A 60948-nucleotide genomic window follows, 5' to 3' on the forward strand; every position below is an offset into this window, starting at 1 on the left:
AACGACAAATAGCAGTCTATTCAATGAATAAAGTTATTCGACCAATAAAACTGACATATCTGCATTTCACCAACGTCAAATAAGACTTATTCTATGAATACACTCCAAATAAGTTATTAGTCCAATATCTCAAGTTATCAAGTTCTCCATTTCTTTCTCTAAATAATTTTTGGTGCTCTCGCGTTTTTTGTCCATTTTCTCAAGTTTCAGATTCACAATAATTTACAATCACAACAAACAGATTTTTTTTTATATAAATTATGTATTGACATTGACAATTATTATTATTTTGACAAATTAATCAACCAATATCAAATATTATAGGTTATGTATATGATAACAGTGAAAAATAGTGCGATGCGCTTGGCCCAGCACCTAAGAGGTGGAGGCCAAGAGAGGTGTCAACGAGTACAGTCTGTGGAAAATCATTACACTTTGATCTTATTCGACGAATAACTAACTGTGGATTACAAATAGTTATTGAAACGGAATAAAATTTATTCTACTAATAAATTTTATTCGACGATTAACTATTCAGTGATTTATTTGTTGTTGGTGAAACCGGCCCTTAGAGAGTTAAATCTTAACTTTTTATATTCACACGCAGCAACTATTTGAACGGGCTTGTGAACCGATAAAATATCCATTAGTGGTCTTTTAACAACTGGATGCAAGAATCAGCTTTATATTACAAATTAAAAAGATCGGGTTTCCATTTTTTAAATGACGAAGTCATCATACAGAGTGTACTTTACATATTAGATTATAATATTAAATAACAGTAAATATAAAAAAAATCTGTTTAAGCATTGATCTCTTATTAATACTATAACAACGATATGCTCCTTCCCTTTTATATGCACGATTTCTATTTTAGACCCTCTTGGCGGAAAATTGCCAAATAGTTTTCAGGAAATTGCAGCAAACCCTCAAAAATCATTCGCCGATATCTGTATATCATCCGTTTCCGATAAGGCCCTTAAAACGCCACGCGCTCTCTCTAGGGGCCCTTACGCCTCCGGAAATCCTACTGGTAGCTGTTGCTTCGATATCGGATGATGACTTTTTCACTTTTCAGGTACCAGATAGATTTGTTTGACGGGATGGGGTGCAGTGTGTGAATTTTCTTATCGGTTTTGTTGTATCTACCCTTAACTATTCTTTTGATACGGTGAAAAAAAGTAATAAAAGACTTAAATAACAGTTCAGTTTCATTCCCTCTTAAATCACATAGTTGATATAATAACAATAATGAGATAAGACTTAGAAATTTATTTTCAGTACATTCAGCTTTTTTTATTCTGACAAAAACTTTTGATGACCAAACCTGAACCAATTTGTTGTTTAAAGCAAAATTCATTACTGGAAAATAATGTTTTATTCTGTAATCTATAAATAATACTAAACTCATAATGACGATATTAGATTTTTGTTTTGATACAGGGCAGCGACAACCGCTTATACGTATTTCGACCTCTTTAGGTCTCGTCAGAACGGTATAGTCACTGCTCTGAACCAAAACAAAAATCTCTCTCGTCCTAGTCTAGATAACTATTGTCTAGGACGGGAGAGATTTTTGTTTTAGTTCAGAGCAGTGACTATACCGTTCTGACGACACCTAAAGAGGTCGAAATACGTATAAGCGGTTGTCGCTGCCCTGTATCAAAACAAAAATCTAATACCGTCATTATGTTTTATTACTTACTTCGTTTGGAGTACCAGAAACTGAGTTCACTACGAATTTTGACCAGTAATTTTTGAGTAATTTATCCAGCTGTTTGTTTCGCAAGTTTTAGGAAACACAGTGGTAAAAATTTTGAATTCGGTTTCGCTAGGTAGAAATCGTTTGATTTCTCTTTTTGTTTTAATACTAAAATCCTTCATAATGTCAAAGTTTTTGGTATATATAGGCTTTTGTTTATTTTATTTCCGAATAGTAAGTAATCCCACGTTTACTTAAATTGATTACCAATTTTGTTTTTTTTTTATAAACAAAAAATAAGTATGTTTCATTTTTAATGTAACTATAGAGGCAATTTTAAATGATTAGTTCTTCCAATTTTTTCCAGGTTTGGTACCGGATAAACACAGACGGAATCCAAATCCTAAGATAAATGGTTGTGGCACTGCGAAATGGAAGGAAAAGGAAACTCACATGGAAAAATATCTGGTTTACATACTTCACACAATTTCACGGGTTTAAAAGAAAATAATAATTTCATAACATCGAGCAGTAATATTGCAACCATTTTTGGGAGAATCTATCAAGGCCACTCATCGAATCAGCAGTATACACCCAATTTTCTTAAAGCTAAAGAATTCGCCACCCCATTCATCGGTTTTAAGTTCAAAATAATTCCTTAAACCATCCTATCTCTTTTGAAGAGATAAAGTCATCTGTTCTTAACCTGAAGGATTCTGGTCCTGGAACTGATGATATTCCTTTAGAATTTCTGTAACATATTCCTGTTTCAGCCGTAACGTATCTCTTAAACATATTTAACAAAATGACTTTACCAACAATGGCCAGTTATTTGGTCAAAGACAAAAGTCATTCCAATCCTAAAAACTGACAAATCTAAATATGGCCCAGAATTATCCCAACCCATATCTCTGACATCAACAGAATGCAAATTACTAAAAAATATTGTTAACTCCAGGCTCTTATGGGTTTTAGATAATTCCAATTTCTTAATCTTGAAGCAAAACGGCTTTAGAAAAGATTGTTCAACCACAGGCAATATTTGGATTTGGAAAGTGAGATATATAAAGCTCTTACCAGAAACCAAAAATATGTTGCTATATTTTTTTATTTAGAACGTGCATTTAATAAAGCTTTTACATACAACATTTTGAGACAACTTCATAACTGGAATATTCAAGGTCACTGCCTTGTCTTTATCCAAAACTTTTTAAACAAAAGATCTTTTCAAGTGATAATAAATAATATTTTTTTATATATTTATCGTTTGGAAAATGGTATACCTCAAGGATCTGTACTTAGTCCAACATTATTTCTAGACGACCTAGTGGTATTTATTAAAGGCAATATTTCCTTGTCCTCAATTCTTTAAAACTTTTTAGATACTATCGTAAATTGCTCCCACCTTATAGGTTTTAAATTCTTAATAGAAAAATCTATTCGAGTTCTATTTTCTTTTTTTGTTCAAGCTCCTTGCCACAACCCCAACCCTAAGAATCTATGAGAAACAGCTAGAGTTTAGAGATCATCATAAGTCCTTGAGTTTAATCTTTGATTCAAAGCTAACATGGAAATATTACATCGCACAACTTATGCTTTCCTGTAATAAAAGATTAAATGTGTTAAGATCTCTTTGTAATAAAAACTGGAGCTCAGACCAATCTACTCTACTTCTTCTGTATAAATCTTTACTACGTTCTTAGTTAGATTGTAAAGCAATTGCCTATTCCACTGCTAATGAATCTCTTCTTAAATCATTAGATATTATGGGGCTTTTCCTACTTCCCCGGTACCCAGCGTTTAGGCTCTTTTAGGAGATCCACCGCTACATCACCGCCGGATGTTCCTCGCCCTATCACATGCAGCCCCATGTTGCTTGTAATATTTCAAAACCAATATATAAAAATACTTTTACAAATAAATATGTAAACAAATTTCAAGATATTCGATATACTAAACAATCATACTCCGAAATAATTAAATCTATATTTTAAAATCTAAACATTAATTTTCCGGATGTTTTCTCCTCGAATATTAAATACCCTGAGCCTGGGCTGATCGATTTACCAATCTGTGATATATCTCTGGCCTATTTTAATAAATCTAGTACAAATATTCCCTGATTCAGCACAAGATTGGAGCCTTCTTAGAAAAGTACCCCGACCACTATAAAATCTACACAGATGCATTTAAGTCCGAAGACAGAGTGGGAGCATCAATCGTTTCCTTAGAAAACAATTTTGTTTTTCGTCTACCCCCAGTATATAGCACATATTCAGCTGAGCTCTACGCTATATACCGTGTTGTGAAACTGGGGTTTAGGGGGTAGTGATGCGTCTCAAACAGCCTCCCCTACTCAAATGTCAACCTCACCTTCACGTTGGTGAACCCTGTTATCACAAACGAGGCTCTGACGACCGAGTATCAGCTGTATAACTGTAACACCCAGAATTAAGGAAATGTAATTCCATTAAGAATGAGTGGTGCCGACCCATCTTTTCCGAGGGGTGTTGGCTGAACTGAGTAAGCCGCTAACCTCGGTTACAATGGTGGACACGACACATTCTTCTACCCCACCAACCCGTCTGGCCAGCGTGGTGGGATATGGCCAAAACCTCCAAAACCAAACATGATTGCAACAGAAATACGGAAGGTACCCCAGGTGGGTAGGAATTCTATTCCACAGTCCCACATCATAACAACGGTCTGTCCCGAGGATTCTGGGGGGGGGGGGGCAAGTCGACATTGAAAAAGAAGAAGAACAAACAACTCCATATAGCAACATACAACATCTGCTCCATGGAAAAAGATAAAAAACTCTACGAACTAAAAGAGGAATTGAGGAACTTGAATTGGGACATAATGGGACTGCCAGAAGTTAAAAAAAGAAGTGAAGGGTATGTGGTCTTATATTCAGGCAACAGACTCTATTATAAAGGCAGGGAAGACTACACACACGGTGGAGTAGGTTTCTTAATCAACAAGAAGAGAAAATCTCAAATTCAAATAATTGACAGCATATCAGACAGGGTTACATACATGGTCTTAAAACTAAGTCCAAAAACTAAAATAAAGATCGTGCAAGTTTATGCCCCAACTGAAAAAGCAACCGATGAGGAAATAAATTCTTTTTACGAAGACCTTAAAAAAGCTATAGACAACAACAAAGAATCCAAAATAATAATAATGGGAGACTTCAGCGCCAAAATTGGAAGTAAGATTGAAGACTCTGAATGCAAGATTGGAAATTTTGGATTCAGCACAAGAAACACAAGAGGAGAAAAACTCATGGAATTCCTGGAACAAGAAAACATGTATGTTATGAATACCTTCTACAAAAAGAAACCTAACAGAAAGTAGACATGGGCGCACCTAACGGAACTACCAAAATTGAAATAGACTATTTTCTCTCAAACAACAAAGGAATATTTGAAGACGTTACAACAATAAACAACGAAATAACGGGTAGTAACCATCGTATAGTTAGAACAAAAATAAATATTAACATGAAAGAAGAGAGAAAAAGGATTAAAAAAAACAACGAGGATAGATGCCTTTAAACCAAGAACAAATGAAGAGCAATTCCGAGAGGTCTTAGCGGATAAGTTCGAATCTGATCCTTGACATAATGATGATCAAATTGACGAGATTAATAAAAACATAAATAAAAACCTTCTGGCAGCAGGACTACAAGTGGCAAAGAAAACAAGGACTAAAGAAGACAAAATAAGCAATGAAACTAAACAGCTAATGACGGAAAGAAGACAACTACTAGCGCAAAACAAACGCTATACTCAAGAATACAGAGAACTTAATAAAACAATAATACTGTAAATTAAACTTTAATATGACATGTAATGATTTTTACGAAAAAATAAAAAAAAAATAACATTTTATTAAAAAAAGTCATACAAGCGAGAAGTATGAATGGTACAAAAAATAGGTATTTTATTAATAAAAATTTTTGGCAGCAGCTTAATCGTTTTTTTTTATACTTTACCCTATCCACCATTTACTGTCCCGGTTAAGAGTTCCATAATTATGGTGTGCCTAAGTATAACCCGAGATACGTCATTTTTTTCCTAGCTCTCTATTTTGAAACTGTGTTGGATTTGTGGAAAGCGTGGCTGGCACTTTAGTCGGTTACGCTCACTTCTTTTACTCTTGTCGGAATGTAAAGTACTCTTTGTTTGCAATAGTCCTGTTTACATAATTTTTAAACTTGGTTATCTTAGCTCCTAAGGGTGGCCGCACACAGAAAGACCAAAACTGTTTTAGTCAAAAACGTTTTTGTTTGAAACGAAAAAGTTAAAAAATTTCGCAAAAACTGTTCAACCGATCTGGCCCATCTTTCTCGCACAATTCAAACACAATAACATCTTTAAGTTTAGGTACATTTAAACAAATTTTAATAAATACTAAAAAAGTTATAAAGGATAATAAAAAACACCGATTTTGTTGCTCATTTTGCAATAACCTTATTTATTTATTATCCGATTTTAATTTAGAATATCATATAAATATTATTATAAAGTTTTTAAGTGCGAACTTTCGAGTTTGGCGTTTTGATTGTTCATTTAAGAATATTTCCACTAAAAAATTAATGAGCTCCTAGATGAGAGTCTTTTTGTAATATCTAATACTACACATTTCAACTCTCAAAGCCGTCTATACTGTTATGTCCAGCAGTGGCGGATCCAAGGGGGGTCACGGGGTCATGACCACCCCCAAAACAAAATTAAATATCAAATCAAATAATCCTAAAAAAAATAATTTAAAACCCATCAACCCTATAAGCATAAAGTCAAGAGTTGAAATGATTCAAACTCATTTATTCTAGGGGTAAGTGTAGGATTATACGGAAGCCTTTTTAAATTGCTCTTTAAAAAAATCAACAATTGTAAATACAGTAATACAAAATTTTGTCAATTCTTTATTTGAGTGCCAGAGAATCGTTCGATTATCGATGAGATAGAATTACCGCCCCCACATTATTGCTCATTCAATGTACATGACATTAGGGATGGGAAAAACCTACCGGTTTTAACCGAAAACCGGTTTTTTTACTTCGCAATAACCGGTTTTATCGGTTGTTTTTTGTCCCGGTTATAACCGGTTTTTTATTTTTAAAGTAAAAACCGGTTATTAGGTTTTTACGGTAATTAGGATTAGGTTAGGTATTGTTTTGGATCCCAATCATAATTATTATTCTTAAGTAATTATTCCAAACAAAACCATAATTCAAATTTTATTTTATTTTATAAATACAGAAGCAAACTGAAAGTGCAAACTTGTAACCTATTGGATTAAAAAACCGAAAACCGGTTTTTGGAAAAATCGGTTTTTTTGGCCGGTTATAACCGCCAGGTTAAACCGTAAGCAAAAAAAACCGGTATAACCGAAAACCGGTGTTTTGTCAAAAACCGCCATCCCTACATGACATGACTTTTCGCACGAAATCAGCACATTTTTATTTTGTATTAGATATTTCTTATCTTCAGTATTGTCTACGAATTGGTTGTTTGTAATTTAAATATGTTTTATAAATTATAATTATTGAGACTGTGTGCTACATTTTATAATTTATCTATAATAAATATCAAAGTGAATATTGTTGTTGCATTAGCTCTGTTTGATACATTAGTGAATACAAATAAAGGAACTGGGGGCTGCTGTCCAAGGTATTTGTGAAACTGTGAAACAGTAGTTTGTCTTAGTGATGTTTGAGGTACAACTGTATCACTTAGTCGTCTTTTTCAGTCACCAAAAATAAATTTTAAGTAGGCTACTGAGGCCATAGAGGACACTAAATGCATTCTTCAAAATAAAAGATCAAATGCTGAATCTGTTTTTAACAAACTTTACTATGAAGTAAACAAATAGCTGAACAACTAGACATTGAATTGAAGATGCCTTGTATAGTTTCTCGTTAAACCTGTCGTCAAAACTAATCTGCTAACTCTTGCGAAGAATATTTCCGAAGATCTATTTATTTACCCCTTTTAGAAAATATCTTAACTGATTTAGAAGAACGACTTTCACTGAAAGTTATGAATCTGTTTAATCTTCGATCTGTTTTACCTAAAACTGATAACACACCAGAAGATAAAGTTGCATTAAAAAAAATTGTTGACACCTTCTAGGATATTATTGGACCAACTACTTTTTCAATCATAGAACGATTTGCTAAATCGGATAGACGCAAAGAATACATTTTTATAAAATTATATAATATTTACTTATCTTATTTTTATAGTATTTTTAATTACTGAACTTTTACTTACCACTCGTTGCCGGCTGTTGCTGACAATTCGTGAGAAAAATTTCAATACCGAGTAAAAAAATATTTCACTCACTTATAGCCTAATACGCCTAATTATAGAAATAACTATTCCTTAATTATGTTATGTTTTTTGTTGAATAAATTAATTTAAATAAAATGCTGTTTACACTTATTCTTAAGGTTTCTTCTTCATTACGGAAGGGTGGCCATAACTACAGAAAATTGCTCTCTATCCTGAGCTATTCTTATTATTGAATGTGTGTCCATGCCTGTCTAGTCTCTTACATTCTTCAGCCAGGAGCATTTTTTCCTTCCTGGATCTCTTTTTCCTTCTACTTTCCATTCCATTACGAGTCGCAGAAAGGTATATTTTTCTTCTCTGTAAATATGTCCTAGACAACTCGTTTTTCTGTTGTTTGCAAGATTTAGGAGTTCTCTCTCAGTCCTCATTATTCTCAGCACCTCGTTATTGGTCACGTGCTCTGTCCACGAAATCTTCAGCATTCTTCGAAAAACACAGATTTCAAGAGCTTCTATACGCCTCATACTTGTAATTTCGAGAGTCCATGTTTCCACTCTGTGTAGTCCAACAAGGAATAAATAAATGTTTTTACAAATTGATATTGAGATACATTCATTAATGTTTACACTTACATTGAGTTATTGCATTTAAATTACTTAACTTCGGCTTAAACTTATTTATCCTTGGTTTGTTCCTGATTTTGTAGCTATAGGATAGGTGGGTTTAAATTAGTTGTCTTTAAAATACCTAGTTTAAATTGACAGTCCTTGATTTTTCAGTTTTTATATTTTAATAACTTTCCTTTGGTTTAATAGTCTTGTACACTTGATTTTACTATCATAGAGTATGTGGGTTTATATTATTTTTTCTGTTTAAGTTTAAGACCCCTTAATGTTGTACCCTTTTTTGCACCTGTAGGGTATTTGGGTTTTAATAACTTCTCATTGGTTTAATATATCGCTTAAAATAATTATTGAGAAAATGGTTCCCTTACATGATGCACAAATCATATCAATCGTAAAGGCGCAAAAATCTAAATCCTATATCAAAATCACCCTCGAGACCCATGATCCCCCCTCCCCTGACAAAAAATTTCTGGGGATCAGCCACTGAAAGGTGCAAAAATCTAAATCCTGTATCAAAATCACCCTCAAGACCCATGACCCCCCTGACAAAAATTTCTGGATCCGCCACTGATGCCCAGTGAAAAACTAACTTAATTGGCCTATTTCTGTTAAGAAAAGCTCGCGACAGAGAGAGTCTTGCCGTGCCAATCGCCGTTAAGGGGACTTGATATAAGGCCCGTTAAAAAAATTAAATTACTCATTGGTTAGTTAACCAGATTACAATAGTTTAAATGAAGATAAGTTGATTTTAAGAAAAAAAATACGCATTATTCTTTATCAAAATATTCTATTTTTATGGAAATTTATTGTGAGACTAATCATTTTAATTCCACTTTATGGGTAATACTTCATAGTTTTCTATACCACCTTCTTTCTTTGTTACACAATATTTTTCACCTAGCACCGCAAAATATAACAAAGCTGCTGCGTAAAATCAATCACGCTACAATACACATTACATATCATGTTGTATAATATATGTCTGGCAAATTTGAGCATAAAACCATGCGTAAAATAAGCAATGACACCAAATTTCCAAAAACTAGGGGAACACGTGCAACGTAACAAGAACAGGAGCAGAATCTAAATCCTGCTGTTAGACAGGGGTGGATTTAGCATTATCTAGTTCCGTAACAAAAATGTATAATAAACATCTTTGTACATTAAAACTAAAGGAACAGTAAATAACATAATTTTTATTATTATTAGAATCAAACATAATTCTTTTATTGTTCTGGTGCCAAGAGTATTAAAACTTTACTGCACTGGTATAGTGGGATTGTGTTATAGTACTAAACTATTTTAATAATTATCTAATTAGATATGTTAGCATATGTCATATGGGGCTATAAATAAATTAACAGCAGAAAAGAATTTTTTTATTGTTACCGTAAACTGGGGTAACTTTGCCTCTGCCAGGGTAACTTTGCTCCATTACTAAAAAAAGTTTCATTTTAATTTACCTATGAATTAAAAACCGTCTTCACAAAACGCGCGTTGCTGTTTTAATGGTTGCCTATTGACAAAGTCTTCCCACGTGCAGCATCGAATTATTCGAATTGTTCTTCCATTTACATGCCTACAGCGAGTCGAGTGTAAAAACTTCGGTAAAAACTACGTATAAAATTTGGTGTGTGTAGAAAGTTGTGTTATTATCTCACAAGTAAGTATTTGTGTATGCGTTAAGTGTATATTGTTTATCAACTTTTTTACTCAATTGTGACTTATAAATGAACAAATGATAAACTTTACTTTTTCTAACCTATGTAATTTTACAAATTATCAGGTGATTCGGGGTAACTTTGCTCCAAAAAAGTGGCACAAAGTTACTCCGAAATATATAATATGTTTAATATATATATTTTTAATACAGATATGCCTAGAACACCTAAAAGAGTACTAGGATCACGGCGCTATGCTGACTACACACAAGAAACCCTACAATAGTGTTTAAATGAAATAATAAGAGGTGAAATCTCACACAGAAGGGCCGAAGAAAAATATAAGATTCCAAGAAGGACCATTTTAAATAAACTGAAAGGGAAACATTCCAAAACGCCAGGGGGGCAAAACGTATTTACTCCCGGCGAAGAAAACCAATTTGTCAATTGCCTGATTTATATGGGAGAGTATGGGTTCCCTATTAACGCAAGGGAACTGAGAAACATTATCAAAAATTATTTAAACCGTTGTGAAAGAGATGTCAAAATTTTCAAGGATAACTTCCCTGGAGAGGATTGGATCAAAAAATTTATGGTCAGACATCCAAAACATATTGAGAAGCTTTTTCGAAAATCTGGCAGTCGAGGTAGACGGCGTTCCTCCAACAAATATATGGAATTGTGATGAAACTAATCTCACTGATGATCCCGGCAAAAAGAAAGACTTTGTCAAGAGAGGTTGCAAGTATCCAGAATTAATTAGAGTGTCCATTATGTTCTGTGGAAACGGCGAAGGTGCACTTTTACCGCCTTATGTTGTTTACCGGGCTGCTAAAATGTGGACTACTTGGGCTGAGAATGGGCCAAAAGGATGCCGTTACAACGCTAGCAGTTCTGGATGGTTCGATGCCAATATTTTTGCAGATTGGCTTGAATTCCAGTTGGTACCTAGGTTTAGGAAGCTAAATGGTAAAAAGGTATTACTATGCGACAATCTCTCTTCACATATTACAGTACATGCACTTCAACTCTGTCGTGAAAACGACATTCATTTAATTTTTCTGCCTCCAAACAGTACACATTTGACGTAACCTCTAGACGTGGCTTTCTTTCGGCCCCTAAAAATAGTCTGGCAAAAAATCTTGTCAGATTGGAAAAGTACTGAAGATGGCATCCGCAACACTAATATTAAAAAGCAACACTTTCCTCCACTGTTGTCAAAGATGATGGACATGCTTGGTCCACAAATCAAATCTAATTTAGAGGCAGGGTTTCGAAAATGCGAAATATTTCCCCTGAATGTTGAGGAAGTACTCAGCCGAATACCACGAAAATGCGACCCATCTGGTGTGCAATCGGAGTTTTTAAAAGCCCTCGAAGCAAAAAGATCCGATTTGACAAAAACTGTTAACCACCGCAGAAAAAAAATTAATGTTCCAGCTGGAAAAAGTGTTTGTGCAGTCAACGATGCAGATATGGAAGATCCTACAACCTCTGGCATGAATATCAATAAGCATCGAATAACTCCTGACGAATCTTGCGATGAAGAATCAAATATTGTTCGCTTTAGAGCTAAAGAGATGGTACTTGATGATAATTCATCGAACGATGTAGACTTTGAAGAGCTTGCCAGGGAGAAAGAAGTTGAAAATGAATTTGTAAATTTTTTAGAAGACAAAGAAAACAAACATAATAATTTTGAAAGTGTTGTTCGAGAAGTGGGACGTTTTGTAGTGTGTTCTTACGAAAGCCACCTATACCCCGGGCGCATTATAGCTTTTAATGATAAAACGGTAACCTTTAGCGCAATGGAAAAGTCTCTCAAACTGTGGAAGTGGCCTTCAAAAAAAGATGAACTGACTGGTGTACTAGGCTGTATTAATACTCCTAAACAAGTTTCTAAAAGGGGAACTTTTACAATTCCTGAATGAAGTTCACGTTATAATTAATACTTATTATTATTTGCTATTTTCAAATAAATAACGCTGCTTTCTTTTTTAGTTTTTTTTACACAAATAATATTTTTGGAGCAAGGTTAATATAAGCAACCCATTAGCTTTGCTCCAACTATATGTTACTATACAAAATTTCATGCTTTTATGAGGTGGAGCAAAGTTACCCCACACTATAGGCTATAGGTAACTTTGCTCCACTTTTTATTAAAAAAAATATGTAATTAATTATTTTTAGAATAAAAAATACCATACAATAATTACATTGTATACCTTCTTCTTCAGTTATTAAAAACAAAACATAATACTGGTAGAAAATTTATACACTTTTCCTCGCAATTCCTTTAATAACTCCTAAACGTGGAGCAAAGTTACCCCAGTTTACGGTACATAGCATGTTTACAATATACTCTATACACAGAGTAATAAGTAAATAGTCTGTAAGTAAATTAACGTGAGTTAGGTACTATCCAGTGACGGTTCTCTGAGTAATATTGCGGTAGGTCTTCTGACCATATTCTTCAATCTTGTTTTGGCAAGTGGTTGGATGATTAAATTATTTATTAGTTCGTTGTTGTGATCAATGGTGCGATTTTTATATTTTATTGAATGATTCTTTATTATGTCCTTAAGTAATGGGATGTCCAGATCATTGTGAAGTGTTGGTTAGATACATACCAAGGAGCTTTACTTATCATACGGAGTATTTTGGATTGGAATGTTTGAAATATCTTCGTATTTGAAAGTTTACTACTGCCCCATAGTTCTATTCCATATGCCCAAACTGATATACGTATACCTTTGTACAGAAGCAGTTTATTTTCAGAACAGAGAGAACAGAGAGAAGAGATAACAGACTACTACTACTAAGGATTTCCACAGTTTTCACTGTCTTCCTTCACTCAAACGTTTTCTCCAATTTTCCCTGTCAGTCCAGTCTCCATCTCGCAGGGTTCTTTTCTCCATAGCCTCGTCGATTTCATCTCTGAATGATCTTCGGGGTCTTCCTCTCTTTCTTCTTCCAATCGGGCTCCATTCTGTGATTTTGTTTATCCAGCGTCCTCTGTCTGCTCTTCTGACGTGGCCGTACCAGGATAGTCTCTTCTCCTCTATATAGTCGATTATGTCTGATTGCACTCCCATTCTCCGCTTAATCTCTGCGTTTTTAATTCTGTCTCTTTTTGTAAGTCTACAGCTTCTCCTCAGGAACTCCATTTCTACTGCTCTTATTCTACCTCTATTTCTCTTGTTTTTTGTCCAGTTTTCGGACCCATATGTCAGGATACTTCTTGTCAGGGTATTATATATTCTCTTTTTTGTCTTTATCGTAATGTTCTTATCCCACAGCACTGACTTTAGTTGTCTTATACAGTTTCTTGTTTGTCTCAGTCTGTTGTTTATATCTTCTTCTGTTGTTTCCTGGTTCGATATTATGGTTCCTAAATACTTGAATTTATCTGTTCCATTTATTTGTCTTCCCTCGTCTATCTCTAGGTTTCTCATATCCTTGTTTTCTGTTGTTAGGTATTCGGTTTTCTCCAAGTTTATTTCCATTCCGTTGTTTTTATATTCTTCTAGTTTTCTGAGCATAAAGCTGAGATAACAGACCTTTTGTTAAATAGCCAGTTCACATTTTTTAGTATAAGATCTAGTTATTTCCGTTTAGTTTTAATGTCGTTGTTCGTGTAAGTTTTTCATCCAGATGCAATTCCAAGCATTTGACAACTGGTTTTATAGGAATGGAAGTATTATTAATATAAACTTGTTGACATGTAGATTTTCTTGTTGTAAAAGTAATTTGTACTGATTTGTGTACATTAACACTAATCTTCCATCGCTTAAGCCAGTTTTGTAATTGGTCTAAATGATTTTGTACTTTTTGTGATGCTACATTAGAGAGTTAATATCCACTGCAGAACGCTGCCCTGAGGTACGCCAGATTGTATAATGTGGTAATTATTTGAGTAGCTGTCTTTAATTTTGACTTGAAGTAACAGTCAGTAAGATACGATTTTAGTATAAAGTATAGTTGGTCTGTTAGGTGTAAGTTCAGTTTGTAGGGGACACCTTTATGCCATACTCTATAAAATGCCTGTTGTATATATAGAAACACTTCAGTGCAAAACTTTTTCTCTTCGAGAGTTGTTTTAACTATATTTACTATTCTGTGGCATTGTTGAATGGTTGAGTGTTCACGTCTAAATCCGAGTTGATGTTGTGGTATAATTTGGTTTATGGGAACTTGGGAATCGAACAACTTGCTCGATTTTATGTAATTGTAGACTTTCTAATACTTTATTGGGATTAGGCTTATAGGGCGATATGAATTTAGTAGTTCATAGGTCGATCATAGTAACTTGAGCAAATTTCCATTTTATTGGAAAGTAGCGAAGACGTAGTATTCTGTTGTATATTATTGTTAATAACGCCACTGATTTTCTCAGTAGCTTCTTAAGTAATTCTCCTGTTATCAAATCCTAGCCAGGAGCTTTCTTAGAATTTTGCATTTTTATTTGTTGTCGAATCTCTGTCGCAGTAAATATTGCCAGAGAAAGAGACAGTTGACAAGGAGGTACATTTTTGTATCATCATCTTCATCGTTATTAGTATCTGGTGCTGCGTATACAATTTCAAGATTCTCTACGAAGACTGTTGTTTTTTCTGCGTTTGTGCGAGCCCAGGTCATATCTGTTTTAAGGTGAATTTGTTATTGTCCATCGTTTAAATTCTTTTGTAGCTTTCTATAATTATATAGTGGTCCTTATGAGAGAGGTTCGAAACATAAAACTGGAAAAAGTCGTTTTTTTGTTCGTTTGTACGTTTTATTTAGTGGATTTCTCGTGTGTTGCCATATGCGCCGAGCTCTCCTTTTTTCTACTAAGGTCTCTTATATGGAGGAGAATATTATGGTTTTATTGCACACTTCTTTAACACTGTGGTGTTGCTTCCCATTCTGTTGTTTTTAAAATTGTTGTTAAATAGTTTACTGTTTTCTACATCTTGGTTTTCTTTTGTCCTAATATCTAGTCTAATCTTTTATTTACAGAATTTTGGAAAACATCCCAGTTTGTTTCTTTAGTTGTGAGTTTGGATGGTGGTGTTCTCCAGATTATGTGTGTGCTTAAAGTTATTATTATTGTGCTGTGATCTGATGTTTAATCGATGTTTGACTCTATTGCACTATGGATGTCAGCTATGCCTTTTATTACAGCAAAATCTACCAAATCTGTAGGTCTGTAGGCCACCATGTGGGTTCTCCCGTTGATAAGTATTTTTTGTCATTTTGTTGGATGATATTCAATAATGTTAGACTTTTAGGCATGATTAATCTGAAACCCCATGTGGTGTGTTTGGCCTTCCAGTCTCCTGTTACCATGAATTTGGATCCAAGAGTTTGTATGAAAATGAAATCATGATACTCTTTGCTTGAAATGGGATGTCTATGTGGGCTGTATACTTATGATACACTGAGAGAGGTGTTTGTTTCGATTTTAATGATTGCTGCTTAAATTTTTTTCGTAATATAAGGTTGGACGCCATAGTGTTTAATTTTTGATTTAATAATAACGGCAGAGCCTGCATGTGCTCCTCCGTCTGGATGGTTTGCATAATACACAGTATAGTAAGGTATTATAATAACCGTTCTTTCTGCGGCATGGCTTTCAGATATTAATAGAATGTCTATATTATTTATTTTTAACAACAGTGATATCTCTAGTATATGATATTGTTATATATATTGTTATTTTGTTAATGACTGTAGTTAACATGGTTAAAATCATGCTATTTAGGTTTAAGAGTTGAAAGAACATATTTTTGAATTCTTTTAGAAAATTTGATAGTTTATCTGCTAATTCATTGTTGTTATTTTTGGTATCTGCATTTATGTTTCCAATGGCTGCATCTCTATAATTGATTTTGTTGAAATTATGAGCATGATGTTGGGAAGGTATATTTACATTGGGCTTGTTGACAGGATTTTGAGTGGTGATTTGTTTTGATTTGTCATTATATGACATTTAGTATGTCACGATAAACAGAACATCCTGCATAATTAGAAGGATGATCTTCGTTGCAGGCGAGTGCAAGTTGCTGGCATGTTTTTTTGTCTCTTGCAGTCCTTTGTGTTGGGTGATACCCCGTTTTAGTGTGATCATATTCTTGACATCATGGTGGTATATTTCTTTTAATTCTCGGTAGTTCTACCCTTATTTTACAATGTTGTATATATTGTATTTCAAATATTTCTTTGTTGTTCTTTTGCAGCTCCAGGTCCACAAAAAATAATGGTAATGGTTCACGGCTCAATCTGCGTCTGACATTTGTAACGTTCCTTATCTTAAGAACATTTTTCTGGATTTCCGCTTTTATTTCATCTATCGGAAAGGAGTGACGTAGGTCTCGGATAACTGCTCTATATGCTGCCCATCTTATCAAAAGTTTATGAACGAATTTTAAAAAATCAAATTAATCTACATTTTGAATCTAATAAACTGTTTGCCATAAACCAGTACGGATTCTGAAAAAATAAAACTACAACTTTAGCTATTGATCATTTCACTAGCAATATTTTGGAAGGGTTTGAAAAATATCTTGATACTCTTGCATCGTTTTTAGATCTTACTAAGGCTTTCGATTGTGTCACACATAGTATTCGGCTTAGAAAACTTCCTTATTATAATTGTGATGCTTTTCAACTAATTGATTGATATCTGTGAAATCGTGATCAATATGTTCACTTCAACCAGTGTGATTCTCAAAAACAATCTCTGTTGTTTGGTGTCCCTTAAGGCTCGGTTTTGGATTATTTCTTTCCTATATTAATGATCTAGTGTACTCACAAAATGAAACAGTTAACCCTGTTTTATTTGCTAATGACACTATTTTCTATGCAAGCTATCACCCTTCTAAGTTCGACACCCTTGATTACCAAACATATGAAAAAAACTTATTCAATTGGTTTTTAACTAACCGTCTCTCTTTGAACAACTCTAAATCACAAAGTGTTAATTTTACTTTAAGAAATAACACTTGTGTTGAAAACGTTGCTCTACCACAATGTGTAACCGGAGCGAAGTTTCTGGGGATATATTTGGATGCAGGATTAACCTGGGAACAAGATATAGTTAATCTGTCGAAAAAGCTTTCCCGACAACTTTGCCTCATCAGGAACCTTGTACAAGTGACTTCCAGGGAAACTATTTTAACAGCTTATCATAGTAATTTTCATTCTCATCTGACATATGCTATTCTCTCCTGGGGTCACTCTTGTCATGTTGATAAAGTGTTTGGACAACAAAGAAAGTGTGTTCGTATTATTTCTGGGCTCTGTTATAGAGCAGACTGTAGAAACTCCTTTAGAGCTTTAAAAATTTTAACTTTACCTTGTGTATACATTATGCAGTGTCTGTTGCACATTAAACAAATCTTAGCCAAACCTCGTAATTTTCATCAGTTTAAGGCAAAAATTAAGAGTTACCTTATAGTGAATGCCTTTTTTACATATAAGGAGTATTTTACTTCCGATTTTAATTTGTTGTAATTGTCAACAGTATAAGTTAAAACACTGTATTTATGTTTTATGTTTTATATTTATATTTACATATGTGTATATTAACTATATTGACATATATTTTATTTTTTTTTCTTTGACTTGTAAAAAATACTTTTGTATTTATTTATTACCAATAAACCATCTATCTATCTATCTATCTATATGCTCTCTCTTCCTTAGGTCGGTATGTATGGTGGACGATGTTTTCCACTTGTACGTGAGTATTAGTTTTCTGTAGGATTCAGGTATCTTTGGTAAAATTTTTATTGTCTTGTTTGTTAAGGCTTTAGTAATGTAAGTTTCTACTTCTACTGCTTGAGCTAAATTATCTCTCATTTTTCTGTAGTCCTTCATGCCATATACAAAAATTGGAGGGGGTTTTAAAATTGGTAGATTTTTATTCGTATCATTTACGAAGTTTTCCTGTGAAAGTGGCTGAAACCTATTTGAGAGTATAATTGGAGCTTCTTTTGGAACTGTAAGTGTAATTCTCTTCTTTTGAATCCTTTAAGCCTTTTTCTTTTTTTATATTTTGCCATGGGTGTTTATTATTTTGAGAGTCTTCATGTTCTTCATCTGACATCGAATCATATTCATTCTCTATTTCTGAATTGTTTTTTAAGCTTAAGCTAGCTTGAGAGTTTGATGTAGAATGAGAAAAGTTGGTTTGATGGGCAACTATTGGTTCTACTTGATATTGTTGTTAATAAATTATCAAAAGGTAAAAAGGTATCATTTGGTTTATTTTTGGTTGATTTAAGCATAATGGTGGAGCTTGAGTATTTATTTGACTTACTTGGTGATACGGATGTATTAGTGTACGGTGTCCATTCTCTGTTGGAAACATTTTCACTTCACTTTTATTTTACATTGACTGGATCAATGAAAATTTATTTATTTACCAATAATCAACTAAAATTTACCAAATCTCGAAAAGATTAATAAGTAGTTAGCACAATAACAATATCTTCAAAGAATTGCCAAAAATTAATATTTTTTCGGAAGCACCAAAATTCACATTAAGTTTGACATTTTTGTATTTTGTATAATGTCCGACACTAAAAGGTATTAGGATTCACACGAAGAAGCAAAAAAAGTACTGTCATTTGCTAGGGACATTTTGGAATATCGTGATAAGAAATACTAACACCTTAATTAATATCTACATATAGAGGATGAATTTTTAGTACGATATTGGTCGATAATTCCATTATGTTAAAGAACATCTAAAAAAAGTTATTTAGAAAAAGTGTAGGCAATAATATTCTTCATGCTTTTAAAATATGCTAAATTCGAGAGGATGATTATAACTGCGTGGTAAGGTAAATGTACAATTTTTTAAATAGGACACCCTGTATATTCCTCTCATAATTTCCGTTCTTAAAATATAAAGTTTGACTCTACTAGATAAAGTAGTTAACGAGTTATGACAATTTATCTCGATCGTGTATATAAAGAAGAAATACGTACATAATTATTCGTTTTACATAAAAAAAGTAAACAAAATGTTGTAATTTTCAAATTAAGTTCGAGAGAAATCAGTGACGAATATTCGTATACAGGGCGAACTAACAATGAAAATTACGATTTTCTCATATTTTTTAAATGTACAACCCTATATTTTATTTTTTCAAAATACAGTAACCTCCCGATTATCTATGAAAATAAGTGGCTCGTTTATCGCGGATAACGAAAATCGTGGATAAGCCGTAATTAGAAGTTAAATACATAAATGCAAAAAATAAAAATGTAGTTTCACCTAAAACTTTAATTTACAATTTTCAATGTGTACTTACATTTTCACACTTTTTGGAAGTAGTCTGTCACTATGTCTGCTTCTTTAAGTGTAAAACGTGTTTGGATTACACTTTACGAAGCATCACTTTTTCTAGAATCCTCTACATATTCTAGAAGTTCATTCAGGTGACCCAAGGCCGTTTCGTGAGTCAGTCCCCTACCAGATTCAAGCTCTTCTTCTTCTTCATCACTTTCGTAGTTTTCTCCTCGGCATTTTCTTAGAATATCTTCATCCGTTAAATGCTCAAGCGTTGCAGGCTAACCACTCTTGCAGGTTTACTGCGTCCACATTCTCCCCGCCAACAACTTCATTAAACTTGTAAGGACAAGTAACTTATCAGATCATTTTCATCTTCTCCAACTGCTAGTTCGACAACATTTTTGGTGTTTGGTAACAGTATTCTCCATGGCTACACATTGTTAAAGACTTTACAGACTCCCACGCAGATGCAATTTCGTAAATAGAGTCGAGAATAGTGAATTATTTCCAAAACTCTTCTCATACCTTTTTTCAATTTTTGAGCAAAGTAACTTTTTTTCTGTTCCTTCTCTTCCTAGATGCAATGACGCCTTGGTTCATAGGTTGAACTAATGCAGTCGTGTTTGGGGGCAAAAATTTGGCAAATATTTATCCGTCAGCAGACTTAAGCATATGCGTTTCAGGATGTGAGGGGGCGTTGTTCATCAACAACACAGCTTTTTGTGGCAAATTGTTTGCTTTTAAATGTTTTTTGATTTTCTGTTCAAATTTGACTTTGAACCACTCCTAAAATATTTTTTTATCCATCCACCCTAACCTTTGGTTGAAGTAATAAACAGGTAGTTTTTCTGCTCTAGTACCCATAAAGATCTAGTTTTTTTTGCCTTGGCAATCACCGTCAACTTCAGTTTGTGACTTTATTGTACCGTTGCTGCAAGACATAATCTCTCTCCGTTCTTTGCTGTATTTATGGCCCCCTGCTTTTACCTTAATTTGTAAAAGCTAGCGTCCAAGTTGAAAGGCATTTCCACAAGAGGCCCGATTCATTTGCGTTGTAAATTTTTTCGTAGCTCAGATCATTTAAAGAAAGGAACTCTTCGAACGCACTTTTAAATTCTTCATCTACCTGATGGTCACCGCTGAGCTTCTCTCCATGAAGTCCTATCTTCTTCATCCCATGGCGTCGCTTAAAGCAAGTCAACCAACCAAATGATGCATCAAAATCCCCTTCTAAGTCTAACACACAAAAAAGTGTTTTGCTTTTACAACAAATATTGTAACCTGATATGGGTGTACCTACGAGTTATGAATGAAATGAAAGAAGAAAGAAGACTCACCGATACCGTACAAAAGGCACATAAGTTTACGAGAAGCATCCTTTTCAATTTTACTTATGAGTTCTAACTTTTGATTAATCGTCAACACAACTTTTTTTTCTCGGACATGGTAACAAAACAATAAAAAAAATGTACTGTAGCTTAAAATAAAACACTACCTCACAACAGCGATCAACTGAATTAACTGCGTACTAACACAAGCAAGTTGATGTCGGTAGCTAAATGTACATACAAATAATAAAAATACACCATCAACTATGAAATAGTGGTGTACACATAAAAATAAGTAGTAATATGAATAATAAGTACCTTTACAAATACAACAATATAGTAATGCACAGGTTCAATTATCAGCGAAGAGAGTCTGATAGTGAGTAAGAAACAAATTCAACCAAGGTTGATTAAAGGTCTCTCTTTGCTGTTTAAGGGCATATCTCGAGACACTGGGTTAAAAATGCATAACAATTATAGCAAATAACAAAAATTAATCAAATATAAATTTATAAGAATACAAAAAGGTTACCGAAATAAAAATTTAACCAAACCGCACTTGGTTATGTTGATTATCTATCTAGCACTGTTATTTAATGATGGAGAACTAAATGTTCGTAATTATGTTTATTGAAATTTCTTAGTAGCTGGTGGAAAGTTCGTAAGAAAATATTGAATGTAAAAATCAGTAGTTACTCTCAACTACAGGTGAAGACATGGATGAACTTAGATTCGCCCAGATGATTGAAAAACAATATGATAGAATACTATATTATTCGCCCAGATAAGTGGAGATACTAAGATTATGGCAACTTACAGTAATTCCTGATGACTGCTGCACTATTTCACTGAAGTTAATTTACTTTACTATAATACTTTACTTGTATCAAGCACTGAAGATAATTAAAATTAAAGGTAAAGGTATAACTATATTTAATCTAATATAGTATTAGATTGAAAGAACTCAAATATAGAAGTGTATACACACTTAGAAAGAAATTGCACAGATAACGTGACACAGAGACGATAATGAGCAAAGCACCTTTACTCGACGAATGTCCACCGGGAAGTAGTTTGGTTCCTCTAAAATTTTACCAAACTACCCAAGAAAAGGTGAGGGTATCTCTCCCATAAATGATAGGCCAGCCTAGATGGGTTTTTAAGAAGGTAAAAAGATTTTAATAATCACCAAAACTAACGGTACCCTTCTAGCTAGGAACGTGATGAAATATAAAATCCCTTGCGTTAGGTTATTATAGAAAAATATTTCTACGTACCCCGACGATATCTAACAACTTTATCATAAAGGAACCCGGCCTTAGAGCCGGAAGGAATTACCCGAGGATTACCTAAACCGTCGTTTTTAAATAAGTAGGTAGATTGTTCCCCTTAATATTTCGGTAATTTTCAATAAACTTTCCTAATGGTCAACCGACTAACCGCGCATATATTATTTGCAAATACGGCCATCGGCGTCTCAGCAACGGGGTAAAAGGATTAGAAATAATTTAATATATTAATTATAAAAAAATGTTACACCATGATAAGATGTTTTGCATTTTTGTTAACAATGAATGCGGTCTTGCATTCATGATTGGTCTTGTGACAACTGTAATAAATATTGCATTGTCTCTTTTGGATAATTCCTTAGCCAGTCCATCTTACTTCTTGCACAGCAATACTGTGTGCTTTATATTGAGTTAGTACGTCTATAATTTTTTTAAGATTTCCAGGATCATTTCTGATATACTATTAATTTAGTATTTACTTTGGTCTACATTATTTATACATTATTCTCATTAATGTTGGATCAGTGGAGATAAAATCTTGATGGAAAAGGTTTAAAACTTTATAAGACTAACAGAGTAATGATGAGAGAATGATTATTTAACGATTGAGTTACTATAAAATAAAATGATAACTTTGGATAGTGAAATGATTTTGAAAAGTAATATAGTTTTAATTTAAGTTTAATTTAAGTACCTAAAATGAGTATTCCAGAATAATAGAGAAATAGATGAAGATGTATCAGTAGAATTAGGGTGGGATCAATGAAATGTAAGAAAGCGGGATGTGTGTTGTGTGACAAAAAAATTCCAATAAAACTAAAGGAAAAATCTGTCATAAAACTACCTATGATGTCAGGAACTAAATGTTGGACAATTAAAAAGAAAGAGGAACAAAGACTGCATGTGACGAAAATGAAAATGCCTATATGGATAAGTGGGTTAACAAAAAGGATAAAACTAAGAATTAAGAATAAATATATTAGGGGAAGTCTAGGGGATCCGAGGCATAATCCTGTTTCTATGAGATGTATCAGGTTTTAAAGTGTATCAGTAGGGTGCTAACCTAGCTGTAGACCCCCTCCGCCTTTATCCGGGCTTCTGTCTAGCTACTCGATCCACCCAACAAAACTGCAGGCGGAAATAAAGAAATAAAAATAGTCTGTTACGCAGACGACGCAATATGGATAGCCCAAGATGAAGACAGTCTGCAAAAACTGGTTCACAGATTTAACATAAGAGCAAAAGAATTTAATATAACAATCTCATCTCCGAAAACTAAAACAATAATAGTCAGCAAAGAACCAACCAGATGTAAAATAGAAATTGATGACATCAATATTGAACAAGTAATGGAAATAAAATACCTAAAATTACACTGTCTAGCTATGGAGACCTGGACAAAGAAGTGAGAGATCAAATACAAAAAGCAAATAGACTGGCAGGATGCCTTAATAACACTATATGGCGAAACAGATACATTAACACTGAGATGAAGTCAAGAATTTATAAGGCCAGTATAAGATCAATAATTACTTATGCCTCAGAAACAAGACCCGACACAGCCACAATGCAAAGGCTATTGGAAACGATAGGGATGAGAGTACTGAGAGCAATTACAGGAAATTGATATAAGGTTGAATGCTTGAATAAATGAACTTTGATCAAATAAAAGGCAGATATCGAGCACAGTTTATTAATTAAATCTTGCCCAAGTACTTTAGCTTCCTAGAGCATCTTCAGGTGCTTTCCATAGGGGTAATCATCTGCCAATGAACAAGCAGAATTGCTTATAAAGAGAAAGAAGAAGAAAAAGAAGAAGAAGTCTGGAGGTGGCACCAATTGGTGTTAAACATATAGAGCATAGGTTAAGATGGTTTGGTTATGTTGAACGTAGTGATGTTATAGTTCGTCTCAAACTCTTCTTTCAGTACGTTATAGTTGATCGAATTCTCTCTAACGCATTAAGCTAGAAGTGACAGAAAAAAACGTGCTTCTGTGATTATTATACATAGAACTTAGAAAATTATGTATCGAATTCGATACATAATATATCGAAATATAAGCGAATTCTACTTAAGGATGTATAATTGGTTGGAGTTTAGAATACGCTAATACAGTAGAAAAAATATCAAATTTAAGTTGCACTAAACACTCTCTAGTAGAATGGTTAAAAGGGAGATATATACGTGTTTCAACAATCATGATGAAACTTGAATTATTGGAGATGGTAAAAAACATTAACCAGATAAAGTTTTCAAGTGTGTATTAAAAGATATTTAATAAATGAGATTATATTTGTTTTAGTCTACAGATTAGATGTACTGGCATTTCAACATGGTCATATAGTATTGATGCCAGCCACATATCCCCAGTAATCATTGATTTTAATGAATCAGATTTTGAATCGGATTGTGGATTTTTTAAAATATAATATTCATTTTTGTTATTCATAAAAAAAGAAGGTAACCTTACATTCGGTATCTTGTTTTTTAACTAAACTCCATTAACACTATTTCATCTGCATACCGGAACTGGCAGATTAACTCAAAAGTTAACTGCTTCACTATTTAAACTATTTACATTATTTTTTTATTTTGCACACCAAATCTGGTAGAATAACTCCAAAATGAACTGCTTCACTCTTTAAACTATTTCCACTATTAAATGATATATCTTCACAAAATTAAATTATTGGCTGCCACAGAAACTTATCGGAAAATTACTTATTTGAATTATGACTGATTTAAATGGATGCTATTTTATCACAGGAATATTTGCCTTGATGCCTTGCAATTGCCAGTAAAAATTTTTATCTCGCAGTCAACTCTTAAAAGATTCTAGGAAGAAGCGTTATTTTAAATACACAAACCTTCCAGTTCCATAGTGTTTGTAATAAATAATAATAAATCCATAAATAAATCTTAACTAATTAAGCACTTTCCTTGGAATGTATAGAATAGGAATTATGACAAACTGCTGTTCCAATATAATGCGCAATAAAAATTTATATACAGGACGGGACCTCTAATATGTAAATTAAACAAAAATTTTAATTGTTAAAGCTTTTATTCCATATTTCAAAAAAAATAACCTTTTCACATTTAGCCGATTACGATCCTGCAACTGTCAGGATTTAACTAAAATGTCATGTAATAATTTTCGACATTCTTAAATCATATATGACGCACTGAAAGAATGGTTTGAGACAGACTGTAATCACCCAATACGAAGAATTATAGATTTACACGTTCCTGTGAGAAGTAAAAGAGGAGGACCACAGAAAACCTATGGGGAGACCTATGGCAGGACATATCAGTAAAGGGGATTAATATTGGTATGACCCAAGATAAAAATTTGTGCAGAAATATAATTAAGGAAGTCGACCTTCCATAAGGTTAAAGATAAAGGCAAAAAATGATGTCAGTTAATTGGACCACAATGAGGAAGACATGAAGTTTCTATACTATTCCTCAAGAAAAAAGCTTATTTTAAATAAATTATTTTGGTTGTCATTCCATAGCGCTTACGTATATTTTTTTAATAATTTCTGGCGGGTTTCACCGGCAACAAATTAAAGTGCCTGTTTGTTATTTTAAATATTTTTCTCTGAAATAACTATTTTAATTTCAGAGTCTTTACTAGTCATATTTGGCAATAATATTATTAAAGTGTTTGTTTTTTTTTAGCGAAAAACCGACATATTTAATCCAAAATGAAAATAGTTATTATTTTGGTATACAGGCCCACAAAATATGTTAGTCATACATAATAAATCTATCGTTTCCAATATTTCGTAACCAGTTTCAGTCCGGTCCCTTGTCCTGCTTACACAAACAGGTGATTATCCTTTGTTCCAGGACAAATTAGAGATTTGACGCGCGTTACATTTCGTACGCAACTTGGAGCCGTGACTAAAATGCAGCAGCTGTGCCATCACTATTGTGTATTATACAATGTAGACACGACACTGTCGCCAGAACTTTCGGCCGACTATCAAATATCCAAAGACGTGCGTCAACAAGGGATCCTAAATCTCTTGCCTAATGAAATAAGTAGGAATCATGATCTGGAACTGGAGTTGAGCTAATTAGAATGAACACGAAACATATTTAACATTCCAATACATTGTAAATAAAGAGTTGATTCAAATATATACTTTTTCCATAAAAACTAATCACCAAAACTGATTGATTTCCAATCGTAAACAAAAATAAAACATTTTAAAACCTTTAATATTATAATTTAAAAGCATACATAAACCTTCTTTGTCAGAAGAAGGGTTAGTTTTCTATAGACATAGCTTGATTATCATGTTCACAGTACTGATCCTCTTTAGAACGCTGATATTTCTCTTGATTTTTCTTGACCATTTTGGATTCAATTACCGTCCGTAAAATGATAAGGTCGGTCTTATTTGGTTCTTTACTTTCTTTTCAAACTGTTCTTTGACCTTGTTAGTTGTCACCAGAGGAATTGCTAGGATGATGAGGTTGGAATTCGTCGATGAGGTATTTTGGTTTAATTCGAATGAGTTTTGGTTAAAAGGAAGGTGATTAGGCTCAAATTTTATTTGGCAGTCTTTTGAAGCGAGCTAATCACCGGTTTGTTGCTGTATTTCGAGTCTCGGGATTTGATAAACAGCGTGACTGAGGGCTAAGTGAGGCCCGTATGGTTTTAAGTGAAAATTAAGAAGCCTAGTTTTGAAGAATACACATTGTTATCATCAGAATAACATGAAGTCGAATTCGATGTTTGACCTCCCAAGATTTCTCCTGTTTCCATTTTGTCTCCTAGGGGTTGAATCAGGATCGTTTGAAGTTTGTATTGGACAGTGTTTTTTTTGTATCCAATTCCAAGGTAACAAACTTTCTTAATAACTTAAAAAAGAAATAATCAGTCAGTGAAGTAAAGTAGTTTTGTTAAATTTTTCTAAATAAAATAAATATTCTTCGTTAATATACTAAGATATTTTTATGACAAATTAAAAAGTCAACTGCTAAAATATGACAAAAGCTAATTGTCATATTTTATTTTTCTTTTAAATACTTTTTGCTAACTGTTTGGGTAAAATAAAAATAAATATCTAATGTTTCTCTTTAAACCAGGAGTTTAAAATTATTTCTTTTAAAAAAGATATTCATCCTTGAAATTTTTTTGGAAAGAATAACTTTTCTTTCTAAACAAGAGGATTTTTTTAAATGGAGTCTATTTTAAATAGTTTAGAAATCTTCTTGTGTAATATTTCCAATATCTTGGGAACATTACACAATTACAATCAGTATTTTTTATTATGTTAAAAAAAAACATATCCCCGAAGTTTTTGAAAGTACATCCCAGCCTGGAGCGAGGAAAGTTAAAATCAGAAAATCCCGAAATTGAAGGCAATTTACGGAAGTCATTGGACTCAACTAGATTTAATACATGAAAGTCTACTGTGCAACATATTGATTTTTTCCGTTCTACTCCAAAGTCATGGGGACTTATTCGCAATCTGGGCGAAGCAAGTATAACACAACACTCAAACAACTCAACAATTAAGCGAAACAAGAAGGGCGCTTAAACAACTTGAAGCAAATACTCCAGCAACATCAGAATACTCACACACCTTCTTATTGGATGAAATAATAAACGAAGCATATAACCAAACCAAAAAAAGGAAAAGCAGCTGGCTTTGATGGAATGTATCCTAAATTTATAGTCCACACCGCGTACAAAACAGTGGCTCAAGAAATTATCCAATAACTATTAAAACTACCATCCATACCTGGTAATATCTAATCTAAAGAAAACCTGGTAGACAATTGGCTGAAATACTTATTAGCCCAGCGAATTTGCCGATACCCAAAGAATTAGATGTTAAAAGAAAAAGATGCTAAAAAGAATAAAGATCCTCTGGAAAGATGTTTTCTGAGCCATCTTCTTTCGAAGACTCTGAAGATCATATGAAAATTACTAAAGACTCTAGTGATGATCTACGAGATAAAGCAAATTGTGAATGTGCCTGCTGTAAAAAAATATATTCAACCACATCGAAACAAGACTGGGTATAGTGCGTATATTGAAATTCTTGGTTTCATGAAAATTGCTTAAATTATGTTAACTTATGTGATATACGCTGAAAAGTATTGGCAAGAAACGTTTCAAATAAAGTTTATGATCGAACCATATTACCCCTATTGTCCGAGTCATCTCACCCTGACACATCGAGTTAGTTGGGCTCTTACAGTTTTTTCTATTTTGATGTTTACGGTTTTTATCTGTAAGTATTTGGTTAGTGTTGCACAAATGCAAATACAAGACGAGACTTAGACAGTCTTGGGCTTGGTCCTGCGCCAATACACCTGGTCTTGGTCTTGGTCTTGCTCTTGGTCTTGCAGCAAGAGTCTTGCAAGTCTCGCATTTACCCATTAGCCTATTGCTATTTATTTAACGTTACTTTAGATCTTAAGACAACGTACCAGAATAGGTACATTTTAAAGTTTAAGGTATATAGCCATAATAAAGACCAACAAAATTAATCAATGTCTAAACAACAACTGACTCCGGGCCTATGCTCTAACTAACTCAGCTATGTACAATGCCCCACGGGAGTCAATCTGTTCTTAATAAAAAATTGCATTTAATAAGCTTATATGTGCTTAAACATGGTTAAAACACAAAAAAACCTAATTAATGACATAAACTTGACTGTATTTTAAAGAACATTATCTTTCTAGAAAGGGCCATCATATATGAAATGGAAATCCTAAAAAAGATTGTTATGTGGCAAAAAACACATACATGTATCAAGGGCACAGATTCTTTGGGTAATAAGATAGCAAACTATAATCCACTTATTATTTTGGTCTTGCTTGGTCTCGCTTGGTCTTGCGAAAACGCAAGAACAAGCAATCCCGCAATCGCCTCAGGCAGTGCAAATTCGTACCTGTGAAATGATATATCTTCACTATTTTCTTTTTTGTTGTGCATAGATATGACTGATTTGAGAAATGTTTTAGATTTTTTTTTGTGACTGGTCTTTTTTTTATTTATTTACATTTTCGATGTGTGTGGTGTAGTGTAGAATTTGTTAATGATTATTGTTTTCTGCAAATCGCAATCGCTCTCTGTTATGATGGTATGTTAAACAATACTATGGTATAGGTGTTCTAGCTCTTAAAGCTCTAATAACCTCAATCTTTTTCACATTATTATATCACTAAACCACTCCATTTGTCCTTCTATGTCGTAAAATCGATGTAGAAATTAAAAAAAGTCTGTAATATTGCCCTAATACTTTAAGTATGGTAGGTATGATTTTGTAAATTTATTTAGGTAAAATATATATGTGTTAAAACGATTTATATTTAATTCCGTAAAATCTTTCGTAAAAAGTTACCAACACCTCAAAAAAAATTGTTCCGCCAATATTGTGAAGTTCTGTATTAACTTTATTGCTGTCAATCAAAGACTTTGATAGAAAGACACTATAAAAAACTTTGTTATTCGATCTACCCCTTTATCGAATTTCCTCGGCTCTTAGCATATTTTAAAGGCCGCGCAATCCCGAATAATCGTTGCATTCCGCACGCAGTAGGTACATAATGTGACTCGCCTAGGACCCTCCCTTTGGGGATCAACTCGCGCGATTTTACGCTTCTCAATCGCTTGTTTGTCAACGAGAGGCGATCCCTGATGGACATTTCAAAGCTGCCAGAGGCACCCTTTGTCCTTTTACGAGCCGAGGGTTGCAGTTCGTCTAGCGACCTAGGGACATAAACTCTCCAAAATAAGTGAATCTTTGCACATAATATATTATTATTGGGAGTAAAAACAATTCAACAAGAAAGTATTCAACAAATTTAAATATAACAATTTTATTTATTTATTAATGTGTATATTGCTGTTAGTTTTTTTTAAGTATTGAAAGTAAACAAGTTTCTTAACGATAACACTCAATTTCATACATCTATAAAGAGTGGTTAAAGCAATCGTTGAAAAAAAAATCTTATTCGTAGTCTTAGTTCTCTAATATATCTTGGCACATGGTAAGTTTGTGTACGAAACATTGAATCTGTCACCATATTCTAGGTGAAGTAAATCTGGAGAACGAATAAGATACTTTCTTTCAAAAATTTATTCAACAAAAATTATTTTATTTTTCTTTTTTTTTTTATTATTTAGAAATTAGAGCCGCATCCACCAGAATAGTTATTAGCGGCGGCTACAGAATTACAAAATTAATGTTAATGAAATATTCTTATAGATTTTCTATAGAAATTTACAATATTATTCGCTTAAAAATGAGTGTCCAATAAACTATGGACTTATACAGTTAGGTATGTTAAATGCCACACAAAAATTGGCAAAACTAGGCATACACTTAATAGATGGTTAACGGTAGAACATTACATGTTTCACATATAGGTGGATCACTTTTAGACAATAAATATGAATTAGTAAGTCTCTTGTGACTAATTCGCAATCTCGTTATCATCAATTGTTCTCTTCTGTTCCTGGTTGAGGGTTCCCAAGCTCTAACGTCATTTTTAATTTGTTTTAGTGATGTTGGAGAAGACTGCCATTCGTTTTTCCACTTGCACAAAACTCGATTCTTTATCGGATTCTTTATTACCTCCTTTTATCCTGTTTATCAATCTATGTACTGAACGTTAGTTTTGATGCCATGTCACCTGACTGTGCGCTCATGAAATATTTCCCTGCACCTAAAATGTTTATTTACACTATTTTCCGGCGAGTTTTCACAATGTTGCCGTATTATAATAAGAATAATACTTTCGAGAAAGATAATGTCCGCCTGTCCCTCCCTTGGAATTCAGGTATACCTCAACGGCACTCATAAGCTGCAAGCGGTACTTAATAATAAATTTCGCAACAAGGCGAGTATATTTTATCCTGTTCGGACTTCCATCAGATGTAACCGGCAAAAATATTAATTCAGAAGTGAATTTATGTGTCAATAAATCAATAATAATATATAGCGGCTTACCATCAAGTGTTCAAAATGTCTGCTCTGTCAATCCTATTGAATTTCAACTATAACTTATTCTTTAACTGTCCTTTACATGTCAATACAATTATGTGGCTGATTCAAGCAGGTTTAAAAACGCCATTAAACTTAAATATATTATTAAGTTAAGATAATTCAACAATTTTTAAAGTAATTATGGTATTTCTGTAAAAAATTAAATTAAAGATGTGAATGAAAAATTTGACCGTTTGAATAGATATTTCCTTTATATGTGTACTTATTTGTTGCCCACCTATCTAACCGTGGTTTATATCTTGTATGTCATAATGAAGTCGCTCTGATGAACCCCTGAGCTTGAAAAGTGTCCTCCCTGTACAATCCTGAATGAATACAAATATTTGTATGTATTTGTATGTGGCTAAAGGTTCTAAACCAAGGCTAAAATATAAAAAAAAACTATAACTTATGAGATAAACTATAAAACCGTTTAGTTTCTGTCATAAACCTCACATCGAAAACTATATTTAGAATTAGAATCAATTTTTAAAATCAGGGGTAACTATTTTTGGAAAAAAATCGAAATTACATACTTGCTCCTTCGCCATTTCTTTGTTACATTTGGCAACAGTGCTCGTTTATGTTCGATAGTCACGTAGATTATTTTGGGGTTAAACCCAGAAAAAGCTGTCATCAATTTCCATTGAATGCTAAATGGGCTGTCGAAGGAATTTATTGGAAACATATTTTTTCTGTTTGTCTTATAAAGGGAAGGATGTCGTTAAATCTACAGTATTGTCGCAATAATCTAATAATAGATTGGGGAAGGAAGAGATTTAAAACTTATATCTACAAAACATATATTTTATAAAAATCCTTAGTAGAAGGTATACATAATAGTAAATAGTGAAATAAGATGTAATAACGAATGCATGTTATAGAAATGAGAGTGTTGAGCTTCATGATTGTCCGCTACAAAAGATAAAATATATAAAAATTAATATATTATAAAAAGCATCTAGCATTAATTCTTTGTATTTACCCCATGGACCTGGTAAGTAGGTCTCCTAGCTAACAATTGCATAATCAGTATTTAAATAAAATAAAATACTAGCCACAATTTTAAAAATACAAAAAATTAAATTTATAATTCGGGTCAGGTGGGGCAAGAGCATTTTTGGTCCAAGTGCGTTATATAAGCCTGAATATGTATTAGCCTATCAAACAGAAGGAATCTGAAATAAGAATATTCTACCTATCGCATACCTATAGTCTACCTATGGTAAGTATACTGAGCTACTTGACAAAGAGACTGGCGCTGACCGACTTACCGGCTGATCGCCGAAAACATTTTTACAGGGTGATTATTTATAACGTTGATGTGCATAGTTGTACTCAGTGGTTTTCTCATGACAAATTAAGCTGATGTTTTTGTTGTTTTAAATAAGATAATCGGTAAGTATACACTATTAAATAAATAGAATCTAATGGAATCGTTAGTTTTCTGGTATAACTAGGGAAAAATTTAATAATCGTTTATTTTGATTTGCTTTCTTATTTAAAGGTTACTAGCGGACCAACTCGACATCGAGTTTTTTAAATGAAATTTTTATTTTGCGAGAAAAATATACAATATATACAATGACCGGAAGTAAAAATATTTTTATCAATAACTCAAAAACTATAAATGATAATTTCATGAACTTACATTTTTGAACTCTACGTTGAATTCTCTATTGATTTGACTAATAAAAACGAAACCGGAAGTCGACCTCAAAACCGGAATGCAAGTTTTAGTTCATCAAATGTCGACATGGATATCATTTAGCAGTTAATTTTGCATGCTGATCACGAATCCGGTGTCAGATTTGCTCTATCTTGACGTTTTATGCGCGTTTCGGGTCACTTTTGGTGTCGGATCGCAACCGGAAGTACATATTTAGATTCGTCTCGACGAGACCTTTCGATCCATATATACATTGTGGGGTCTAAAACTTAAAGTAAATTTTAACTTCCGGTCATCTCAAAACCGGAAGTGAATTTTTGTACCAAAAGTATATCTTGACAATCTCATACGTAATACTAATAATATTCCGAAAAAATATTTTAATTATCTAATATGGTTTTTGAGTAAAGTGGTGGACAAGAATAGCGTTTTAGTATATAAGATGAAGTAAGAGTGTAGTTGTATACGAGGGAAAGTGTGTAGTAGTACACACTTGCCCAACAGTGTAATTTTAGTAGTATGCACTTACCCACAGTGTAATTTTGGCGGTAAAGTGTGTTTTATTTTTAGGTTAGACTAAATAAATATTATGGTTCGAAAATATATTCGAAAATATAAAAGAGACAAGAATTATTCCACGGAAACTCTTCTTCAGACTATAGATGTTAAAAGTGGAAGGTACTCTGCATACGCGGCAAGTAAATTACACAAAATTCCTCTAAATACTCTACTCGATCATATTAAAGGGAAAAGAGGAAAGAAGTCAGCGTCATATGGCCGTGCTACAGCATTTTCTACAGAGGACGAAAATAAATTAGTTCATTGTTTAACTACTATGGAAAAGTATGGGTTTGGTCTCTCACGAATGGAAGTAATGCATTTAGTGGGCAAATACGTTAAAGCTAATCAACTAAAACCGCATTTGGAAAACTCTCATACATACTGAAAGACAAAAAGATACCCCAAAACCTTCGAACTAAAGTGTTCGATTCTTGTATCCTTCCCGTTCTCACTTACGGAGCTTAAACCTGGACATTCACAAAAAAGAACATGGACAAGATTTGAAAAACTCAGCGAGCCATGGAACGACAGATGCTTGGTATCTCACTAATAGATCGGCAAATAAAATGGAAATGGGCTGGACACAACGAACGTCTCGAAGATGGTAGATGGAACAAAGAAGTCGGAAACTGGCGACCGTACGATGCGAAGAGACCAAGAGGAAGACCTCAAATGCGCTGGAGCGACGATATCAAAAGAGTCGCAAGACCAATGTGGAAACGCCTAGCACACAACAGGGATGAATGGCGAGAAATGGGAGAGGCCTTTATCCGACAATTCGGATAGAAAAAGGGCTGTAAAAAAAATCAACTAAATACTCCGTTTCAAAATGGAATTCCCAGAAAAGACTGGCTTTTTTCCTTTATGAAACGTCATAATCTATCCGTTAAAAAGCCGGAAAATGTTGAGATAGCAAGAAGAAAGAGTGTTTTTTAATAATTTTATATAATTATAAATAATAATTTTATAATAAATAATTATTTTGATCTAGTTTTAGAAACTATTAAGAATCTTGGAATTTGGAATTTGAACGAAACAAGTTTTTGTTCCGATCCGTCAAAAACAAAAGTCGTAGGAAAAAAAGGTGCCAAGGCGACCAGGACGACAAGCACTTCAGAGAAAATACATCAGTGCTTTTTGCATGCAATGCGAAAGGTAAAAAAGCCCCTCCTTTGATTATATTTAAAGGGAAGCAAATATGGACACATATGATGCCTCCAGATGGAAAAGCATTTCCAGAAACTACATATGCTGCCTCACCCAATGGATGGATGCAATCCGACATATTTGAAAACTAATTTAAAAACAGTTTTTTAAAAGCCATAGGTTCTGAACGGCCAGTACTTTTGTTTTTTGATGGGCATGTGAGTCATGTTAGTATAAACGTTATCCAAATGGCAATTGATACTCAAGTGACGATTAGAAAACTACCGCCGCATAGCAGCCACATTTTCCAGCCGCTTGATTTGACGGTAATGAAAGCAGTTAAATATAGATGGGATCCTTTACTGGTATCATAGCAAAGATTGCATATTGGTCAAAAACTACCAAAAGCCAAATTTTCTGTACTCTTGGGAAAAATATGGACTAGTCTCCCAGGCGAAAGTATTTAAAATGGTTTCAGAAAAGCAGGAATATATCCCTTTAACGATAAAGTAGTCCTCAAGGAAACATTTGATTCAGATGCGTTTCAGAGATGGAAAGATCAGTTAAAACTCTCAAACCCCCCAGCTAAGTCAAACGAGACTTCTCTACCTCTACATTAAACGCTGCCTCTATTGGAGCATCAAATAAACTTGGAGGCAAAGTTCTAATTATTTTTTTTATAAGCTGACTGTTTTTTATGGAATATGTAACTTTAATCTGCTATTTTTAGACGATATAATAAACGAAATATCCGAAATTGAAGTGAATATTCAAGCTCCGTCAACAAGTACCACATCTTCTATGAATAATATATCAGGTAGTTTTTTTTAATTATTGTACCTAGTATAAAAAGTAACCATTTTTTATTTTAGCATTTATTCAAGTAGCGGAAAAATCAACAGAATGCAAGAACCTGTTAACTGAAAAGTCTGCTGTTTCATTCGAAAACCCTATGTTAGCGTGAATAAACAAGGGAAATAGTGAGAAACAGAAAAAGAGTATAATATGAAATGGTGCGGAAATTATTACTGCTGAAGCTGTGCTTGAACGAATCAGAAAACAAGAAGAAGAAAAACAAAATAAGATATGTTTGGCGGCTTCTAAAAGGTTACAAAAGAAATATAAAAATCCAAAAAACCAGATCTTTCTAGTTCCCAGTCTGAGAAGGAAAACTTTACAACAATGATTGAAAATGAGCAAAAAGAATACGAAGAAGAAAGAAAAGATATCCCTCATGAACCAAAAATAAGCAACTGGGTTGTCGTGAGGTTTTGTACAGAGAAAACAATTAAGTATTTTGTCGGATAATTCACTAAGATTAACGATGAACCTGTTGTGAAGTTTGTAAGAAAAGTGTTTGAAACTAAATATTTTACATTGTTTCAATATCGGCAAGTTGAAGATAGAAGTGAAATTTTGCGAGAGTATATTATTTATATCTTACCACCGTCCATCATAGGTCAGAGGGGGGAAATTCAATTCCAAGTAAAATTTTCTAGTTACAAAGTTGAGTAATAAAGTATTTTTCACTTGTTTTTTAAGAAAAAAATGTTTTCGTTTTGTATTAAAAAAAAGACAATTATTGAAAACGCTGTAACTTTTTAAATAAAATGAATTTTAAAAACCGTTTTGTTAATAAAAATATAAAGATTCCGCTCTTGCCCTAAAGTAAACTAATATAATCAAGTACACTACTTACATCAGTTTACGCACTTGCCCCAGTACAAGTGCGTAAACGGGGCAAGAGCGTACCGCTGCTGATTTATTCAAAATTCCCTGAAATTTTTCAATATATCAATCTTTTGAGATTTTCCTTTTAGAAATGTACTGCGAACAAGCTAATTATATCGTCATAGGAAGTATAACTTATTCCTCCTTCTCCTAAGTGCCTTCTGTGTTGAGGTTTGCGATCAATATGGCAAATTTCTCTCTATTCTGGGCTTGATGAATTAATTCATTTCCTTTTGTGTGGGTCCAATCTCTGATGTTTCGTAGCCAAGATTTTTTCTTTCGTCCTATGCCCCTTTTGCCTTTTAATATTACTTGGAGCTGCTCAAATTCCCTATGGTGCATTATGTGTCCTAGATATGACGTCTTTCTAATTTTGATAGTATTGACCAGATGAGGGCGTGTGTTCATTGCTCTCAGTACTTCTTCATTCGTAGTTCTGCTGGCCCAGCTTATTCTTAGCATTCGGCGGTACATCCACATTTCAAATGAATTTCATTTGTTGACGTCATACTGTTTTAATGTCCAGGTCTCACAGCCATATAGTAATAGAGACCACACATAACACTTTAGTGTTCTCAATCTTATTGAGACTGATAGCTTGGGGTTACAGAGCATTTTATGCATATTCATGAAACCAGATCTTGCTATTTCAATGCGTCTTCTAATTTCTTTTGAGTGGTCTAGTTGACTATTTAGTTCTCTGCCCAGGTATATGAAGCTTTGGGAACTCTGAAGGGTGATACCATTTATTTGTATGTTAGGTGTAACTTGTTCATGGGGGTTTTTGTGGAATACCAGAATTTTGGTTTTGGAAAAGTTAATGTCCAAGCCCAGCCTGTGACTTTCTCTGATAATATGTTCATCAATATATTTAGTTGGTCTTTGTTTCTGCTAATAATACAGTGTCATCAGCATATCTTATATTGTTAATGATGATTCCATTGGCTCTGGCACCTTCAGGGTGATCTTCAAGAGAAGCTCTGAATATATGTTCTGCATATAAATTAAATAATAGGGGGGATAAAATGCACCCTTGACGTACTCCTCGTTCTATGTTGATGTACTTGGTGTTTCCGTTCTCTGTTCGAACGCATCCTGTGTGGTTTCAGTATGTATTACTTATGATAGCTATGTCGTGTCCGTCAAACCCTACTTCTTTTAGCACCTCGATCAGTTTTCCGTGTTTGATGCAGTCATAGGCCTTTCTATAATCGACAAAGCACACATACAGCCGTTTTTGAACCTCAAGATATCTTTCCGCCATCAGTGTCAATCCCATAATTGCTTCTCTAGTGCCTGTACCCTTTCAAAAGCCATATTGAGAACGACTCAGGTATTCTTCACACTTATTTTGAATTCGGTTATAAATTATTCGCATAAAAAACTTATTCCTACATAACATAAAATAATAAGACTTTGAGAAAGTTAACTTTTATATATTTTACTCCGCACTTACCCTACCTGACCCTAAATTATATAAGCATAGCGCACTTCTTTGCAGGCTATATACCACAATAGTAATTTTCATCACTAACCTTGATTATTTCAGCTCATCCACTGCTTTTTCTTTTTAGTCCATGACACTCATATTTCTTAGGTCCTCTTACCCATCGTCCATGTAACTATATGTTCCTTGGTTTTTCCTTTTTTTGTGATTATACCTTATAGTATAAGCATTTTAGGATCTCTTGAATTATCCATCCTATACAGGAGTGCTAGCCTTCTTAGTCTTTGTGATATTGTGTTGGTACTTATAGCTGGTTCATTATATATGTTATTTTTTTGTTTGTTTTTTTCTTCGCCATGAATAGGTCCAACATTTTTGATAATCTGCAGTCAAGGATTAGATTAGATTAGATTAAGAGAGGTGGCCTTTCGGCCTATGCGACCTTTCAGATCTATTGTGGTCCTCTAGTCCAAGATAACATTCTCTAGCCTGACCCTTTTTATAAAGTCTAGTAGCTTCGAGACTGTACCTTCCATGTAGCTATTTGCCGGTGGATTTTCTTCTCCTAATGCAAAGAACCGCACATTTGTCAGACTGTCACACTGACATAAAATATGCTCTGCTGTTTCTTCTTCGAGGTGACAGAATCTGCACAGGTCATCATCTGATAATCCCATCAGCTTCAAGTGCCTATTCAGCTTACAGTGCCCTGTTAGAAGACCTACTATGACCTTGACTGTTTTCCTGTCTTTGCTTATTAGGTCTGCCGTAAATTTTGGCGAATGTTCTGTAATGAACTGTTTCGCCTGTCTTTGTCCTGGTGAATTCCTCCACCATTCTAGAGATTTGCGAGCTACCCACTTCCTTGTAGCCGTTCTTGTTACTGATTTAGCAACTCCGCAGAAGGGTTCCGGTCCAATGAATGGCAATGATGAGCCTTGTTTGGCCATTTCATCTGCTTTTTCATTGCCCTTATGACCCTCGTGCCCCGGTACCCAGGCTACCGTAACCTTGCTACGGTCTCCTAGTTTATTTAGGGCACACACGCAATCTCATACTAGCTTAGAATTGACCTCTTGAGTGCCTTAAGCGCTGCCTGACTATCTGTGAAGATGGCAACTGAACAGAACGTTCTTTCCTGCCTTTCTATTTCTTCCACGCAGTGATGGATTGCAGTTATTTCCGTCTGGAAATCTGTCACATCCTTAGATAGACTTACCGGGAAATCTATCCCTTGATTTGTCCCTACTATGCCGGCTCCCACACCCTCTGATGTTTTTGAGCCATCCGTGTACCAGGTAGCAGCAGCTTGTATGGGTACACCTTTATTCCAGTCTTCCCTGTCTGGTATCTTAATTGTGAACTTATTGTTAAAGCTATATCTCGTAACTGTTGCATCGATAGGTTTCCCCATCACAATATCGGCTTTTAGCTCCTCGATTAGCTTTCTGTTGTCAGTACCATGCATCTGGCTTATATGTTGCTGACTATGGATTAATCTGTGCATCACGGATCTGGCTTCGCCCTTTATAAAGATATGAAGTGGTGGTAGATTCAACAGGACTTCCAGCGATGCAGTAGGAGTTGTTTTTAAGGCCCCCGTAATACACAAGCATGCTAGCCTTTGTGTATTACCTAGCAGCCTTATTGCTCCCACTTGCTGCGTCTTTGTCCACCACGTCACCGAGCCATTGGTTATCATGGGTCTAATAACCCTTGTATATAACCATAGAGTCATTTTGGGGTTAAATCCCCAATTCTTACCGCACATTCTTCTACATCTGCCCAAGGACATAGTAGCTTTCTGTGTGGTTTTTAGAATGTGAGTATTCCATGTAAGCCTATGATCAAAATATACCCCAAGGTATTTTGTTTCTTTGGCAAATGAAATCTCTGTTCTTCCCAGCACCGGTGGTTTTAGGCCTTGTAGTGCTGTTTTTTTGGTGAAGTTGACAATTTGTGTTTTCTGAGCATTGACTATCAGTCTCTCTTGTTTACACCAGTCGTCAACTATATTTAGGGCTGCTTGCATTCTCTCAGACACTACCTGAGCAAACCTGCCCTTGACAACGATTGCTATATCGTCAGCATATCCTAGACAATAAAAGCCTTCTGTGGACAGATTTCTGAGGAGATCATCTACCAAGGTTGCCCAAAGTAGAGGGGATAGAACTCCTCCTTGTGGACAGCCTCCACCTACTTTTGCTTTGATGGTTGCTTTACCCAGAGTGGACATTACTGTCCTATTCTCCAGGGATGCCCTTATCCATCTGCATATTACCGCAGGTGCGCCTCGTCTACTCATAGCCCCTATCAAAGAGCTGGTGGTAACATTATTAAATGCCCCTTCTATATCTAAAAAAGCGGCCATTGCTATCTCTTTGTCTTCCATTGACTTTGAGATAAGCCTATTTAGATCATCCAACGCAGAGTCCGTAGATTTACCAGGTTGGTATGCATATTGACGATTGCTTAGAGGATTATCTTTTAGCACTTCGTCTCTGATGTACCTATCAAGAAGCCTTTCCAGCGTTTTTAATAGAAAAAAAGGTAGGCTTATCGGTCTATATGACTTTGGTATTAGGTCTGATACTTTACCTACCTTAGGCAAGTATATGACTTTGACCTTTTGCCATATTTCCGGTACGATCCCCCATGCTATAGTGGCTTTGAGGAGCTTGCATAGGTGTGGTATCAATACCTCTAATCCCATATGCAACAGTATTGGATATATGCCATCTGTCCCTGGAGACTTATATGGCCGAAACTTATTTATAGCCCATCTAATTCTGTTTGGTCTTGTGATTGCTGTGGCTATTTTCCAATCTGTAGACCTTGGTCTAGTGAGCCTTTGGTCTATGTTGGTTTGCCTATCTGCATCATCCAGAATTGTTGAGCCCGGAAAGTGCGTGTTCATTAGTTCTCTAAGACTTTCCTCTTTGGTGTCCGTAAATTTGCCATTAGCTTTCTTTAGGAAACCTACTTCTTTGGTTGTAGCACCATCCTTTGTCAGGACTTTATGGATTCGAGAACATGCCGGGATATCTGTAATCTCCTCGCAAAACTCTCTCCATGAATTCCTTTTGGCTTTCCGAATTTCTTTATTGTATAGCGTTAGCTTATACCTGTAGGCATCCCAATCTTGGTTACTTTTGGCTTTATTAAATAGGCTTCGGACTTCCGACCTCATCTTCCTTAAGCCGTTGTTCCACCAGACTGTATTACTGCCCGTACTTTTCCTTGTTTTTTCTGGACAATTTTCCTGGTAAGCCGCCATAATAGCTTCGCTTATCGTTTCTGCCGCCGAATCTATAACCTCTGGGCTTTTAAACGAAATCGTACATTCCTCGAGATTTTTACTGAGGGACTCCCTATATCCTACCCAGTTTGTATCTCTAGGATTCCTGTATTTAATTTCCGATGGAAAAATATCAAGGTCAAATCGTATATGTCTGTGATCCGAACATGAGGGTTCGTCAGACACAACCCAATTTGTTATTATATCACTTATCCTGCTCGTGCAGAGTGTTAAATCTAACACTTCTTTGCGTGCCTTAGTGATAAAAGTTGGCTTGTTTCCTATATTGGATATAACCAAACCTTCAGATAAGATGAAATTCAAAATAGACTCACCCCTTGCATTAATGTTTGTGCTTCCCCACACGGTGTGGTGTGCGTTGGCATCACATCCTATAATGAGCTGTAATCCTTTTCCTAGACAATATGCAACTATGTCGCTTATAATGCTTGGTGGACACAGAGCCTCATCACCTGGAAAGTAGGCTGAACACACCACCAGTTTCTTCTCTCCTACTTCCGTGGTTATAGTTAGAACAGCTGTAACAATATCATCAGTGCAGAGCACCGGGATTAATGTACAATCTACTCTATTACTGTGAATTATACACGACCTTGGCCTTATAGCTTTGGGTGTGTATAAAACCTTACCTTGTTTGGTTGATAGGCCAGCAATCTTCTCACCTATCCTCCAAGGCTCCTGCAGGGGGCCACATCAATGCCTTCTTGTTCCAATCTTCTATCTAGCGTTGCCGATGCGGCTTTCGCATGTTGAAGATTGGCCTGCAGGAGCCTTAGTTCTCTCTTCATTGCGAAGAGATGGCCGGTTCTGGATCTGTGACATTCCTTCTTCCGTGGGTCCGACACACTCTTGGACATTAGTCCTTATGGGTCTGTCAGCTCCACCCGAAGAAGGTTGTTCCTCGTCCTGAACCTCCATATGTAGGGAGGTCTCCCCTGTTTCACTGGAACGAGTTGCTACTGGCATTTCATTCCGTGTTTTTGTCTTCCCTTCTTTGTGTCGGAACGTTAACCGTCCTACTTCAAAAAAGGGTGACATTTTTAATTTCTGCAGTTCTTCTCGAGATTCAGAATCCATCGAGAAGGTCCATAACACCCCTTTCTCTAAAGGTTTTCTACCCCAGACTGTCCATAGATATGTCCTGAGCCCATGGTTACTTATCCTTAGTCTATTAAGGATCCTTTTGGACTCAAGACGTTCCCCATGCTCGTCCTGTACGAAGACAGTGCATGAGTGCGGCTTGGGTAGGTCTTTCCCCTTCCACAGCCCTGAGAGATTCACTCTCCCAAGGCCTCAGGGTTGGAATCACCTCCTTCAGCCACCGCGCACTTATGTCGTCCGCACAGTTAAGTTCCAAGAAACCCGGCCTGTATGTACTCTTCAGGAAGCGAACCTGTGGTCCTGCTTCCGGAATTTTGTCATACGCACCCAAGATGGCTATTTTGACTGCCTTAAGCTTGTCTATATCCATCTTGGTTTCCGGGAATCCTGTTAGTACCACTGCAACCTTAACAGAAGCGGCAGGTTCGCTGAAAGTCACACCTTCGGTTCTTGGCCTTTTCCCTTTGCGTTGGCTTTCGGGTGGTGTGCTTCCGTCTGACCTTAGCTTTTTTGGGCCATCGATCTTCTGGGTTTGTATTACTTTTGTCATGGCCTTTATTGGCTTTGACGGCATCTCTTTTGCCCTTTCAGTCGCCTTGATGAAATTGGCCTTGATTACAGCCCTTTTGGCTTGAACGTAATCTTGGCCTTGTTTCACCAGCCTACTGATTTTGGCTTAAAAAACGCCAGATAGCTTTGCAGCCCTAATTTCTTCGTCTGTCATGAGATCAACGTCTTCCAACGCTGTTACTCTGACAGCCTTTTTGTTTCCTTGCCTATCAGCTTGGGAGATTTCTTTAGAAATTCCGGGCCTTTCGGCGTTCGGATTTTCTCCAGAAGCTCCCTGTCCTTCGGCTTTAGGAACTGTGATTTTGGCTTTGGAGTTCCCTGGCCCTTCGGCATCGGGAACCCTTTGGCCCTGAGTTTTTTTGTATTTGTTTTTGTTTGTTTTTGAGATTCCATATTGATCCCACGAGTAGCTAGGGAAAGACAGTCAACCCCTCGCAGAGCCCCGCTTGCGAGGGTAAGGTCTAAATACTAAGGGGTGTGACCTGTTGCCCCAAAGGAACCGTTTGCGACACTGTCACCCCAGTGCCTCACAGCCTTCACCACGGTGTCGGCTTGGCGTGGGGATTGTTTATCGACTATCTAGTCTAGATCCGCTGAGTTTAGTTTCAACAGGGCCACCACGTGAAGGATGCAATCAAAGATTGATTACACACCCCCAATCATTGTTGGGGGTACCCAGCGGTCTTGGGATAGTTTAAGGAGGTGCAAAGTCCTAAGACTCTCCGTGCAAAACTTGTCCCCTGAGATTTGTTCTTTTCCCGCTCAGCTTTACGCCGATTAGAAGAAGAGCGCATCCCCCGGCCCCGCAGTCAAGGATTTGAAACAAAATAACAAACTGGCATCTGAAATAAAATATTTTGCTGAACCGGCATGAACCACAATAAATCTTTTTCCATCATAACCACCTGGTTTACGTATATTTCTGCTGTTGTCATCCTGCCACGATATCATTTTTTTTCCTAGGAAAAATCCACGTTTCCTCTGTGCATATGTACTATTTCTGTTTAAAAAAAAAATATTTACCATAAAATGTTACTGTTTTACTTATTATATATTGTATTTCTAATTGCCATTTTATTGCCCTCGGGTAAATCAGTAGTTTTCGTTTTTAAGTGAGAAGCTCTGCTTTTTCTCGGAGAAGATAAAACAGCATTTTTTTCTATTCGTTTTCGTATATTGTATACTGATTTTCTCGCCAATTTAAATGCTACTTTAAGCTGCTACCCTCTACAACAAAGTTAAAATATTATCAATATTTTTAATTGAAATTGAAAAAAACCACAAAATAAAAAGTTATTTATTATAAATATTTTGTTATGTAATAAAGTTGTCAAATAAATAATATTAATAATATATATGTATACTTCGTCGTCATTAACGCTTTATAATATCTGACATTTGAGAATTGTACCTTTTGTACCTCTTGAACAGATGACGGTTCCAACTGTCCCTCATTCCTTTTTTCTAATTTAAAGTACTCGATTACATTTAAATGAAGTTCTTATGTTTGTGAGATAAAAGTTTTTCAAGACATAATATAAAAAATTCAATAAAATATTTTTTTTGTCATTTCTTCCACTTTTGCGAAAACTTAAAAAAAACATGCCTTATTTGCGTGAATGAAGATAAGTTTGTATATAAATTAATGGCAAAATAAAATATACTTACCACAAAATTTCAAACTCCAATATAAAATTAGTTGTGAAAACAACTGTGTAATATAAATAACTTCTAAATGCAAAAACAGGACAGAAAACAGCAACAGTAAACAAACCAGAAACGTCACAAATTGTACTTAAAATGTGAAAAAGTCTCCAAGCGTCTTTTTTGTGCTTTTCTTTTTTCCATGTACTGAGTATAGATTGTTTATAAAAATAACATGTGTTTTTACTTAATAACAGGTGGTAGCTGGTTTGTCTTTAGTTTCATGTATGTGTGTGTGTTTTATCTTGACAGGTATTAATGACGCACGGGTAAAGAAATGTAGACTCCTTTTTCTACTTAATTTTTTTTCTTGTTGGAATTATTTTTTCTATCTGTCTAACATTTTTTGAAAGTTTTTAAAATATACATGCCAAAATAAGAGGTAAAAGATATGTTAACATGATTAAATATCTCAAAGAATTAATAAACACTAAGACTGGTACAACATAAAAAAGAGATCTGAAATTGTTGAGAGCACAATATGCAAAAAACCTAGAAGATGATAGAAAAAAAATAGCACTTGCTGTCTTTTTTTTAACATTTTTGAAGAGATAATTGTTGCCCCATCGGGGTTAAAGAGAGAGTTTAATAATTTTGTACAAAAAGTTTAAATTTAGAAATAAAAATCGACTTGTTTAATAATTTTTATTAGAACGTACCAATAGAAAAAAGAATTAATATATACAGGGTGGTCCTTAAGTAATTCTACAAACAGAAACTGTACATTCTGCACTTTAAAATATTAAAATTTAAGCCAACTTGTTTTAATAAAATGTTGATATTAAGAAAGATACAGGGTGCTAAAGTGGAGATTTAAAATTTTATTTTTCGCTATAACTTTTACATTTGTAAATATTTTAAGACAAAAATTTACAATTGAATGATTTTGAGTAGGATAAATTATAATTTTATACATACTTTAATGTAACTGATAGAGGGCGCCACATATGTCAGATGTGTGGCATAAATTTGCGCTTAACTTTTTTGCTCTTTAAATTAGCTCTATTTGTGTTAAAACTTATTAAAGATACATTATTTTTACAAAGAAAGTTGGTTAGAAAAGAAAAGGTATACTTGTTAGTAACCTTAGAATTCAACCGTTTTCGAGATAATCTCATTTTATAAGTCAGCTGCATAATAATATTTGTACTGCACTGAATATAGCTGCACTGAATATCTGTAGATGAGCATAATTCATAGTTTATTCCTATTAAAACAACTCAAAGATGATAATAATGTTACATCACAAAATGCTTTGTTATGGCTGCTAAATGTCTTATTGGAGAAAAGATTCTTCATCTTCTTCTTTAGGTGCCTTGTCCGTATTCAGACGTCGGCCGTCATTATTTTTACAATTTCCCTTTTCTATCGCTTCTTAAGTTTCTATACTGACCTTTTATTACTTTTTCTTTATTGTAAAATGCTGAAAATCCAAAATATGTGGTTTATGCAAGATGGTATACCTCCACATTCTAGACAGAAGGCAGTGAGAACATACTTAAATACAACTTTTCTGAACGTTGAATTGGTCTTGGTAGTCATATTGCTTGGTAATGTGGTGAGATATTGATATAATTATTTAATTCATAAAAAATCCCAAAAGAATACTTATTATTCATTACACAGTAAAAACACATGCAATTTAGTTCAGCATAATATTAGTTCGTTAGTAAATCATAAAAGTCTATTTGTTCAAGACGTAATTATAGTTACTCGTAAGCTGTAACGTAATCATATAAATAAGGTTATTTCGTTCATCGATAGATTATTTCCTGTGTATATAAGTATCCAATGAACGAGATACATCACGGTTTAATACATTATTTAACCTCTGCGACAAATAAAATGTAGTTCCACAATATACCATAAGATTTGGATATGTAGCCAAAAGAATATATTAATCCATTATACATTATAGCCACCACGTAGCCCAGAATTTAATCCGTTTGATTTTGGTGTATGGGCGCATTAAATCAACGTTTTTATAAGAATTCCATAAACATTCGCAACTAACTATGGGAAGAAATAAATACTGCAGCAGTTTCTTTAGAAGCAATGATGCTATTTAATATGAGACGATCTTTTATGGAATATATTGACAAATGAATTAAAGAAAATGGTGGACATATCGAACACTTACTTTGACAAGAAGTTATGTTATTTAGTTTAACTATTTCGTAATTTGTTTTCTAAACAAAATATTTTGATTATGACTTTAATTTAACATAAAACGTAAAATGTTTGATGTAAAATCCTATTATACTGTTATTTTGTCAAATCCTATTATTAATTATCCTGCTGATATATTTATTTTATTTAATATTTCGTTAACTATTAACTTTAGTTAAAGGTATTTTATATCAAAATTCAGAAGTATTAATGTTTTTGTCTATTTTTGCTTCGTTGCCTGGATTAATTGTCTTAAATCAGAACTATGCAGCTGATTTGTAAAATGCGATTATCTCGAAAACTGTTGAGGCTTGAGGATATTAACAAGTATACCTTTTTTTTGTTAACATAATGTATCTTTAATATTTTTTGTCATAAATACAGGTAACTTAAAGAGCAAAAAAGTTAAGTGTAAATTTATGCCACATATGTGGCATATGTGGCGCCCTCTATTAGCTACATCAAAGTGTGCATCAAATTATAATTTCTCATATTTAAAAGTACCCAGTTGTAAATTTTTATACATAAATGTTAACAAACATGAAAGTTATAGCGAAAAATAAAATTTTTAATTTGCAATGTAACACTCTGTATCTTGCTTACTATCAACATTTTATTAAAGCAATTTGGCTTAAATCGTAATATTTTAAAGTGTAGAATCTACTGTTTCCTTTTGTACAATTACTTAAGGACCACCCTGTATATTCCATAAATATGGACTGCACTGTATACATTTTTAAGTAAATTAACGAACTGCCAATATTTTATAGAAGTTATTGACTACGACACTTCTATTTTAATTACTGATTTATATTTTTCTAAACAACAACTTTGTATCATATATTCACTTAATCGCTATGAATACTTACTATTTTCAATAGAGCTTGGCAGAAATAACCTTGCTCATTAAAAGTACAACTAGCAACTGAAAGAAGAATCAAAGGTACCTTAAAAACACTTTAATCACAAGGTAATAATGACTCATGACACCAATAATAATTATTGCACGTATAAATGATAAAAAATGAAAAAAAAAATAAATAAGAAGATAGTTGTTTTCATAGAGCATTAAAACCACCGTTTTATATCAATACCACAATGATATTTTAATTTCGCTCTTCAATACACTTCCACATGATTCGTATTGTCGGTAACCCCTTCCTTTATTTCCAAATTTCCTCTCGAACTCGTCAAAGTCCATCCGAGCATTATGGAGTGTCCTAATATTGCTACCTATGTGGTATTTTTCAACAAAACTTCCCAGCGGTTAAATAGCCATATCCTCTTTCGTTTTTCGTTCTGAGAGCCACTTCAAACTTGCTCCCGGTGAGTTCAACTGTTCTTTTCTATAGAATTATGTCGTGGATGTCTCTGATGTGCCTATTCGATCAGGGTAGCTGTTTATTTTTCGTGGTTTTTCTTGCATGAGATAATGTATGGACGGTGGCATATGCAATATTGATCTCAAGTTTTTGGGCGGCAATACGGGAAACACCAACGTCTACTTATTGTAACGGATTAAGTAATAATATATTCACACAACATTTTTATATACACTTAAATTAAAACGTATTTCAGTGCACATAATAAATTTTATGTCGGGAATCGATGGTACCAATATGCCAAAAAAATAAAACGAATTTCTCCTCTAAATTGAGTTGTTCTAAATTTTCACTGTTCAACAATATTTATATATTTACCATAATAATTATCGGGTCGCGTTTTTTAGAGTATGTGAAAAAGACAACTATTAATTTTAAAAATCTGTCAAAACTTATGTGTGTTTTGTTGGAGTATTGACTGCAAAACTTAAGGTTTCATTCAAATATTTGACTTTGATTGTTAAAAAAAATTGTTGTAAAAAAAATATAAATAAAAAAAAGAAAAATCTACATTGTATAAGGGGTAAATTTATTGTCTTAAAGATGACACATATACACAGTTTTTCCATTTTTTAATCATTCAAAACTCATTTTTTTACTTTTCTGTGTTAGGGAAGCGCCGAGAGGGTTTGGACAATTTTTTAATAAACAATTATGGAGTGGAAATGGATAACAAAAATATCTAAAATATTAAAATCATACTGATTAATATCACTACATATTTGCATATATGTACATACTTCAGGTAATGTGTCCAAATCCTCCCGACTGACTGGTAGGGTCTGGACAATAAACGAATAAATACAAAAATATTACTTAAGGTTTTTATTTGCCAAAAAAAGCTTTAAATATTAATGAAACAAACAAAATAGTCATTATTAAAATAAACTGAACGGGGAAAGATCAATGTCAAAATATATCATGTCTTTATATCCGGCACTTTGATGTGTCAAAGGATTTGGTAACCTTACAATTACTTCTTCGTATGTTACAAATGCTGGAGGCTCTTCACTTACTATAAACTAGATGGAAGCAACTTGCTTTTTCAAAAATTTCACGTTGTAGCCATCTACAACAACTTCAATTTAGGCTGCATAATGTCGAACCGATTTTTTTGCAAACACCTTACAAACCACGAAACTATAAATTCGAAGTCTAATAAGGTCCTCATCCTGATCTTCATCATTTTCCAAATCTAAATCTAAAGATGAGTCTTTGTAAATCACTTTTTCCTCATCGGAAGAAGATTCGCTCATTACTTTCCTCTTCACCATCTCTCTCTATTTTTTTTATTAATTTGTGGTATCTCTTTTTTCAATTTATTTTCTGCAATTGCATTGCGTTCTGGAGTATCGATTTCTATTATAGGTTTTCTTTTTACTGGACCTTTTCAGACACCTGGACTGGACATACTGGACACCTCCAGATTTTGATTTGAAAATTCATTTGATGAAGAAACATTGGCATCTTTTGATGTTCAAGAAACCATTGTGTCTGTTACAAACGAAACTTTGTGTTGGAAGGAGTTGCAGATCAATCCCAAGCTTTCATATATATTGGTGCAAGGTCATAAATTGATAATGCCTTCCTTGGATGAGAGAGCATGCAGTCATCTGCTCCTTGATTGAAACACCTTTTAAATTATGCAAAAACAGTCCTATCTAATGGTTGAAATTTGTTAGATGTGTGGGGTGGAAGAGTTAGAATTGAAATTCCATTATCTTTGCAGTAATCAATAGCGGAAACAGATAAATGGGATTCATGATTATCCATTAATAAAATAACTTGGCGTTCTTTAGAACACCGAACATAAGTTACAAAATGCTCTAAAACTTTTAAAAAATTATCACTGGTCATCCATCCAGATAAATGCACTAAACCGGTTGCACCATACTCTTCTGGAATACCGTTTAGCATTATATGCTTATCAATTTTTTTCCTTGAAAACACCCGCACTGGTGGAAGTGCTGTTCCGTTCGCTCCAATAATATCCACTTAAGTAATCAGTTCTTCTCTCTCACACGACACTACTTTATCAACTTGATGCTGACCTTTAGTAGCAACTACTTTTGGAGTTTTTTGAACTGTGGTTACTCCCGTTTCGTCCAAATTAAATATGTCTGATCCAGTAAAACTGTGATTTTTTAGAATCCCCTCTAACTTACCTTGAAATTTACGGACTGCAGATTTATTGACACGAGGAATTCTCGCCAAGCTTGTATTCTCCGGGGTTCTTAAGGATAGTTCAGATTTTCGACTTAAAAATCCTCTAAACCAGTCCTTCCCAGCTAATTTGTTAACTTCCCAAGGCTCTGAAAATTTGACTTCGTTTTTTTTTCGGCAAATTCGTATGCTAATCTGCGAGTCGCTTTTGAAGCTAAACCATGGTACATATTAGAACATCTTTTAAGGTACAACACAATAAAGGCTTCCATTTCATTAGAAAACATTTGGCATGTAACAAAATGTAGAGAGAATGTCGTATTGCCAATTCCTACTTATCTAGTTTTCTTCACATATAAAGCTAGTGTAGATTTTTGAACTTCATGCTAAGCGCTTTTTCTGATAGAAAACTTTATAGATAAAACATCAGCTGTTGCACTTCGCATAGCTTCTTCGGGAAATCGTTTTTCGGTTAGTCGTTTTTTATATTTCCAAACCTTCCCTAATTTTATAAATTCCTTCCTTCCTCAAGACAGTGGAGATAAATAAATACAAAATTTATTAAAGCATCTTTATAGATATATCGTAAAAATACAAACAAACTTTCATTATTTAGGCTTACCTAATAGTAATACTCAAGTAAAACAAACAAAACCAGCTAATTAAAAACACAGTTTCAAATTGCTAAATATTAGAACAAAAGCATGGAAAATTTCGAAAATGGCCGAGCATCAAAACAAAGTAACCTGCCGGCTTGGCGTCTAGACATATACTAAGATACTAAGAATACAGAAATGCACTTAAGTTATATGCTTGTTGTCTAGTGGAATGGGAATTATGAGAGTGTCCAATGCCTACCGCTGTCCAAACCCTCCCGGCGCGGCGCTCCCCTATTAGATTTTTTCCCAAATTTATTTATTCTTTATATGTTTTCTTTTTCATTTATTGTTTATTATATTTTTAATAACTTCTTAATATGTTTGTGTAAAACACTCTTAACAATTATTTTTAATATATTTTAAAGCTTCTAAAATAAAGAGTTGAAGATCCACTATTAAGTTTTAGCCTCGAAATAATTTTGTACAAGGCAACACCATATTCGCTTAACTATTCACGGCAGCTGTGAAATATGAGGAGGTAATTTTCATAACCCCACATGTCCAAAAATATATTTTTTTTTAAATAAGTGATGTTTCTAACTCGTCATTTTAAAATTGCCTGTCATGTTTATTGCCGATCAAAAACCCACATTTCCAGTTGTAATATTAATTTAAAAGTAGGTGTTTAAAGCAAAACCCCACATCTGATGTGTGACGGTTATAGCAAAACCCAAAATTTTCTATTCAGCCATAGAACAGTAAGTATTCCAATCACGTGACTTAAATACATGGTTTTGATTTGATTGTTATTGTTGACAGTACACAATCTTAACAGGTTAGTTTCAGAGCAAAATTATAATTTAATGTTGGTTTGTGCTTAATTGAGTGAAATTATGAGTTTAAATGAAGGTAATTTAGATAATGAATTAGTATTAGTTGGAAGAATAAGTTATGGATAACGAAAAAGACAAAAGACAGTTACAAAGCGTCAATTTCTTAAGGAAAAGAGATACGCTGCTCCCGCTGGTGAGTGTGTGTTCATAGGTTGCTTACATAAAGGTAAAGCTTTTAAATGTTGTGAAGTTCGGCCTAGTGATGCCGGTGCATTTCGGAAGACACTTTATTCGAAACCCGAAAAACTTTTTCATATCCAATTAGTTGGGAGGTTCGTAATAACAAAACACGTTCAACGTCGGAGGTCCCGACAATCTTGCTTAGGCCTGGATTTGCAACAAGCAAAATTCAAACCAAAATCGACTTCCGTTACCTACCGATTTCCTCTTACTTCTGGAGGTAGCGTAACTGTGTGGAAATCTTTCTTTTTGCACGTTACTCAGTTTACATCAGAAAGAGTTCGACGACTTGTATCAAAACTAAAAACTAACCAAGGACTAGAAGACAACAGATGAGGTTATAGAATAAGCCAAAGATCACTGGTTAAGAAGGAGGCGGTTCGCCAGTTTATTGGAAATTTAAAAGGTGCTGAAAGTCACTACAACCGCAACAAATCAAAAAGGTTATCAATGTTTCGTAAAATATTCTGCAGAGAGTTCAATGTTGGTTTCAAATCTCCGGCATCTGACGTCTGTGATTACTGTGCCATGATGGACTATAAAACTAAAAATGCTACAGAACCTCAAAAGCAGATACTTTCTACTAAAAAAAGAATACACAAGAAAAGGACAAAGTGTTTCTATGACATAATGAAAGAAACCAAAGAAAAGAGAAAACTTTATGCTTTGACATGCAGCAGGTGCAACCACTTCCTCGAACACCTATTCAACAGGCTTTTTATGCCAGACAATTAAGTCTTTACAATGTTTGTGTAACAGATATTAAAAATGACAACACCCCATACTTTTATATCTGGACCGAAGAGCAAGCAGGGCGCGGTTCAACCGAAGTAGCTTCTGCTCTTCTTATTTATCTTCAATCAGATGACCTTACAGATGTGACCCATCTGAGATTGTTTTGTAATGGATGTACAGGTCAGAACAAAAACAATCATGTGCTTCATACTTTAATGTACTTTTTAGCAGCCCACGAAGGCACCTTGACACATATTACTATTAATTTCCCTGTTAAAGGGCCATTCTTTTTTACCAGCCGATAGGGTTTTTGGAAGAGCCGAGAAATTGTTGCGGAAGAAACCTTTGAAGAAACTATTCATAAAGAAGAGTACCTTGAAGAATATAAAAAAGTTGAAACTGTGAAGGTACTTGGAACAGATTGGTCTCTGAAGGATGTAAAGTCACTTGCTAATAATTATTTAAAACACTTACCTAAAATCAGTGACACAAAAAGAATTTATATTGAGAAAGTTGTGTTACAGGTATGGGTTAAAGGTAATGAATTCTATCGGTTTGAACCAGAGCTACACAAATACAGCCTTCTAAAGCAACACAAGACTTGGAAAAATATACTGAAAAATCTTCTTGAAGAAATTCATTTAATTCATCAAGTAAGCACAGCAAAAAAGAAGGATGTGAACGAACTGTTAACTATTCTTTTTGATGCAAACTGGCAAGACATTGAAAGCCTTCTTTGGTACAAAAACATTATTGTTGCTCCAAATGTAGATGGACCTGAAGAAGAGGAGGAAGTCGTTTGTGACTGTTTAGAAGAAGACTTTGCCCATCACTTGTAATACCTAGACCTAAAGGTTTCACTCTATATGTTTCACTATAACATAAGGCTTCACTGTAATATTGTGAAAAATGGTAACTATTTTATTATAATAAATAAAATTTTATTTTTCATATTGTGAAGAATACATTTTTTACTTTGCTTACTAGTTTGTCCAATACTGAGTCCAACCCTACACTAAAATAAATAATCTTATGCTAAACTTGTAGCATTTGTAAATTTCTTGAAATCCCCTCGTATATGTATTAAATTGAAATCCCTTTATATATGCATTATAATAACGAAGAATTTTTTCAATGTTTCTTAGTTCGTATCTTTCAATTTAAGACCCAAATAATATTTCGTTCTTTTTACGTCGCCAAGTCGATAATAAATCATTTTATTGTTTGTTTATGTCACAGGCGCAAATTCTTCGATATTTCTTTGTTCAAACCGCCCGATATTGCGTTTTCAAATTAAGAATTTACGTCTTAATTTCCATTGTGTCTTGTTTGTACCCAAAGTGCTTTGTTTTTTCTAACTTATGCGATCAATTTTTAAAGATAATTTCATCACTCTCGTTGGAGCCGCGAAGAGCGGTGGTCTTCAGCGTTATGTCCAAATTCACGTCGAATTTGTGGAGTTTTCTGTTTTTGCCCCTTTTCATAGAAAATGTGTAGCAGTGTGAAGTTGATGGTTTAGTTGAATTTTTAAGTGAGGATTGGAAAAATAGTCGTTTCCATCCTCGTTTCGTTTCTCCCTGGTTGTCGCCCCAGGCTTTTTGGCGGTATGGAGATGGATTTGTTCGTCCATGTCTACCCCCAGTTATAGTTCCGGTTATGGTTCCAGAAGTTTTGGGGCAATTTTTTGGTGAATTAAGGTAACTTTTTTTGTGTCCAATTTAAAGTAATGACAGACATTTTTTTTTGATAAAGTAATAATTGCTTTCATAACAAGTCAAATTTGTAATAATTAATAAATTGTAAAATTTTAGGGTTTGACTTTAGCTGTCAATTTATTTGTTCAGTTTTTTAAAATTTAATGTTAACATATGACAGCTAGCTTTATTATTTTCGATATTTATTTGTTTTGTTTGTTTTAAAAAAAGGTTAATCTCTGTGCGGTAACATTTGTAAGTTTATGTAGTATCTCCAACTCCTGGTATTTGTAAACAGATGACACAAATAAGTTTTTTTTTTGTATTTATGTATTTTGTGACTATTGTTGTAACATTTTTGCACTGTCTATTTTGTAACTGTTTGTGGTGACACAACAATAAATGTTAAATTTTTTTCTTAACATTTCGTTTATTTTTCTAAGTAACCCTTTTTTAAGTTTTATTTGAAAAAGATATGTTTTTCATTTCTAGTAATTATTTCCCTAGTTACAACTAGCTGTTGTAATGGTTATAATTAGGCACCTCGAAGTGGCGCTCTTTCTAAATTACTAGAGGTGTTTCCTGTTTCTTGTTGTTTTGTTTATCCCAATAGATTCATGACCTTTTTTTTTATATTTTTGTAGTTGCCCCAATTTGACCCCATGTCATTTACTAATCCACGACCCCAGCTCTCCTAACAAATCCTGAGTGCCGTTCGCACAAGTAGCGTTTATTTTTCTTGCCTTATCTTCGCCCCCAGTAATTTCTATCCCCAATCTTCTACCCCTATTAGTAATACCCTATGGCAGGCAAAATAATTCATTACAAACTATAGTAAATTGATTTGATCAAAATACCACATATCCAAACCTGTTATGTTCATAACCCCACATGTGACATGTGTTTCATGCATAACCCCATATCTAACAACTTTTATATTATATTTTTAATTTGTTATACCACTTTCTACACAAGTAAGTAGTTTTCTTAGCTCATAAACCAATACTGAACTGTAAATATATTACATAAAATAATATGTTTTGGTGAAATAATGAAGATGAATCGGTTTTTTTACTCTCCTGAAAAAATAGCCAATGTGGACATGTGTGGTTATGAAAATTACCTCCTCATATGCGTTTAAGGAACTACATACTTACTTACTTACTTAGTCCTAAGCCTTTCTACCGTTAGGTGTAAGGCTGGTGGGGTTAAGTTTTGCACTGTTGTCTCCATGCTATCCGGTCTTGTGATAGATTTCGTGCACTTTCCCATGTCAATCCTTTCTTCTCAACTTCTTTTCTGATTTCGTCTACCCATCTAACTCTTGGTCTTCCTCGTTTGTTTTTCCCTTGCACTCTCGTTTCAAACACTCGTTTTGTTAATCTTTCATTCGACATTCTACACACGTGCCCGAACCATCTTAGTTGCCCCTCTACTATTTTTTCGTTTATTGGTTCTAGTTTTAGGTTTTGTCTGATTGTTTCATTTCGTATTTTGTCTGTCCTCTTTCTGTTTGCTATTTTCCTCAGGAACCACATTTCCATAGCATTGACTCGAGATTTTTGTCTCCCAGTCAATGTCCATGACTCGCTATTATACATGATTGTAGGTCTAACTACTGATTTAACGACTGCCGTTTTTACCTTCTCCGGTATTTCTTTTTTCCCCAAAAATGTTGTTTTCATAGTGTTAAATAAGATTCCTGTTCGTCCCATTCTCTCATTTATTTCCATGTCTTGTTTACCGTTTGATTGAATTATTACTCCTAGGTATTTAAAATGTTCCACTTGTTCTAGTTGTTTTCCTTTTAATTGTATTGCGTGTGTCTTTCTCTTATTTGAAATTATCATTGTTTTTGTTTTCTCTGTATTTATTTTTATATTTATGTTTGACAGTTCTTCTTCTAGGATTTCAAGGTTGTTCTGTAGGTCTTCTCTGTTTTCTGCTATCAAAACCATGTCGTCTGCAAATAGAAGCTCTGATAGTTGAGTCTGTTTCATTTGCCAGTATCCTAATGTTAGTTTTCTCATTCTTCTCTTGGCTTTCTTTATTGCTTCATCCAGTACCACTAACAACAGCAGTGGGCTCAACACGCATCCCTGTTTGACGCCTTAACTTGTAGTAATTTCTTCGGATTCCTCGTTGTTGGTTCTCACCGTATTTGTAGTATTATTGTACATATCCTTTACAACATCAATTGTTATCCTGTCAACTACTCTTTCCTTGAATGTCCTCCATACGTATTTTCTTTGTATTCTGTCAAACGCCTTTTCCAGATCAATAAAGCATATATGTATTTCTATATTTTTATTGATTACTTTCTCACTTATTTGTCTTATTGTGAATATGTGGTCTTGCGTGCTTCTGTCCTTCCTGAATCCACATTGTGTATCTTCCATAGTTGGTTCTATTTGGGTTTTTATTCTTGTTTCTATTATTTTTGCGAATAGCTTCCCAGGAATACTTGATATAGTAATACCTCGGTAATTACTACAGTTTCTCTTGTCGCCCTTTTTGTGTATTGGCAGTATAATGTCTTTCTTCCAGTCCTGTGATATTTCTGCTCTCTTTATGATATCATTCATTAGTTCTTTTATACTGTCCACTCCCTCTATTCCCATGAATTTTATCATTTCCGGGGTGATATGATCCTTGCCTGGTGCTTTGCCTAATTTAACTCTTTCAATTGCCTTTTCTAGTTCCTCTGTTGTTATGGGTTCTACTTTTTGTTCTTCATTTATTTCTTGTATCTCCACTATGTTGTCTACGTCTGTATGAGTTAGCTCTTTGAAATGTTCTCTCCATCTTTCCATTATTTGGTTTTCTTCTGTTATTACCTTTCCATTCTTGTCTTTTAATGCGCTGTTTTAATGCGCCATAGAACAGTTTTTGATTTTCTCTATAATTATTTGTCATTTTTAGTCCAAACTTTTCCCATGACCTTTCTTTTTCTGCTTTCACAGCTATTTTAACCTCTTTTCTTTATTCTTTATATGCCTCATAATCTTCAGGGCGCTTTGTACTTAGATATCTCTTCTATGAGATAATTACTATGTTTATTACTCTTATTAATTTATGGCGCGTTATGTCATTAATCTAACTATGTTTTAATAAGAACATTAATTAGCTATTAATAAGAACACTATGAAAAACCATCTTACCCCATACTATGGGGTATGATGAGGTAATGGAATTGGGGCATGATGGTGAAGCTAATTAGTCTCACAAAACTAACAAATGTATATTTCCTTCAGATTTTCATTGTCCACCCAAGCACAAGCATTGTGAGCCCAGCGTCCACAGATCTGGCAGCCTATCCAAGCAAATGGCCTCTTCGTCATTACTCTTTTGCGTTTTGTTTGTTTTTAGCATTCCTTTGAAAGCAAAGATCAGTAGTATTCTATGGTTTTTTTGGTTTTTCAAATCTTCCAGCTCTTTTTTATAAGGCGTTGAGGTAATAATGGCTGTTTTTCCTCGCCGGATTGTTTTCTTTTTTCAGTCTGTTGAATAGAAGGAATTGGCAAAATATCAATAGGAAATGCATTTTCAAAAGCTAGACGTCAGATCACGGCACGCTGCACGAATAGGAGATTTAAATGAATTAGAACATCCAGGTTCAGATTGGAGAAAGGGTGTGTTATTAGCTGTTGGCGTGAGTGGTTCATAATATTCGGTGATTAACTCTAGGTGGAGTGGAAGATGTCGTAACTTCAGCTTCTGTTGCAAGAGTTTCTATTTTTTTATTTCCATTTTAGATTCATCATATTTTGGACTATTTTCTTTTGTAGTGTTGTTTTATTTTGTTATTTTTTTTATATTTTTACATTTTTTTATTTATTTATTTTTATGTCATCCTTTTTTTCTAATATAATAATTGTGGACATTAGACTAGATACAAATTATTTGCTTAGGGTCGATTAGAGCATTTAGACCAGACAGATGGACCCCGGATAGACCTAGAAAACTTGAAAAAGTAGTGCATGAACTAACGATACGGTAAAAAATAGGAAGCAAAAAAGCTGGAGCATTACATAAGACACAGTGCTGAGACCAATGATGGTGACCAATGTGCAAGGGAGACTTTAGACCAAGAGAAAGAGAAAAAAATTAACGTATGAAAAAAAAATGAGTCATAAAATTAGACTTCTACAGAATATAAACTAATACTGGGGAAATTAATTTATATGAGAATCTACAATAACACAATTACCCAAAGCAATAAGACTAAGGTGAAACACACTATTAAGTTAGGTATTACCTAACCACCCTAGACTTATTGCTTTGGGTAATTGTGCTATTGTAGATTCCCCATATAAATTCATTGCCTCAGTATTCGTTCTTCTTCTGTAGAAGTCTCTTTCTTTGGCTCATTTCATTTCCCATACGTTAATTTTTTTTCTTTTTCTTATTTAAAGTCTAAGTCTCACTTGCATATTAGTCACCACCATTGGTCTCAGCACTGTCTTATGTAATGCCCCAGCTTTTTTGTTTTTTATTTTTTACCATGTCGTTAGTGCATGCACTACAGTTCTAAAATAATAATTAAAAAAAAAAACAACTAATTATTCTGCTTGACGAAACAAGAACGAAAGCAATGGGCACTCTTCTAGAGTTTCCGCAAAAAAATACAAAATAATCCCATAAAAGTAAGACGGCGACTGAAAATTTACACCGAAGCTAATAATCCTCAAGCACACACATACACACAAGTATTTGGCTTCTGTTCATTGATGTTTGGCCTTACTTTTTCTACGGTGAATTTGAAAGTAGTGCATACTTCACTGTCACTGGATCTGGATAAGATTAGATCGTCATCATTGGCTAAAATTCTATTCTGTTCTATTTAGTTCTTCACTCTTCATTATCAATTCCAGAATTATATGGAAAAATTATTAGAGATCACCTTGTTTTAATTCTTATTTTGTTTCGAAACAGTCTACAGCTTACCATCATACCTAATCCTCATCACAACGTTCCTTATTGTCATTTAACCAGGTTTATTAACTTATTTCGGCATTTTTAGATCTTACATCTATTCTATTCTATTTTTTATATTATAGGCATGTCTGAAGTATATGAAGATCACGTCTAAAGTTACATTATTTTCGTAACACATCGTCTCTGTTTGTCTTAGAACGAAGATGTGGTCTGTAACGAACCTCCTCTTTTGGAATCCGTATTGGTACTCTCCTATTGTTTGTTGTGAGAATTGTTCCAAATTTTATTTGTACAGTTTTCCATAATATTTTATATAAAGTATCTAATATTGCTATTTCCCTATACTTTGCAGTCTTCTTTGTTTCCTTTTTTGTATATTGATATAAATACTGCATTTCTATATGATGAAGACGTTTCTTCTGTCTCCCTTATAAGATTTATTAGTATTTGAATTTCTCCTATTAACTTTTCTCCTCCATATTTTATTATTTTAAGTTCAGTATTTATTCCATTATCTCTAGGACTTTTGCCGTTATTTAGTTATGTGATTGTGGTAAAAAAATTAGTTTATTGTTGGGTAACTAGTCTAGTCCGATTAAGTTAAAGACAGATTTTGGCCAAGAGTTTAAATCAGTCTCATTCCCATTCTCCTGATCATCATGAGTACCGATTAACCTTCGTATGTTTTCTAATTATTTTTTTTTCAAGAGATCATTATTTATTTTTAAAATATTTCTGGCTTATTTTTCCTTTGGATTTGCTTGCAAAAATTTTTGCAACAATTGTAAAACATTTACATTTAATTATTATAACTTCTTGTATACTATATAGAACTTCTTGCTAGATTTTAAAAAAATATGTAGAACCTTTCATAAACCACTTAAAGCGAAAAGGGTTTCTGTGGAATATAGAAAAGCGATACATCCCCCGGCCTTTCTGTTCTAAAACCTCGGGGATTCCGTATTTAATATAAGGCAGCAGGAGATGATCGTCGACCTGCAGGTGGCACGTGACAACACGTCCCGACTACAAAAAGATGATCCCGTCGAAAACAAGGCCCGAACAAAAAAGGACGCACCACGGCGTCAACTATGACGCTCTAAGATGACATAGACGTCGAGACAGGACCGGAGTTCATTTACAAATGGCAGGAATTCTTCCAAAATAAACACTTATAAACACATACAAGAAGTATAAAGAAGATTTATTAAATAAATATAACACATTTATATTTTAAATTATGCATCTACATATTATGTTATTTCATTATTTTTAGTAATGAATTATTTTATTAGATATTAATTTCTAGTGATAACTTTTGTGAATTTTTTAATTTTATCCTCGAAAGCCCAAAAACTTTTAAAATATGAAGTGTATGCGGAATTGTATACGCCATTTAGTATCACGGCCGAAGGCGAAATTTTAAAACCCTAATTTATTAGGGTACGTTTTCTTTAGCTATCCTCAAGAGACCTCCTCGAAGGATCTTTTAGGTACAGGTTTTTTTCCTACACACCAAGCCGAGCCCTTCTGCATAGCGACGTCGGCCGTCGATCTTACATGCTGCCGTCGCTACCTACCAATTAACACAGTTCAACAAAAGGTAAGTGAAATTTTTCATCAATTGATAACATTTATGAGTTACGCCAAGTGTTTTATTATTTTTAATTATACATGGTGGTCCTTAAGTAATTGTACAAACAGAAACCGTAGATTCTGCACGTAAAA

General features: G+C 34.1%; 2 protein-coding genes across 2 annotated transcripts; one reads left to right on the plus strand and one right to left on the minus strand.

Moving 5' to 3' along the window:
• Nucleotides 1-10833: 10833 nt before the first annotated feature.
• Nucleotides 10834-11385, plus strand: LOC140451227 (uncharacterized). The gene has a single exon (XM_072544962.1). It carries the CDS (start codon nucleotides 10834-10836, stop codon nucleotides 11383-11385), a length of 552 nt encoding a protein of 183 aa, XP_072401063.1.
• Nucleotides 11386-31461: 20076 nt separating this feature from the next.
• LOC140451228 (uncharacterized) lies at nucleotides 31462-41786 on the minus strand. Its single transcript, XM_072544963.1, has 3 exons — nucleotides 41755-41786; nucleotides 40899-41666; nucleotides 31462-31603 (listed from the first exon to the last, which is right to left on the minus strand). Exons 1-3 carry the CDS (start codon nucleotides 41784-41786, stop codon nucleotides 31462-31464), a joined length of 942 nt encoding a protein of 313 aa, XP_072401064.1.
• Between the last annotated feature and the right edge of the window lie 19162 nt (nucleotides 41787-60948).

Source organism: Diabrotica undecimpunctata, chromosome 9 (genome assembly GCF_040954645.1).
Source record: "Diabrotica undecimpunctata isolate CICGRU chromosome 9, icDiaUnde3, whole genome shotgun sequence".
In the NCBI taxonomy this organism is placed as follows: domain Eukaryota; kingdom Metazoa; phylum Arthropoda; class Insecta; order Coleoptera; family Chrysomelidae; genus Diabrotica; species Diabrotica undecimpunctata.

Excerpts from the sequence above, each read along its gene's own strand:
- LOC140451227 (XM_072544962.1), top strand. The coding sequence starts at position 10,834 with ATGTCAAAATTTTCAAGGATAACTTCCCTGGAGAGGATTGGATCAAAA.
- LOC140451228 (XM_072544963.1), bottom strand. The coding sequence starts at position 41,786 with ATGTGGCCCCCTGCAGGAGCCTTGGAGGATAG. Across the intron at positions 41,667-41,754 it reads GCAGGAGCCTTGGAGGATAG|TAATAGAGTAGATTGTACAT; the intron begins GTGAGAAGATTG and ends TATAATTCACAG. Across the intron at positions 31,604-40,898 it reads CAAGATTGGGATGCCTACAG|CCTTGGTTTAGAACCTTTAG; the intron begins GTATAAGCTAAC and ends TTTATATTTTAG.